The 60948-nt window shown below is 40.6% G+C and overlaps 1 protein-coding gene, 1 long non-coding RNA gene and 4 gene segments (V, D, J or C); all 6 read left to right on the top strand.

Moving 5' to 3' along the window:
* Positions 1-755: 755 nt before the first annotated feature.
* On the top strand, positions 756-1328 carry LOC134482211 (T cell receptor alpha variable 23/delta variable 6-like). The segment is given in 2 exon segments: positions 756-807; positions 943-1328. Coding segments are annotated over 2 exon segments (438 nt in total).
* Positions 1329-8114: 6786 nt separating this feature from the next.
* On the top strand, positions 8115-8800 carry LOC103693830 (T cell receptor delta variable 1-like). The segment is given in 2 exon segments: positions 8115-8163; positions 8391-8800. Coding segments are annotated over 2 exon segments (459 nt in total).
* Positions 8801-25863: 17063 nt separating this feature from the next.
* On the top strand, positions 25864-28444 carry LOC134482028 (T cell receptor alpha variable 5-like). The segment is given in 2 exon segments: positions 25864-25891; positions 28029-28444. Coding segments are annotated over 2 exon segments (444 nt in total).
* Positions 28445-28449: 5 nt separating this feature from the next.
* Positions 28450-36546, top strand: LOC134481965 (uncharacterized). Its single transcript, XR_010057916.1, has 3 exons — positions 28450-29040; positions 32809-32997; positions 36079-36546. It is a non-coding gene; the product is annotated as an uncharacterized LOC134481965 (long non-coding RNA).
* Positions 36547-45518: 8972 nt separating this feature from the next.
* On the top strand, positions 45519-46040 carry LOC134482029 (T cell receptor alpha variable 22-like). The segment is given in 2 exon segments: positions 45519-45570; positions 45745-46040. Coding segments are annotated over 2 exon segments (348 nt in total).
* Positions 46041-49338: 3298 nt separating this feature from the next.
* On the top strand, positions 49339-60365 carry LOC134482030 (basement membrane-specific heparan sulfate proteoglycan core protein-like). Its single transcript, XM_063274827.1, has 3 exons — positions 49339-49387; positions 49936-50289; positions 60019-60365. Exons 1-3 carry the CDS (start codon positions 49339-49341, stop codon positions 60363-60365), a joined length of 750 nt encoding a protein of 249 aa, XP_063130897.1.
* The last annotated feature ends 583 nt before the right edge of the window (positions 60366-60948 follow it).

Genomic DNA, 60948 nt, shown 5'->3' on the forward strand with positions numbered 1-60948 from the left:
AAACAAAAACACAAATCAAAACAAAACCTCAATCATAGAGCCAATTTTGTAGGGCACTGGACCGACTATGGAACAAGGTTGATAGACCTGATAATACTCCACTGGGGCAAACTGAAATTAATTGAAAATACTGCATCTGTCTATCCCAGGATCATAGGACTGACAAATAAGACTTTAGAATTAAATGTTACCAGATTCAAGACCAGGGCCACATCAAGTCCTCTAATATACATTTGCAAAGCTGTCACCCAGACCTTGTCTGTTATTCTGCCACACTGATATGACCTGAGCCTAGAATTGTTATATCTCCTTCCCACTGGGAAATCTACTCATGATGTGAAGAGAGCTAAAGCATCTCCTCAGTCAGGATCTTCTCTGACTGAATTGGGAGCATTGTCCACACTCTCTCTCTCTTTCTTTTTTTTTTTCTTTCCTTCTTTCTTTTCTTTTCGTCTTCATTTCAGAAAATACACACTGCTATACTTGGTGGCTTTATCAACACAAAATTTTACCAACAACCTATGATAGCAGAATTACAGTGTCAGGGTTCCTGAGTCTCAGGACTCTGCTTACAGCAGTACTAAATTTGAGCAGAATGGGAAGTGCTTCGTAAGTCAGAAAGAGCTTTAGAAGAAAAAGTGATTGTGAAGGGTGGAGCCTGCTGAAAGAACTGAGGTGCCTGTGAAGTTGGAGACAGTGCTCTGTGGGGAGAAAAATGGCCACCTGAGTTCCCCACAACCTTCAGTCTAGGAGAAATGAACAAGATCCTGACAGCATCGTTTTTACTCCTAGGCCTTCACCTGGCTGGTGAGTCATGGAGGAGAAACCCGAGGATATGGGATTAATGTGGAGGCACAGGAGAATTGGGGCACCAGGAAGTCATGTTATCATAAGCAGGAAGTACATTCCTGGGAAGCTAACAACAGTTATTTCTCTACACAGGGGTGAGTGGCCAGCAGGAGAGACGTGACCAGCAGCAGGTGAAACAAAGTCCCCAATCTCTGACAGTCTGGGAAGGAGGAACCACAGTTCTGAACTGCAGTTATGAGGATAGCACTTTTAGCTACTTCCCATGGTATCAGCAGTTCCCTGGGGAAGGCCCTGTACTCCTGATAGCCATAAGTTCAGTGTCCTATAAAAAGGAAGACGGAAGATTCACAGTTTTCCTCAGGAAAAGTGAGAAACGGCTCTCCTTGCACATCGAAGACTCTCAGCCTGGAGACTCAGCCACCTACTTCTGTGCAGCAAGGGCACAGTGCTCTCCACACACCTGCAGCCCAGACCCAAACCTGCAGCTGAGGCTCCAGCAAAGCCCTGCTGCGGGCTGAGCCTGGCAGAGATGCACAGGAGTTGTCATGTGCAGGAGCAGGTGAAGAGATCACTCAGTGAGTGTGAGGATTAGACCATTGGTCCAGAGACAGACCAAGCTGGAGTCATGGCTTGCTTTCTCCCGTCTCCCTTAAGAGCAGCTGGCGTCTTCCATCTATTCCCTTAGCTAGTTTAGATGAACCACTTTGCTGCGTAGTTGTATAAATAGTTCTCTGTGTGATTGGTTTGTGGCAACTATAAATTACAGAGTCCCTGTCTCCCTGCACTCTTGTCAACAATGTTCTGAATGTGTGGTGTTACAGTGCAGTGTCAGGAGGCAATGACTTTGGCTCCTGGGATAGGAATCACATAGAGCTTTCTTTTACCTTAGTTTCCTCTGATGACCAGAGAAGTGGTGATTCACATGACCACTTCCTCTTGTTTTGCCTCTCATATCCTCATCTACCTCCAACAAATTCAAGTATGCAAAGCAGGAGGTTTTCACAAGGATGCAGTCATGTCTACAATAGACAGAAGACATCAGTGGGGAATGAAGAATTCAATTTCCTCATATAATGAAAATGCATAACCTTCACTAAAGAAATAATTTCACATGTATATTTCACAGATGAACAAAATATAAAGTGGATGTAAAACTCCTATCATATAAAATCAGCTCCCATCTGTACGGCCATCTGCAATGCACAGAATTGAAAAAGGACCTCTTATTGCATAACAGTTTGCAAGGTTTACTCATTTGGTGCTATAGAAATGCCAACCAGATTTCTAATGGAAAAACTTTCATTGTCTTATACATTTAAATATTTTCTTGTCACAGAGTTGATGTGACAAGATGGAAGCCAAGTGAGGAGGAATGTGAGCCTAGGATTGGGAATCTAGCCTTAGCAACACAGTGGACCTCTGTCTCAGGAGAACAACATGAACAAAAACACTGTGCAAGGTATTTAATTTAAGAATGTGAACGCTATAAATTCTCTTTCTCATCCACAGTGAATAGATTTTCAGTATCACAAAGGGAAAGTTACAAAGGAAAATAAAGCCAGTTGGCATTAAGCATAGGAGATATATCTCAAAATACCAGTAAGTGACCTTCCCATGTCCTTCAAAATCTTCTGTCCTTGTCACATTTTAAACTAGAGTCAGAAATTGGAAACAGTATTTGCATCTGATTGGGGTAGGATTCAGAATGCAGACACTGAGCTTGGATGTCAGCAGGAGAGGGAATGCATACTTAAGGATGTACCACAGAGAATTTGGAAACTCTGGGTACCTTGAGGCCAAACCCTGAGCTTCCTCTGGAATGAAAGGCTGGAAATTATTTAAAGAGAGCTGAGAGAGAGTTATGACAGATTGATGTAGTATAACATAACAATAACCACTTCGGTGTCTTCCTGTGGTGGGCAAGCAAATGTCTGCTTTTGGAGTTTGAGGTTTGACATAAATTCCTTTGCCAGATGCATTTTCAGCCTGCAGTCAATTGTGTGTGGGGGTCTCCATGCTTCAGTGTCTGAAGAAATAAATATTTGGGCCATTGCTGATGTAGTCATGGTTTTGTGAGAGAAAGATGATTTACAGAGGAGTTTTCTTTTTCTGAAAACTCTAACAATAACTGAAGAACAACACCAACTATAGGCTCCTGTGACAGTGAATGGCATCACCGAACATCTAGATACTGAAGCTCCTCACTCTCATGCTTCTCCTTCTCCAACTCCTGCCAAGATTCCCAGAGCTGTGTCATCGGATAAGCCTTTGTCGGGGCCATTGGCTCTTCAGGACCCAACGTGACAGTTCAGTCTCACAAATCTGTTTTGATTTTATTTTTCTGTGATGTTTTGCGGATGTGAATTCCCAGTGGTTTGGGGGTAAGGAGGAAGGAAGGGTAAGGATTTCTGGTTTGTCTCTGCAAAAAGCCAGGATTGGTGATCATGTTTCACCTTTAATCAGACTGGACTCAGAACAGTTGACAGTTGAGTGAGTCTAGGCAATAGAGTGGGGACTCATGCTTATCTTCCCAACTCCCTTTTCCAGTCTACCAACTTCATATTCTTTCTCCCTCTCTCAGTTTCAAAAATCAAAATAAAACAAAAATATCACCCACCCCAAACAACAAAATCAAAACCCACAAAATAATAATCAAAACAACAAACAGGCCAATAAATTTAAACATGCCAAAACAAAGCAAAACTGACAAGGCAGGAGTTATGGGAGGGGAAAACCTGATTAAACATCCAATAGGAACAAAAGTGTTGATTGCAAAAGGGAAGAAGCTATTGCAATTGGTTCCTGGTGCTAAAGAAAACCACTTTTCTTCCATGTCAACCACGACATCAGTGAGGCAGCTCTGTCTCCTTACTCAATTTTATGTCTGTTTTCACATTTCTCAGTTGCATCTGCCTTGACTACACATTGGGAATCTCTATAACCCTGACCTTGGTCCAGACATATTTACCAAAATATTATTTATAGTGACTAAATATGAATAAAATAATTGAAGACAGAGTCGAAATAAATGTTATGTTGTACCTGAAATACCTACTACGTTGTGTCAAAATAGAAGTTACAAAGTTACTAAGACACTAGCTGAACTTTGATATAACTTTGTCTTTCATGGTTTTTATAAAAATGCTGTATGCCTGACCTTTGACACCAAGAGACTCTAAGGCATTACCACTTTATTGGTCACTGGCCAAAAATTAAAGGGCTCTTATAATCTTGATTACCCTAATTAGCATGGTAGTCTGCGTTCCACCTACACTACAGGGCAGGACCCCTAACACATAATGGATTCCACATTCTCTCTGTGCTTTTGATTTGGTTTGGTTTTGTCTTTTCACTGTTTTTTTAATCTATTACATTTTTTAAAAAAAATAATGGTTTTGAGGCAGACAGACAGACAGAGAAGAGAGAGAGAGAGAGAGAGAGAGAGAGAGAGAGAGAGAGAGAGGGAGAGGGAGAGATCATGGAGTTGGGTTAGGTAGAAGGTAGGGGAAAGGATTTGGAAGGTGTTGGGGTAAGGGGAAAGAATATGAGTAAAAATATTGCATGAAAAATTTATTTTATGAGGCAATAAATAAAAATTAAAAAATTTTGTTCTGAGATGTCCCCTCAGGCCTTATCACAGATCACAGATTGATTTATTAACTTTGATATTTTAAGTTATTATTTTTATTTTAATTAAAACATATTTACCTCATTTTCCCCTCCTCTTCCCTCCATGAAACACCTTCTGTGTCCTCCACCTCCAGCTTCACTTAAGCTCTCCAATAGTAATTTCAAATCCATGGCCACTGTTTCTATGGTTACCCTTTTACACATACACACACACACACACACACACACACACACACAAACACACACACCTCTAGTGTGTGTATATGACTATATAAATACAACCTGTTGTGTTGTGTATGGTGTTGCTTGTGTGATTTCTGTGCTGACCACTTGATGCTGTAGCATTCATCAAATGCTCCTCCCTGGGGATGTCCGTTTGTCCCTGGCAGCAGTACTCAGTTGTCTATAGTTCTTTGTCTAGGGATGGAGCCCCATGACATTTACTATGTCTATGGGCACCATCATTGTTCAGGACTAGTTATGCAGTCTGTTGTGGTATCAACCAAGAGCATCTCTTCCCTGTCATTTCTAACAGACAGTCTTCTTACAGCAGACTTCCTGTCCTTCTGACTTTTAGACTTTCTTGCTGCCTTCTTTTCTCCAGTGTTTTCTGAGTATTCAGCATAGATGTGGATGTAGAGAGAGATACAGCATCTTGCTGTAGATGTATTCAAGGGGCTGACTATCCCATGATCGATTGTTCGCTATATTTTGACCAGGAGTTTCCTATAACAGTCTCCATCTGCTGCAAAAGAAAACTTCCTTGAGAAACAGGAGAGCGACACTTACTCATGGGCATAAGGAGGAGTATTTAGACTACAGTTTATAAAGGTTTCTAGTTTATTAAGTGGTAATAGTAGATTCTCCTCTAAGACCCATAACTTCATGAGGTTTGAGTAGGTAGCTACCTTTTAATGCCAAGCCTGGTTTCCCTCTTGAGAGGCATTGTTTACAACCATTGCACCTGTGTAAGTACCTTGCAGGGTTGTTCACTAATGTGATTCATAAGAATCACGTCAAGGTAGAACTATTGGTGTCTTCCCTGCTTTGGCAACTTGAATGGCACCTTTTTATGTTATGAAAGTTAGCGGTCAGCAGCGAGGTTTTCAGGTCAGATCCAGTTCAAGTCTTTAAAGTCCTATGAACAACGTGCACTGTATCTTCAATAGGGACTTGACTTCAATCTCTGGTATCCAAGGACAACAGGAATAGCCAGCACTCTTCCTAGAGCCTCTTGGATTCCCATGATCCACATATGGAAAGAAGTTTCTCATGCCTGGCATTTGGTTTCTTATTAGATGATCTGTCTCTTGAGGGGGTATTGCCACCTTGAGTGGGATAACTTCCTTAAAAAATACAGAATGTAATTCAAGTAAACATGAAACAATAAGTATCTTTAAGGCTATTTCAAACATCCTCAGTGGCATTACTCTCTCTCTCTCTCTCTCTCTCTCTCTCTCTCTCTCTCTCTCTCCATCTGTATTAAACTTCCTTTCCCCTTCTGAACTAAGCACACTATTATCCCAATTTTCCTGAATTACTAACTTCTTTTTATGACTTTTGAATATTAAGCTTTATTCTTTTTACAAGGTTTGATTGATTGATTTTGTGTGTGTGTGTGTGTGTGTGTGTGTGTGTGTGTGTGTGTGTGTGTGCTGTCATCCACATCTGTGTGAGTATACAAAGCCTTGTGTATATACTTGGTTAGTCACTCCTGTGTGCATGTGAAGGACAAAAGATGGTGTCCAATCCCTCAAGGCTGGAGTTTGAGTTTTTGCAGGACACTTAGCCTGTCAAATGTCCTGGGAGCTGAGCTTCTACCTTTATTATTAGCAGCAAGTGCTGTTCACTGATGAGCTGTCTCTCTACCAATCTTAAACTTTGTCTTCACTAGGAAGTATTGTCTATCAATAAATCACAAGGAAAGACACAGGAGCATTTAGAATAAGACCAATTGTTCAGCCCAGGACTCAAACCCAGTGTACTCCAAAGCCACATCTCAGAGGCTGTGGCCATGCAGCAGAACATTCACCTGTTCTGTGGAGAACTAGAGCAGGGGCAGAGCCCTGCCATCTTGAGCTCCTCAGGCTGCTGTGGCTCCCATGGTCTCCTGCTAAGTACAGAGACTGCAGTCCAGGGCATGTGATCTCAGCTCTCAGTAGTGAAGTGAACAGAGGAGGATACCTCAGAGTCCTCAGTAGTCTCTGATGTACTTGCTTATTGGTCACTTGATCTCAGAAAGGCTGGAGCTGTTTCAGAGACCTTGTTTGCATTTTCTCTTTTGATTGCTTCTTGGATTAACGACTACACCTGGAAGATGAAGAGCTACATTCAAAATAGGATACAGCAGGACACAGAAATTCCACCACCAAGTCACCTGGAATTAGCATGTTTCTAAGTACAGACGGTTTATGTGTAGCGTGGACATGTAATAGGTTTGAGTCACAGAGAGACCTGGCAAGCTTATTATGAGACCGTTTTGTAAATTAAAAATACACAGAATTTAACAAGCAAGACTGAATCCTTCATGTCAGTGGGACAGAAATTTCAAGGACATATAATAAGTATAGTTCTCTGTTTGGAGAGAAATGAACATACCTTCTGAATAAAACTTGATGTTAGACTTTAAAAACCTAATCATTTTTTGTAACGGAGGGTTTTTTAATTGGTATAATGTCTGTCTGTCTATCTTCCCTGCCCCATCTCTGTATGTATGTTTCTCTTTCTCTGTGCATCTGTCTCTCTGTGTGCATATGTGTGTTTGTGTATGTTTGTGTGTGTATGTGTGTGTATCTTTGTCTCTCTGTTCATCTTTCTCCCTGTCTGTGTATATTTGTGTTTGTGTTTGTGTGTGAACCAGTGGTCAAATTAGGTATCCTCCTCTATTGCTTTCTACATTTATTGATTGAATAATTGTTTGTTTGTTTGATTGATTGGTGTCTTTGGTTGAGGTTTTCACTGAGACTGAAGCCCACTGACTGACTGACCAGTGAGATTCCAGGATTCTCCTGTCTCTGCTTCTTAGTGCTCAGACTTCAGGTGCACCCACAGCAACTGAATTCATGTGTGACTGCTGGAGATGACTCATGATTCATAACTGACCCCTGACACACTGAGCATCTACTTAGCCTCTAAAGATTATTATGTCATTCCTCTTACTATTTTACAGACTATAAACAAACAGGGATCTTTAATAATTCTGATCTACTATCCTTTACCATGTGATTAAAACTAACTTTGTTCATTGCAGAATTTAGATAGATCAACACACTCACTAAGAGAGAAAGATTATTTCAGATCCCAAAGGTTGATGGGGTAATTTATGAGATCCTTGAGAACTTATTATTTTTATTTAGCTTAATTTGACAACAGAATAGCACCCACGTGTATAAAGCAGCTACACCCTTAGCAGGCATGAGTTTTCTGAAGCTCCCTTTTCTAAGTGCTGCCTCTTTTGACTACTAAGAAAAACAAGGAAGCAAGTAAAGGTCTGTGGTGAGCTACACATTTGATCTCCATGTATGGAACTTGTGGCCTATGACCACACAAAACCCCATTTCCTGCTTGAGGTAATGAAAGACACACAGGCAGTTCATGTGCACACTGCCTGTTGCTCAGACTGAGAGCTGAGCTGAGGCGGAACAGACACACTCATGCAGAGGGACAAGTGCCACATGCCTCCTCAGAGCCTGCTCTGTGTGCTGGTGGCCTTGGCTTTATCTGGTATGATGCATCGTGTATAACTAAGAAAATCTAACAGGAAGCATTGTCCCAGGCATATGACAGTTCCTATAGACACGAGGGGCAAGAAGGATTGGAGGGAAGCCAAGCCAGCACAATGTGTATTCAGTCAGCTTTCTCTTTGGGTCCTAAGGTGCCCAATTCCAACAGTGTTTGGTTCACACTTCCACAGGATAAGCTTTTAATTCGTTCTTCTGGTTGTTTTGCAGGATGTAATATGGCCCAGAAAGTGACTCAGGTTCAGTCAACAGCAAGCAGGCAGGAGGGGGAAGAAGTCACCCTGGACTGTTCATATGAGACAAGTCAGAACTTTTATCATCTTTTTTGGTACAAGCAGCTTCTTAGTGGAGATATAATTTTCCTTATTCGCCAACCTTCTTTTGATTCTCAGAACCAGAGGAGCGGCTGCTATTCTGTAGTCTTCCAGAAATCACTCAAGTCCATCAGCCTTGTCATTTCAGCCTCTCGACCAGAGGATTCGGGGAAGTATTTCTGTGCTCTCTGGGAAAGTGACACACTGTTTGAAGTGATGGCACAAGCTGAACAAAAACTGGGGCTCCTTAAGCAGAGGCTCTGTGAGAGAGGGAGCCCAGCTGAGACGCACGCCTGCACATCCTGAACAAGAAGATCTCAACTGTGGATGCTCCGTCTGTGGTCTGCTTCAGAACTGTGTTTCTAAGTAAAACCTCAGGGCATGCAATTTAGAAATAATTATTGTGAGCGGCTTTGTATACTACACTGACTTAAAACAGAGTTAAAAATAGACTGCTGAGAATATGTGTAATATTTTCTGTACTTGGGAATCTTGCACCACAATAATTTGAAGTTTCTCTTTAATTTGTTAACAGAACATACCTCAGAGGACGCATCTGGAATAGCAAAGAGCATAATTTCCTGGAGAAAGTTACACTCAGAAGGAGATCCAGCATGAGTAAAGTAGTCAGAGACAGACTATAATGATTTCTCTCCATGAAATACTGGTGGTGACTGGGTTACTCCACCAATCTTTACCTTTGTATCTAGTACTGAGCCTGAGGTACTGAAGTTCAGCTTAACCAGCAGTTGGGGAGGACAGGTACATGAGCGTAGCACCTGGCAGTCCTGAGATTTGTGAAAATTCAGTAATACCCAGAAAGCCAATGGAATCTCATAGGATAAACCTCCCTCACCTCCTCAGTCCCTGTGGTTTGGGGGAGCATCAGAAGAAGTTGTGCCATTTGCCAACATGATACACACAGACTCGACCTGAATAAAGAAAAGCTGTAGAAGTAAGGAGAAGAGTGTTAATGGTAAAGTGAGCTGGAATCTAATGGACATCAAATATTTATGGGGACTGAATCTGCAGGGCTATATAAAAATAATTAAATATATCACACCTGATTCTTGAGTCTTCTACAGTTGGCTTTTCCATGTCCACCCCCAAAACACAGCAACATGGAGAATGAAATTCTGAGAAATGTGTTTCCAGATATGTTTTTAAAGATTATTTTTTATATCATGTGTGTAACCTTTTTGTCAGCATGTATAGACTGGGTGAAGTCTGGTGCTCATGGAGGCCAGAAGGGGATATTAGATTCTGGAAATTGGAGTTATCGAAGGAAAGGATTTATCACATGGATGTCAGGCACTGAATCTAAGTCCTCTGCTAAAGGAGTGACTGCTTTTAATTAGTGAGTGTATGTTCCAGGTCCTGTTTCTAGGTAATTTGCATAAACTGTACATGATAAAGGAGGTAAATAACTTCAATTCACCTATTAAAAACCATAGGCTAGGACACCGCTGGAACCTGAAGGAACCAACCAGATAAACAGTTCTCTGCACCCAAATCCCTTGGGAGGGAGAGCTAAACCTTCAGAGAGGCAGACACGCCTGGGAAACCAGAAGAGACTACACTCTGCCCACATCTCTGACGCCAGAGGAAAACACCAAACCCAATCTGGAACCCTGGTGCATGGAAGCTCCAGGAAAGGGTGGCGCAGATCTTCCTGGTTGCTGCCCCTGAGGAGAGCTCATAGGCAACACCCCACAAGCAAACTTGAGCCTCGGGAACACAGGTAAGATAAACGTTCCTGCTCCAAGCAACCTGCCTGGTGAACTCAAGACAAGGGCCCACAGGAACAGCTGAAGACCTGTAGATAGGAAAAACTACACGCCCGAAAGCAGAACACTCTGTCCCCATAACTGGCTGAAAAAAAAACAGGAAAACAGGTCTACAGCACTCCTGACACACAGGCTTATAGGACAGTCTAGCCACTGTCAGAAATAGCAGAACAAAGTAACACTAGAGATAATCTGATGGCGAGAGGCAAGCGCAGGAACCCAAGCAACAGAAACCAAGACTACATGGCATCATCGGAGCCCAATTCTCCCAGGAAAGCAAACACGGAATATCCAAACACACCAGAAAAGCAAGATCTAGTTTCAAAATCATATTTGATCATGATGCTGGAGGACGTCAAGAAAGACATGAAGAACTCCCTTAGAGAAACACAGGAAAACAGAAATAAACAAGTAGAAGCCTACAGAGAGGAATCACAAAAATCCCTGAAAGAATTCCAGGAAAACATAAATAAACAAGTAGAAGCCTATAGAGAAGAATCACAAAAATCCCTGAAAGAATTCCAGGAAAACACAGTCAAACAATTGAAGGAATTAAAAATGGAAATAGAAGCAATCAAGAAAGAACACATGGAAACAACCCTGGATATAGAAAACCAAAGGAAGAGACAAGGAGCCATAGATAAAAGCATCACCAACAGAATACAAGAGATAGAAGAGAGAATCTCAGGAGCAGAAAATTCCATAGAAATCATTGACTCAACAGTCAAAGATAATGTAAAGTGGAAAAAGCTACTGGTCCAAAACATACAGGAAATCCAGGACTCAATGAGAAGATCAAACCTAAGGATAATAGGTATAGAAGAGAGTGAAGACTCCCAGCTCAAAGGACCAGTAAATATCTTCAACAAAATCATAGAAGAAAACTTCCCTAACCCAAAAAAGAGATACCCATAGGCATACAAGAAGCCTACCTAACTCCAATTAGATTGGACCAGAAAAGAAACACCTACCGACACATAATAGTCAAAACACCAAATGCACAAAATAAAGAAAGAATATTAAAAGCAGTAAGGGAAAAAGGTCAAGTAACATATAAAGGCCGACCTATCAGAATCACACCAGACTTTTCGCCAGAGACTATGAAAGCTAGAAGATCCTGAACAGATGTCATACAGCCCCTAAGAGAACACAAATGCCAGCCCAGGTTACTGTATCCTGCAAAACTCTCAATTAACATAGATGGAGAAACCAAGATATTCCATGACAAAACCAAATTTACACAATATCTTTCTACAAATCCAGCACTACAAACGATAATAAACGGTAAAGGCCAACATAAGGAGGCAAACTACACCCTAGAAAAAGCAAGAAACTAATCGTCTTGTCAACAAAACAAAGAGAAGAAAAGTACACAAACATAACCTCACATCCAAATATGAATATAACAGGAAGCAATAATCACTATTCCTTAATAACTCTCAACATCAATGGTCTCAACTCCCCAATAAAAAGACATAGATTAACAAACTGGATACGCAATGAGGACCCTGAATTCTGCTGCCTACAGGAAACACACCTCAGAGACAAAGACAGACACTACCTCAGAGTGAAAGGCTGGAAATCAACTTTCCAAGCAAATGGTCGGAAGAAGCAAGCTGGAGTAGCCATTCTAATATCAAATAAAATCAATTTTCAACTAAAAGTCATCAAAAAAGATAAGGAAGGCCACTTCATATTCATCAAAGGAAAAATCCACCAAGATGAACTCTCAATCCTAAATATCTATGCCCCATATACAAGGGCACCTACATACATAAAAGAAACCTTACTAAAGCTCCAAACACACATTGCACCTCACACAATAATAGTAGGAGATTTCAACACCCCATTCTCATCAATGTACAGATCATGGAAAGTGAAATTAAACAGAGACGTAGACAGACTAAGAGAAGTCATGAACCAAATGGACTTAACATATTTATAGAACATTCTACCCTAAAGCAAAAGGATACACATTCTTCTCAGCTCCTCATGGGACTTTCTCCAAAACTGACCATATAATTGGTCAAAAAACGGGCCTCAACAGGTACAGGAAGATAGAAATAATCCCATGCGTGCTATCAGACCACCACGGCCTAAAGTTGGTCTTCAATCACAATAAGGGAAGAACGCCCACATATACATGGAAGTTGAACAATGCTCTACTCAATGATAACCTGGTCAAGGAAGAAATAAAGAAAGAAATTAAAGACTTTTTAGAATTTAATGAAAATGAAGGTACAACATACCCAAACTTATGGGACACAATGAAAGCTGTGCTAAGAGGAAAACTCATAGCTCTGAGTGCCTGCAGAAAGGAACAGGAGAGAGCATATGTCAGCAGCTTGACAGCACACCTAAAAGCTCTAGAACAAAATGAAGCAAATATACCCAGGAGGCATAGAAGACAGGAAATAATCAAACTCAGAGCTGAAATCAGCCAAGTAGAAACAAAAAGGACCATAGAAAGAATCAACAGAACCAAAAGTTGGTTCTTTGAGAAAATCAACAAGATAGATAAACCCTTAGCCAGGCTAACGAGAGAACACAGAGAGTGTCTCCAAATTAACAAAATCAGAAATGAAAAGGGAGACATAACTACAGATTCAGAGGAAATTCAAAAAATCATCAGATCTTACTATAAAAGCCTTTTTTCAACAAAACTTGAAAATCTGCAGGAAATGGACAATTTCCTAGACAGATACCAGGTACCGAAGTTAAATCAGGAACAGATAAACCAGTTAAACAACCCCATAACTCCTAAGGAAATAGAAGCAGTCATTAAAGGTCTCCCAACCAAAAAGAGCCCAGGTCCAGACAGGTTTAGTGCAGAATTCTATCAGACCTTCATAGAAGACCTCATACCAATACTATCCAAAGTATTCCACAAAATTGAAACAGATGGAGCACTACCGAATTCCTTCTATGAAGCCACAATTACTCTTATACCTAAACCACACAAAGACCCAACAAAGAAAGAGAACATCAGACCAATTTCCCTTATGAATATCGACGCAAAAATGCTCAATAAAATTCTGGCAAACCGAATCTAAGAGCACATCAAAACAATCATCCACCATGATCAAGTAGGCTTCATCCCAGGCATGCAGGGATTGTTTAATATACGGAAAACCATCAACGTGATTCATTATATAAACAAACTGAAAGAACAAAACCACATGATCATTTCATTAGATGCTGAGAAAGCATTTGACAAAATTCAACACCCCTTCATGATAAAAGTCCTGGAAAGAATAGGAATTCAAGGCCCATACCTAAACATAGTAAAAGCAATATACAGCAAACCAGTTGCTAACATTAAACTAAACGGAGAGAAACTTGAAGCAATCCCACTAAAATCAGGGACTAAACAAAGCTGCCCACTCTCTCCCTACTTATTCAATATAGTTCTTGAAGTTCTAGCCAGAGCAATCAGACAACAAAAGGAAATCAAGGGGATAGAGATTGGTCAAAATATCACTATTTGCAGATGAATATGATAGTATATTTAAGTGATCCCAAAAGTTCCACCAGAGAACTACTAAAGCTGATAAACAACTTCAGCAAAGTGGCTGGGTATAAAATTAACTCAAATAAATTAGTAGCTTTCCTCTACACAAAAGAGAAACAAGGCGAGAAAGAAATTGGGGAAACGACACCCTTCATAATAGACCCGAACAATATAAAGTACCTCGGTGTGAATTTAACCAAGCAAGTAAAAGATCTGTACAATAAGAACTTCAAGACTCTGAAGAAAGAAATTGAAGAAGATTTCAGAAGATGGAAAGATCTCCCATGCTCATGGATTGGCAGGATTAATATAGTAAAAATGGCCATTTTACCAAGAGCGATCTACAGATTCAATGCAATCCCCATCAAAATACCAATCCAATTCTTCAAAGAGTTAGACAGAACAATTTGCAAATTCATCTGGAATAACAAAAAACCCAGGATAGCTAAAACTATCCTCAACAATAAAAGGACTTCAGGGGGAATCACTATCCCTGAATTCAAGCAATATTACAGAGCAATAGTGATAAAAACTGCATGGTATTGGTACAGAGACAGACAGATAGACCAATGGAACAGAATTGAAGACCCAGAAATGAACCCACACACCTATGGTCACTTGATTTTTGACAAAGGAGCCAAAACCATTCAATGGAAGAAAGATAGCATATTCAGCAAAAGGTGCTGGTTCAACTGGAGGTCAACATGTATAAGAATGCAAATCGATCCATGCTTATCACCCTGTACAAAGCTTAAGTCCAAGTGGATCAAGGACCTCCACATCAAACCAGACACACTCAAACTAATAGAAGAAAAACTAGGGCAGCATCTGGAACACATGGGCACTGGAAAAAATTTCCTGGACAAAACACCAATGGCTTATGCTCTAAGATCAAGAATAGACAAATGGGATCTCATAAAACTGCAAACATTCTGAAAGGCAAAGTACACTGTGGTTAGGATAAAACGGCAACCAATAGATTGGGAAAAGATCTTTACCAATCCTACAACAGATAGAGGCCTTATATCCAAAATATACAAAGAACTCTAGAAGTTAGACCGCAGGGAAACAAATAACCCTATTAAAAAATGGGGTTCAGAACTAAACGAAGAACTCACAGCTCAGGAATGATGAATGGCTGAGAAACTCCTAGAGAAATGTTCAACATCTTTAGTCATAAGGGAAATGCAAATCAAAACAACCCTGAGATTTCAGCTCACACCAGTGAGAATGGCTAAGATCAAAAACTCAGGTGACAACAAATGCTGGCGAGGATGTGGAGAAAGAGGAACACTCCTCCATTGTTGGTGGGATTGCAGACTGGTATAACCGTTCTGGAAATCAGTCTGGAGGTTCCTCAGAAAATTGGACATTGAACTACCTGAGGATCCAGCTATACCTCTCTTGGGCATATACCCACAAGATGCCCCAACATATAAAAAAGACACGTGCTCCACTATGTTCATAGCAGGCTTATTTATAATCCAGAAGCTGGAAAGAACCCAGATGCCCTTCAACAGAGGAATGGATACAGAAAATGTGGTACATCTACACAAAGGAATATTACTCAGCTATCAAAAACAATACCTTTATTAAATTCATAGACAAATGGTTGGAACTGGAAAATATCATTCTGAGTCAGGTAACCCAATCACAGAAAGACATACATGGTATGCACTCATTGATAAGTGCCTATTAGCCCAAATGCTTGAATTACCCTAGATGCCTAGAACACATGAAACTCAAGACGGATGATCAAAATGTGAATGCTTCACTCCTTCTTTAAAAGGGGAACAAGAATACCCCTGGCAGGGAATAGAGAGGCAAAGATTAAAACAGAGACAGAAGGAACACCCTTTCAGAGCCTGCCCCACATGTAGCCCATACATATACAGCCACCCAATTAGACAAGATGGATGAAGCAAAGAAGTGCAGGCAGACAGGAGCCGGATGTAGATCTCTCCTGAGAGACACAGCCAGAATACAGCAAATACAGAGGCGAATGCCAGCAGCAAACCACTGAACTAAGAACAGGACCCCCGTTGAAGGAATCAGAGAAAGAACTGGAAGAGCTTGAAGGGGCTTGAGACCCTTTATGAACAACAATGCCAAGCAACCAGAGCTTCCAGGGACTAAGCCACTACCTAAAGACTATACATGGACTGACCCTGGACTCTGACCTCATAGGTAGCAATGAATATCCTAGAAGATCACCAGTGGAAGGGGAAGCCCTTGGTCCTGCTAAGACTGAACCCCCAGTGAACGTGATTGGTTGGGGGGGGCTTCAATGGTGGGAGGCTGGGGAGGGGAACACCCATAAAGAAGTGGAGGGGGAGGGATTACGGGGATGTTGGCCAGGAAACCGGGAAAGGGAATAACATTCGAAATGTAAATAAGAAATACTCAAGTTAATTAAAAAATTTAATTAAATTAAAAAATAAAAATAAAAAAAACATAGGCTACCTGGGGGCATTAAGGAAGAATACTATCTGTGTCTCCAGGAAACACTTCCCATACCTAAGAACATCAAACACTGAAAGTCAAACCATAGAGATCAGCATCGGAAGTAATTGAGAGCTGTAAACATGGCACTGCACGTCTCATATTTGACAAAGGAGACTTCAGGCCACAGCTGGTCAGAGAGCTGAGGAGAGCCACTGCACAGCCACAGAGGGCAAGTCTTGTGCATGTGAGTACACGGAGCATGGCTCTCGGTTCAACAAAATAAACTCTAATTGACAGGAAATGTCACATGGGTCCCTAATCAGTAATGATCTTAGACTTCAATGTTTCACTGTGACTTTAGCAAGTCTTCCTAAATTAAAAACCAACAAGGAAACTTCACAGCAAAAGATTCTGCAAGTCCACCTCTCTGAATTTGGCAGGAGAATCCCAGGCAGAGAAGGGAAGCCAATGTGCACTCAGAGGACTCACTGAATGCAAGCAACAGAATCTTAGCAGATGTAAAATTTATATTCTTTACTGTAAGAAGCAAAAGCCTGATAAGTCAACAAGGGAAACAAATGTTAAAGAACGTTTTAATGAATAAATAACTGTAATATCCTATGAATTTGTTTGTAGTTGTCCATTTTAAAGATTCCTCGGGAGTGGTACAGCTGGGTCCTCAGATAGCACTGTTTACAATTTTCTAAGGAACCTCTAGATTGATTTCCAGAGTGGTTGTACCACCTTGAAATCCCACCAACAATGGAAGAGTGTTCCTCTTTCCCCACATCCTTGCCAGCATCTGTTGTCACCTGAGTTCTTTATCTTAGCCATTCTGACTGGTGTAAGGTGAAATCTCAGGGTTGTTTTGATTTGCATTTCCCTGACAACTAAGGATGTTGAACATTTCTTTAGGTACTTCTCAGTGATTTGATATCCCAGAAAATTGAACATAGCTTTACCTGAGAACACAGCTACACCACTCCTGGGCATATTCCCAAAAGATCCTCCAACATAAAACAAGCACACAGGCTCCACTTTGTTCATAGCAGCCTTATTTATAATAGCCAGAAGCTGGAAACAACCCAGATGTCCCTCAACAGAGGAATGGATACAGGAAGTGTGGTACATTTATACACCGGAGTACTACTCACCTATTAAAAACAATGACTTCATGAAATTCATTGGCAAATGGATGGAACTAGAAAATACACTGAGTGAGGAAACCCAATCACAAAAAAAAGAAACACACACACACACACACACACACACACACACACACACACACACACGGTATATGCTCACTGGTAAGTGGATATAAGCCCAAAAGCTTGGATTGCCCAAGATACAATCCACAGAACACATGAAGTTCAATAAGAAGGATAACCAAAGTGCTTATACTTCAGTTCTTCTTAGAAGGGGGAACAAACGTATTCACAGGGAGAGATATGGAGACAATGTTTGGAGCAGAGACTGAAGGAAAGGCCATTCAGAGACTGCCCCACCTGGGGATCCAGCCCATGTACATATAGCCACCAAACCCAGACAAAATTGCTGATGCCAAGAAGTGATGCTGACAGGAGCCTGATTTAGCTGTCTCCTGAGAGTCTTTGCCAGAGCATGACAAGTCGAGTGGCGAATGCTCGCAGCTGACCATTGAACTGAGAATGGGGTCCCCATTGGAGGAGTTAGAATAAGGATTGAAGGAGCTGAAGGGGCCTGTCACCCCTGAACAACAATACCAACCAACCAGAGCCCTCAGGGACTAAATCACCATCCAAAGAGTACACATGGACAGACCCATGGCTCCTCTGCATATGGAGACGATGGCTTTGTTGGACACCAAAGGAAGGAGAAGCCCTTGGTCCTCCCAAGACTGAATCTCCCTGTGTAGGGGAATGTCAGGGTGGGGAGGTGGGGAGTGTTGGGTGGTTGGGTGGAGGAAAGGGGATAACATTTGAAATGTAAATAAGAAATATCCATTAAAAAATTCACACAGTGTTTGTTCTGACAAAGAAAAAATGTTTTTGACCAAATCTACCACCAGACATCTAACTGAAGTAGTTGATATTTGAGCTGAGCTCCTGGCTGCCCTCTAGTGCTCATAAGTTACACTGGAAGAACACCTAGTGGTAGCAGTAGCTATCATTGCTGATTTGAAATTAGAATTTTGTGACAATCATGGAGTGTCAAGTATGACTCATCTATGTTCTGCACTGGCTGCTTAGCAGAAGACTACTTAAGATATAGGGCTTGCCTTGTTGTCCAAGGTGGGGCATTTTTCTTTGCTAAATGAAATTTATGCCTATATTTTGACCTTCTTCATACTACAGAAATATCCTGAGATCTAGGAACAATGCACTGATAGAGAAGAAGCTGCTGTAGGTAGTGTGAGCTCTTGTTGCCTTCTATCGTGCATCTACCCTTCCAACTTAATGGACAGTTTCCCCCTTGGCAGTAGGACAGGAGACTGATCACAGATATCTATGAGAAGCCAGGAAAGCTGTCATTAGGATGCACTGTCAAACAGATGTCAGAAGACTCTATGAGTTTGTCTTATGAGAGACACTGTAACTTCAGAGCATGCCTGTTAGTCTATATGGAGTACATGGGAAGCAAATCCAGTTAAGCTTTTGAAGTAGGGGTGCTTCTGTGCTGTGTGCTGTGCTTAGTAGACATGCCAAAGTTGTTGAATCTTCCCTCCTGGGACATCATAGCAATATTCAGGAGAATAGGGCTTGGGTTCAAGTTATGAACCATCCACTTAGTAGCTGAGGGGACTTGAGCAGACTGCTTCATGAATTTTGTGCTTGATTTCCTCATTCCTGCATATAATTATTGGTAATATCTACTGCAAAGTTCACTATGATGGCTGCCAATTCATAGTAACCCATGTCATAAAGAGTAAAAAGTCAATTACAGAAACTGAAATTGTGTGTATGAGGAAATGAATACTTGTCAAGTTCCACAAAATGCCCATCACAGTTTGGCTTTCCTGTGCTCTTGTATAAGTATGCTGTCTCAATGAATGACACATATGGGCTTAGCTGCATTCCTTTGTAATGAAATGCTAGTTAGAGTTCTCACAGGGGAAGAAATTACAGTCACTAAGAGAATCTTAATTATTTTAGTCAATGTGCCCAATAATGTGTTTTTATGACATTTTCATCCAAATATATCATCGTTTTGCTCATATTTACCTCAACACCATCCCTTGTACCATTTCTACTCCTGCTAGTGTTTCCTTCCTCCAAATGGTTCCAGTCTGCATCTGCCTCTCCCTTTTTCTCCATATATATATATATATATATATATATATATATATATATATATATATATAGAGAGAGAGAGAGAGAGAGAGAGAGGGATATCTCTCTATATATATGTGTGTGTATATATATTATATATATTCATTCACGACACATACATATATATCATATACATATGCATCATATATTCACATCATAGAAAAAAATTTGCTTTCTGGCCAACTCAGCTTTCTTAGAGAAGCCAGGACCATCTGTCCAAGGGAGGACTACCTATAGTCGACTGGGCCTGCTCACAGACATTATTAATCAGGAAAACACTACACAGATATGGTTACACACCATTCTGAGTGAAGAGATTGCTCAGTTAAAGTTTCTTTCTTCCCAAATGACTGTAGATTGTGTCAAGTTGCCAAATATAAATGCCACAGTTGAACATTTGTCAATTTGACATAAACATATCAGTACAAAATCATAACCTTTCCTTTCTTGGCAATTCCTAGGACTTCATGTTAATATCACAATAGAAAACAGAGTATGACTTTAAAATGCTCATTAAACAATTCATACTTTACATTTTCAGAGACCCTTTAAATGCTCTTAAGAATCCATCTTAATATGTTAAGGGTGGATTCTTGGAACAATAAGAACAAATTAAAACCAGGGAACACCTACAATCAGATTAAAGATAAGCCCACCAGCATGAATGTTCATTGTTTGGTGTCGGGAACTCACTCATGATTTTCTGAGCTCCAAGGGGCTTGGCTATCTCTATTTCAACAGGTTTGCCATGCACAGCACGTGTGGCTTCTTTCATAGGCTTAAGGTGGGCCTACCCTACAGCTGCCACTGTACCTGATGACTGACTGTCCCACAGTCCCAAGTCCTAATGTCTTCAACATGTCGGAGTCTCTACTTCTGCTGAGGCTGCACCCTCATTAAAGGCCTCACCATGATGTTCACCATTGACTCCTTTCATCTTGGATCCCCAGTGAAATTAGGTCTATACGTCTTCATCCTGCCATTTTAATTGTTTGGTTCTGTAGTACATTTGAAATCTGTAACTCCCTCACCATCTTTGTTGTTTGTGATCGCTTTAGCTCTCTTTGGTCTTTTGTACCTCCATACAAATTTTGTAGAACGTTTTACTGTCTTTGTCTATGAAAAATGGCTTTGAAATTTTGTTTAAGGTTTATATGAATTAATCTTGTAAAACTTGCTATTCTACCAAAAACCAGAATGTACATATGATACAACCATAGTAAAAATCCCTGGTTATGCTTAATGTGATTTCCCTTGCTTTACCTTTTCAGTAATTAGTGTTTGAAGATCTTGACTTAAATTTGGTTAATGTTTACTTAATTTTGCACAGGGTGACAGTCATCATTTCATTCTTCTACATAATCTGTTTTTCACCAGCACCATTTACTGAAGAAAGTGTCTTTTCACCATTGCATGTGCTAGAGTTGTGCTGTTTTACTTCTAAGTCCTCAAGTCCAATTCCACATTGTGTGTGTGTGTGTGTGTGTGTGTGTGTGTGTGTGTGTGTGTGTGTGTATTACCTGTGTTTTGTAGCAGGTAAAGCAGACTTCATAGGATATTTTCATAGAGTTCCTTCAGTTTCTACACGTGGAGCACTTTGAAAAGCATGGCTGCAGGGGTTGGGGATTTGGCTCAGTGGTAGAGCACTTGCCTAGCAACCGCAAGGCCCTGGGTTCAGTTCCCAGCTCCGAAAAAAAAAAAAAAGAAAAAAAAAAAGAAAAGCATGGCTGCAGTCCATTAAAGGTCTGGGAGAATCTGGCATTCAGTGCCCTGTCCTGACCATATCTCTGTGTGGAGGCTCTGGTTGCTTCACTCTCACTGCCTGCTATGGATCTATTTATGTGCTTTACGTCTTCCTGAAGTAAATTTGGCAATTCATATATATCCAGGAATTTATCTACCTTTATATTTTCATCTAATTTTATATTTTAAGCTTCTTAAAATATATTTTAAAAATAAACAGCCTTAACAGCCCAAGAGATTAATTTATAACTCTTCTAACATTTTTACCTATAGCTTTATGAATTTGTGTTAGTGCATTTCTTGGGTAATTGGGGTAGGACTTTCAATCTTTTCCTTTAACAAACTATCTTTGGTTTATTTTTAAATTTTTTGTCCTATACCTTCCATTTCATGTTCTGCTCTATATACTTCACTTTTATTACTTCTTCTGTTTTGATGTTTTGCTTTGTTCTTTTTCTAGAACATTGAGGTGCACCATTAACATTATTTATTTGATGATTCTGTTTTATTTTTATCTTATGTATCTTTAAGTTATTTCAGAATTTCATAATATATATGATACGTTTAGCCAAATTCAATCCTCATTCCCTATTTTCTAAATCCTTTCCTATTCAACTCATAACACCCTCCCCATAAATCTCTATTCCTATTTTTGTTTAGAGCGACTGAGTCTACTTAGAATTTTCAGTATGTAGATGAATGTGGAACCATATACTATATGTAGATGTCCATGGCAACATGACTGAAGAACACTGACTCTCCTTCTCAAGCAGCTCTTGGTTGTCAGTAGTTTGTCAATTGGGGTAGAACTACATGTGCATTTTTCCCATCTATGTGGTAATTTTGGATGGCTTGATTGCATAGATCCTGTGCATGTGTCACAGTCAATTATCCATTCAATCACTAATCACTAACAGATGTTTAATCTGTTTCCACATCCTAGCTATTGTGACCAGTGTAGCAATGAATATGGATGAACAAGTCTCTTTGAAGTACGATATAGTGTCCTTTGAGACTCTGCCCTGAAGTGGTATAGCTGGATCATATGATTGGTCTATTTTTACTTTTCTGAGTAATATCCATATTAGTTTCCATAGTGGTGACATTAGTTTACACTACCAACAGTGATTAAGAATCCCCCTGTCTCCACATCATCATCTGTCATTTTTATCTTTGCCATCCGGAATGGAATAAGACTAAACCGTGAGATAGTTTTAATTTAAATATCACCCTGAGTGAGATAACCCAGTAGAAAAGAGCATACATGGTATGTACTCACTGAAAAGTTAATATTAGCCAAGAAGCTAGGAAACCTGAGAAAAAATTAACAGATCATATGAAGCTCAAGAAGAAGGAAGGCCAAAATGTGGATGCTTTAGTCCTCTTTAGAAGGGAGAGCAATACTCACAGGAGGAAATACAGGGAAAAGACTGGAGCAGGTACTGAAGAAAAAGTCACCCAGAGACTGCCCCACCTGGGGATCCATCCCATATGCAGCCACCAAACCCAATCACTATTGCTGATGCCAAGAAGTGCTTGATGACAGAAGCCTGATATGGATGTATCCTGGGAGGTTCTCCCAGAGCCCTACTGATGATACAGATAAGGATGCTTGCAGTTACTGGACAGAGAATGGGGACCCCAATGGAGGAGTTAGAGAAAAGATTGAAGGAGCTGAAGGGGTTTGCAACCCCACAGGAAGAACCACAATATCAACCAACCAGACCCCACCAGAGCTCCCAGGGAACAAACCACCAACCAATGAATACACATGGAGGGACCCATAGTTCCAGCCACATGTGTAACAGAGGACGCCATTGTCCAGCATCAATAGGAGGAATAGCCCTTTGTCCTATGAAGTCTTGTTTCCCGAATGTAGAAGCATACCAGGGTGTTGCGGTTGGAGTGGGTGGGTGGGAGTGGGAACATCCTCATAGAAGCAGGGGGAGGGGGAGGAGTTAGGGAGATGGGGGAAAGGGGATAACATTTGAAATGTAAATACATAAAATATCCAAGAAAAAAAACAAAAAATAGTTTAATTTTCATTTCCCTGATGGGTAATGATTTTGATATATAAAAATTTTATATTTGTATTTCTTCCTTTAAAAACTATCTTTATTTCAAATCCCATTTTTATTAGGTTGTTTCTGTCTTGCTATTTCGTACTTATCATCAGCAGTGTACATCTGAGAAAGGTGTTTCCATTCCCTAGACTGCCTCTTCGTTCACATGATGGTCTTCTGTGTGGTATAGAAGGTTTCAGTGTCACAGAGTCCTGATCACTGATTGACAGTCTTGGTGCCTGTGCTACTGGAGCCCTGTTCAGCAAGTGCCTTTAAGTTGAAGCAATTCCCCTACTTTCCCTTCCAACAGTTCAGGACATCAGGTCTTATGCTGAGGCTCCTGGTACACTTGGAATTGAGCTTTGTTGAGAGTGACATATAAGGATCTAATTATAGTTCTTAGAATAAAGCCTATCTATCATGGTTGATGTGTTCTTTTTGAAGAGTTCTTTTTTTTTTCTTTTTTTTTTTTTTTCGGAGTTGGGGACCGAACCTAGGGCCTTGTGCTTCCTAGGCAAGCGCTCTACCACCGAGCTAAATCCCCAACCCCGTTTTTTTTTTTTTTTTTTTGTTTTGTTTTTTTGTTTTTTTTTTTGAAGAGTTCTTAAGTTTGATTTGAAAGTCCTTTATTGAGAGTTTTTGCTTGTATGTACATTATGGAAATTTGTCAAAATTTTTTCTTTTTATTGATTGTTTTTACTAGATTTGACATTAGGGTAATACTGCATTCATTAAAAGAATTTGGAAATATCCCTTCCTTGTGGATTTATGGAATAATTTGAGGAACACCAGTGTCAGTTCTCTGAAGGTCTGGTAGAACTCTGTGCTGAATTCACCTGGCCTTTGTCTTTTTCTAGATGGAGAAAGGATTTTGTTTGGTTGGTTTTGGTTTTGTTGTGTTTTGTTTTGACAAAGTCTTTCTGTGTTGTAGCACTCACTGTCCTGGAGCATGCTATGTAGACAAGGCTGGCTTGGAACTCAGAGTTATTCTCCTGTGTCTGTCTTCCTACTGCTAGGACTAACACCATGTGTCTTTTCCCTTCCTGGATAGGGGATTTTAATTACAGCTTTCATCTTGTCAGTTGTAACATGTCTGGTTCAATGTTTTTACTTCATCTTGATTTAATTTTGGTAAGTCTTAGGAAATTGATCTGGTCTCTTTAGATTTTCTAAAGAGACTTAAACATAAATGTTTGTAGTACATTCTTCTGATTTTATGAATTTCTTTTGTGTCTGTTATAATATCTCCTTTTCATCTATAACTTTATTAATTTTGACTTTATCACTTTCTTTTGATTAATTGTGAGCTTATCACTTTCTTTTGGTTAATCTGGGTAAAAGCATAATAGTCTTTTTAAAGACCAAGCCTGGGTTTAATAAATAAATTGCATTTCTTGCTTTTAATTAAATTCATCCCTGATTTGATTGTTTCTTTCTATTTATTATTTTAGGAGTGTCATTTCTAAGAACTTTCTAAGGCTTTTCAGTATATATTTAGCTACAAACTGGATATTTCTCAATTTGTTTGATGTAGGTCCATCTCCTTTGCTGGGTATGGTAAACATGCCTTCAACTCCAGCACCCAGGAGGTAGTGGCAGGTGGATGTTTGTGATTTTGAGGCCAACCTGGTGAGAACTCACAACTACATAGTCAATTCCAGGACAACCAGGATTAGAAATATAGACATTGTCTCAAAAAAAGAACAAATAAATAAACTTCCTTCATATAAATGCCTCCAGTGTGCCTCATAAATATTGTTGTGTTTTCATTTTCTTTGAATTCTAGGGATTTAATATTTTCCATATTGGCTCCATTGCCAGTCACTAGTGTGGTACTTAGTTTCCATGGCTTGTGCTCTTGCTGCAGTTTCCACTGCTTTTATCAGCCATCTTTATTGCATTGCTATGAGATATAATACAAGATTTTATTACAATGTTCTCCATTTGTTGAGACTTGCTTTCTGTCCTAACACACTGTCAATCTGTAAACATTTTCTTGGGGCATTGAGAAGTATGTGTATTCTTCAGTGCTTGGGTTCAATATTCTATGTGATCTATTCTATTGGTAAGACTTTTCTCCGAAGTCTCAGTTCATTGATGGTTTAACACTCTGCAATGTTTCAGTTTGGGTTTTCTTCAGCAATTTTATCTTGTTCAACTGTATTTTCCGGACTTGGATATACTTCCTTATTTCATTCATTTCTTTCATTTGTTTGCTTTGTTTTGGATTTCTTTTGTTTTGTTTTTTACTGTGTTTGTGTCGGTGTTCAGTTGTTTAAGCACACTTACAATCACTCTTTTGAATTCTTTATCTGGAATTTTTTCCAGGCAATGTGTATGGGATTAGTGATATGTGGAGTAGACCTATATCTTGGTTTTACACTTGTTTCTGTGTTGGAATTTCACATCTAGAGTACATCATTGCTTGTGGTTTTTCCTTCTTCTTTTTCTTCCTTTACTACTCCCCCATCCCATGATCCTTGTTCAATCTGCCTTTCTTCTTAGTAGAGGCATGTATAATGTACAGGAAAACATTAAGGGTGAGTAATTTTCCCACATGGGTCTGGTACAGAATGTTCCAGAATGGCATGTGCTATCCTAAGCTGGAGCAGTCAGGTAGCCTGTTTGTTACAAAAGCCTGTGGCCTGGGCTGCTGGAACGAAGTTCCTAGAGGTTTTAGATGGATCTAGTGCAGCAGGCTGGCCAGGGACTGGAGGATAATTTCTACAATGTGTACACCTAAGCAGGGGAAACAAATCCTTTTCTGAGGGAAGCCCATGGATTACGTTTCTTGTTTACTAAGTTTCTGGGTGAGGTAGGCACCTAAGCATAGGAATCCATGTTTCTTTCTTGTTGTAGGAAGCTGAGTATGATAGATTTCTGGAGCAAAATTCAAGGGATTCCTGGAAGCTGTTGGTGGGTCTGATTCATGTGCCCATGGACAATCATGAAGCTTAGTTCCCAGGTGGTATAAGTGGGTCTCACCAGAAGAGGTTTTCTCTACTATTCTAATGAAAGGTTATAATTATAAACCTTTCTTTTAAAACTTAAGTCTTCTGTAAACTTTTTAACCTAAAAGTTATATTGAGAGAGAGAGAGAGAGAGAGAGAGAGAGAGAGAGAGAGAGAGAGAGAGAGCCTGGTGGTTAACATTTGATGGATAAAATATGCACACGTCTTTGGAAGGTAACTATGCTCACCATCATACCATCAAAGCCCCATTCATCTTTACACAGAACATGCTAACTAATAATGAGGAAAGAAATATCAGAATTAAAAGACACCATGGATCTAACAGACATTCACAGAACACTTCACCTAAAGCTGCAGAGTACACGTTCCTCCCAATAGCACATGGAACATTTTCTAAAACAGATCACACTACTGGTAATAATTTAATCCTTAACAAATACAAAAGAATTAAAACGAATGCTTGTTTCTCATAAGATTGTTGTGTAATAGTATCAAAAGTCAATAGCAAGAAAAACTGAACAATTACATGGAGATGGGAAAAGAGTCAATGATTCATTGAAAACAAACAGGGAAAAACTTCAAAATTCTTAGAGTAAAATGAAAAATAAATCACAAATTATAAAAACATTTTAGGTACATTAAAAGCAGTTATATAGACAGGAATATGGTTTACTGTGTAAACTGTCTGCCTTTCTCTTCCCTCCTCCTCCTCCTCCTCCTCCTCCTCCTCCTCCTCCTCCTCCTCCTCCTCCTCCTTCTCTCTCTCTCTCTCTCTCTCTCTCTCTCTCTCTCTCTCTCTCTCTCTCTCTCTCTCTTTCTCTGTGTTTTCCAGGGTCAGTTGCTCAAAAGCATTGCTTTCACTTCATGTGTGTCCATTTTCTGTGTACTTGTCTTGTTTGATTGCTATCAGTGTTAAAATCTTTTCACTGTGTAGGTTCTCACTGGTTCCAGAAATTCCATATTTGTACATCTTGGGGTGGCTAGTGTCTGAACAGGCATTGTATCCTGGTTGGGCTGGCAGGAGAGCAGTGAGATCCATTAATGGAGTATCTGTCTTAATGTCTTCTAATTCTACTTAGCATTAACTATTCTGTATGATCATGAAGCTGTCAGGAATGTCTCAGAAATATTTATTCTAAGATCATAGAAATATGTTAAACTGTGTGCTATAGGTAGATAACATTCAATCAGTTCTCAGCTCTGCATTCTATAACTATAAGACAAATTTTGAATAAAATCAAAAATTAAATGAAGAAAAGTAATATCATAAAGGGGACTGGAGCAGCTGGTGCAGCAGAAAGGAGCTATCCACAAGGTGGCAGAGCATCTCCGTGGCTGCAAACTCACAAAGAGATTCTCTGCTTGCCTGTCGTAAGAGCAGCCTGCAATCAGCAGTCCTCTGTACAGACAGATGAAGAAGACTCAATGCTTTGACCCAGAGCTGATCACAGAAGCATCCTGTCTGACTGAAGGCCACAGTCCAGAGGGAGAGCAATGAAGACACTGACTGGATCTTTGTTCCTGTGCTTCTGGCTGCAGCTGAATTGTGAGTGAGAGCTTTGGGGGGAAAAGGTGTTTGTCAGTGTTCGTTATCAGTCTGTGGAGCAGACTGGCCTTTTCCAGATTTTCTGAAATCAGTGTAGGAAGGAAAGCAATGTCTGGAGAATGGCAGCCTCATGGTCTTCTGCTCTTTCCTTTTGCACAGGTGTGAGCAGAGGAGAGCAGGTGGAGCAGCGCCCGTCTCACCTGAGTGTCCGGGAGGGAGACAGTGCCGCTATCGTCTGCACCTACACAGACAGCTTTTCCTCTTATTTCTGCTGGTACAAGCACGAGCCCGGAGCAGGTCTCCAGTTGCTTATGGAGATTTTCTCAAGTACAGAAGTAAAAGAAGGACAAGGATTCATTGTCCTACTGAACAAGAAAGACAAACAGCTCTCGCTGAACATCACAGCTGCACATCTTGGGGACTCTGCCACATACTTCTGTGCAGTCAGTGCACAGTGCTCCTCAGGCACGTCCTGTCTGTACATAAACCTGGGATCAGGGCCAGAGACAGATGCATTTTCCTCTGCTGAGACCAGGAGCTTCCTGTATTTTATGCTTAGGAAACAGATGTTCTAAAACACCTTAAAATCCTGTTTCTAAAACATACAATGAGTGCTAGAGCATTGAATGATGTCTTAGTGAGAATAACTAATTAGATGTCAAGACTCTAGAGTTGATTGACAGGTGTCATTTAGATTGCCCCCACTCTAAAGACATCTCAGTGCAACTGGTGGAGAATACTCATTATACAAAGGTTCTTATCTTTTAATAATGGTACTTAGTATGTTCACTAGGATATTAATGGACACTATAGAAAATCATTAAAATAGAAAGCAATTTTTTCAAGTATCAGAACTTGATATGTGTGTGTGATATGTATTTCATTTACATATAGCATATATTATTTTAGACAAACATTACATATGATGCCCTATGTTGGCTCCTTCTCCTCCTCCTCCTAGGTGCATCCTCTCCTAATGGGGCCAGACAAGACAGACAAGTTTTGGGAACAGGATCCACAGTAGGCATGAGATTCAGGGAGAGCTGCCACTCCAGTTGTTGACAGACCTGCATGATGATGCACTTCTGCTACCTATGTGCAGGGGGCCTAGGGCCAACCATGTGTGCCCTTTGATTGGTGCCTCAGTCTCTGAGAGCCCGCAAGGGTTCAGGTTAGTTGACTCTGTTTTTCTGTTGTTGTTTTGTTTTGTTTTGTATTGTATTTTTTTTGGAGAGACCTTGTGTTTTCTGGGTCTACCAGTCTGTCCCCTAACTTTTCCACATGACTCCATGAGCTCCATCTGATGTTTGGCTGTGGGTCTCTGTATTTGTTTGTGATAGGTGGAGCCTCTCAGAGGACAGTATACTAGGATCCTGTCAGCAGGCATAACAGAGCATCATTAGTAGTGTCAGAGATTGGTTCTTATCCATGGGATGGGTCTCAATTTGGGGGCAAGTCACTGTTTGGTCCCTCCCTTTGTCTCTATTCTATCTTTGTCCCTGAACATCTTGTAGGCAGGACAATTTTGGGTCAAAGTTTTTGTGGGTGGGTTACTGTCTTTATCCCCCATTAGTAGTCCTGCCTGGGCACAAGAAGTGGCCATTTTAGGATCCATACGCCCACTACTAGGAGTCTCAACTAGAGGTGCACATACAGACCCCTGCTCCCCTCCCCCGTGCAGGTCTCTGGCACATCCTAGAAAAACCCCCTGACCACTCTCCACTCACCACCTCTGCCCAACACTGATTTCCGTTCTCTTTTTCCACACATGATTTCCCATTTCCTGCTCTTTTCCCTCCATTCCTTCTTTTCATTCGCCTTCAATATATATTTTATTTCCTCTTCTGAGAAAGACTCAATCAGCCTCCCTTGTTATTTGGACTCCTTGGGTCTGTGGATTATGATATGGTTTCCCTGAAATTTATGGCTACTCTCCATGTAAAATGAGTACATACTATGCATTTCCTTTTTGGTCTGCGTAACCTCACACAGCAAGATATTTTTTAGTTCCATCCATTTGCCTCCAAATTTTTTGATGTCCTTGGTTTTAATAGCTGAGTAGTATTCCATTGTTTAAACGAACCACATTTTCTTTATGTATTCCTCAGTTGAGGGACATCTAGGTCGTTTCCAGCTTCTGGATATTACAAATAAATCTGCTTGAACATAGTTGAGCAAGTGTCCTTGTAGGATGGTAAAGAATCTTTTGGGTTTATGCCCAGGAGTTGTACAGCTGGATCTTGAGATAGAACTATTTCCAGTTTTCTGAGAAACTGCTAAATTGATTTACAGAGTGGTGTGACAAGTTTCCACTCCCAGCAGCACTGGAGGAGTGTTCCCCTTGTTCCACATCCTACATGATCTTAGCCATTCTGATGGGTGAAGGTGGGATGTCAAGGTTGCTCTGATTTGTAGGAGATTTCTCTGTTCTGTTTAGCTCTGTGCCTTATTTTTAAATTGGGTCATTTGTGTTGGTGTCTACCTTCTTGAGTTCCTTATATACTTTAGATATTAATCCTTTGTCAGATGCTGGGGAGGTGAAGATATTTTCCCAATGTGTAGAGTGTCATTTTGTTCTATTTAAGGAGTCCTTTGACCTACTGAAGATTTTCAGATTCATGAGGTCCCAGTTTTTAGTTGTTGATCTTAGTGCCTGAGTTATTGGTGATGTGTTCAGGAAGTTGTCTCTTTACCAAAAAGTTTAAGGCTACTCTCTACTTTCTGTTCTATTAGATTTAGTTTATCTGGTTTTATGTTGTGGTCTTTGATCAACTGGGATTTGAGATTTGTGCAGGGTGATAAATAGGAATTATTTGCACTCTTCTACATGAGGACATCCAGTTAGATCAGCACTATTTGTTGAAGATGCTCTAGCTTTCCACTGCATGAATCTGGCTTCTTTTTCAAAAAATCAAGTGTTCATATGTGTGTGGGTATGTTTTTGCGTGTTCTATTTGACTCCATTGATCAGCCTGTCTGTTTACAAACCCAAACCAAGCAGTTTGTATTACTATTGCTGTGCAGTAGAGCTGGAAGCCAGGGATAGTGATATCTCCAGAAGTTTGTGCTTTATTCATTTTGCAGGTAAGTTTAAGCTATCCTGTTTCTTTTTTCTACATGAGGTTGAGAATTGGGGAACAAATTTCGATGTTCCTGTGTGAAAAAGTATGATGACACCTCTATTTAAGTATGATGACACCTCTATTTTATTCAATACATAAAATCTAAGTTTGAATGGATCCTAGATTAAAAATAAAATAGCAAAGCTATAAACCATATGTAAACAAAAATGGTGTAGATTCTTGTGAATGGTCTAGGCAAGTCTTAAGTATTTTACTGGAATGGGAAGGAAAAATGAAAACAGATAAAATGATCTTTATGGTTCAAAGTACATTAATGATAACATGAAAATGGCCCCACAATGGGAACAAAGTACTGACAATTCCTTTGTCCGATAGCACACTTCAAACCACAATTCATAAGCCTCTCCTTACCTTAGTAATACACAGAGAAGTAACTTAGTTTTTAAAATGAGCAAAAAGATAAATAGATGGTCTACTAATTATTTTATGGAAATGCTTGATAAACACACGGAAGAACGTTGAACACTGCATTTTTAGAGAAGGACAAAATTACAAAGTATACTGTACAGGTGGTGGTTTGAATAGGTACACCCATCCACATAGATTCCTGTGTTTGAATATGGAGTGGCACTATTAGTATGTATAGCTTTATATGAGGAAGTGTTGTCTTGTTAGTGGTAGTATGGCACTGTGGAGATAGGGCTCTGAGGTCCTAAGTGCATCCAGCCTGTTTTCGTTCCCTGAGGATCAAGAGGCAGAACTTTCAGCTCCTTCACCACCATGACTGAGCATTACCAGGCTTCCCACCATGATGATAATGGGCTCTACCTGTCTATTATCTGTAATGTCCATTAACTGTAAGCTAGCCCCAATTAAATGTTTTTATTGAAACAGTTGTCTTGTTCATACTGCCTTTTCACAGCAATAAAACCATAAGACAATACCACTCCCAGTAAAACTGAAAATATAAAATAGAGACAATATAACAAGTTTTGTCTAAAGTCTGGAGAATTTAAATAAGCATGCATTGTTCATGGGAAGGAAAAATATTGAAGCTGCTTTGGAAAATAGTAATTTCCTAGTAATGTACTAAAGAGAAGTGAGAGTGTGTATTACCTAAGAAGTAGTATACAAGTGCTCATATCTGTGTACCCATAACTTCACAAAGTCGGAATAATCCAGTGGCTGCCAGTAGATGACTGGAAAATATGTAGCCAACCCATGGAAAGCAATGTCACACCGATGGGAAAAAATGACATATTGACCTCTGCTAAGAAATGAAGTGTGAAATACAAAAAAGCACATGATAGTAACCAACTGCAACAGACCACATATGTAATAGCTATTAACCTATTAATAAGATTTTATCAGTGGCAGAATTAGAGGGAAAAAGACAGGCATAACTATTCCTAGGTCTGAAGTTGATTTTTGTGGTGAGGAACTTTGTTAAAATTTATTTGATGGTGTTGAGATAGTTCTGTGTGTAAAACAATAATCATAGACTACACTTGAATGGCTGAATAATACAGTGTATGAATGCTCATTCAATAGAATATTCACAATACAAAGCTATAACAAACCGAAAAACATTAAGAGTAGACAGCTTGAAAGTGAAATCAAAGCTCTCCCCTCCAAGCCTCTTAAGACCCTGTTCATTTTGATCCTGTCATCTGGACTGGGACACTCACCACCTCCTGGGGCTCTCACAGCCTGCTCACTACACCAAAGCTTCTGTCCTTCCTGGAAGTCTGTCTTTAAACAGTGAGGTTTACATACTGTCCTAGTTTTCTTTCTATTGCTGAAATAAAATCCGACCAAAACCATATTGGAGAGTGAAGTGTTAATTTGGCTCACAGGTTACAGGCCATCATCATCGGAAGCCAAGGCAGGAAGTCAAGGAAGAACCCACAGTCAGGAACTGAAATAGAACCATGGAGGGAAGCTGCTAACTGAGTTGATCCTCGTTGGTCCTCATGTTTCAGGAGAATTCTTATTTTGAAACAACACAGAACTACAAGAATGGGAGTCCCATTACCCACAGTGAGGTTGGTACTTTCACTTTGATCATTAACCAAGAAAATGCTCCATAGATTTGCTTACATGCCAGTGGAAATGCATTTTTCCAGTATCGGTTCCTTCTTTCTAGATGACTATCGCTTGTGTCAAGTTGACAAAAACTAGTACAAGTTGATCCCTTTACTTCTCACCACATAAACACCAGTAGTAAATCCATAACCTTCCATTTCTTGTTTGTTCCCAAAGATGTAATGCTAATACTGCAATTAAAATATAGTATAACTTTAAAAGTTCAACCTTATTTAAAATGTCTCTTTCAATATCCAATTTTCAATTGTGTGCTCCTATAAAAATTATATGTGGGTGTTTATATATATATGTATACATTACATATTATAATTTAAACACATTATATTATATATAACAATGTAGTAATATTATATAATGTTATTTTATATCATATATTATATTATAAGTAATGACATTATAATGTAAATATATCACATTATATAATAACATTATATGTAATAAATGATAAAATTTTTATACAAGACAACAATTAAAAACTGTACTTTTGAATCAATCAACCAATCAGACACCGCAGAGTTCACAGGGAATAAACCACCAACAAAAGTGTACGCATGGAGGTACCCATGGCTCCAGCTGCATATGTGTAGAGGATGGCCTTGTTGGGTATCAATGAGAGGAGAGGACCTTGTTCCTGTGACTACTGGATGCCCCAGTGTAGGGGAATACCAGGGCGGGGAGAAAGGAGAGAGTAGATAGAGAACACTGTCAAAGAAGCAGGGGGAGGGTGGATGGGGTAGGTGGTTGCCAGAGGGTAACCTGGGAAAGGGAATAACATTTGATATGGAAATAAGGAGAATAATGAATAAAATAAATTAAATAACATAATATTAAAATACAAAAAAACTGTACTTTTAAAGAGACACTGGATATTATAAATAGGCATGAAACTTTTAAAGTTAAAATGATATATAATGGGCTGGAGAGATGGCTCAGAGGTTAAGAGCACTGTCTGCTCATCCAGAGGTCCTGAGTTCAATTCCCAGCAACCACATAGTGGCTCACAACCATCTATAATGAGATCTGGTGCCCTCTTCTGGCCTGAACGTGTACATGCAGGTGCAATGCTGTATACATAATAAATAAATCTTTAAAAAAATGATATATAACATATATTTATCACATAGATTGTTTCTGTGTGCTTGTGGCACTGTGTGTGTGGGTGTCTATGTTGTGTGTGATATGTATGTTAATATTTGTGTGTGCATGTGATGTGTTTCTGTCTATGTGATGTTTGTGATGAGTATGTATGTGTATGGCATATATTCAATAAGTGTCAGTACTGTGTATGGTGTGTGTGTAGTTGTGTGTGTGAGATGTTTGAGTGTAGTGTTTATGTATGCTCATCTCTGTAACTGAGGCATTCATGTGCCTTGGTGCATGTATGTTGGTCAGAGGACAACCCGAGGATATCATATATTACAATATTATAAATTTTAAAAAATGTAATATATTTACATATTTTCACATTCTACCTTATTTGAGACAGGGTCTCGTCGTCAGCACTCTAGGTTACCTGCTCCCAAGTGCTTCCTGGGAGTATATTCTGTCTTTACCTCCCATCTTGCTTTGGATCAGTGGTTCTCAATTTTCCCAATGTTACCACACTTTAATACAGTTCCTATGTGTGATGACCCTCAACCATAAAATCATTTTCATTGTTACTGTATAACTGCAGTTTTGCTGCTGTTCTTAATTGTGACGTAAATATCTGAAACTTCTGATAATCTTAGGGGACTCCTGTGAAAGAGCCCTTTGATCCATCCACCTAATGGTCTTGACCCACAGATTTAGAAGTGCTGCTCTAGAAGAAACGGGTTTGTGGACATATGCTGCCATGCCCAGTCATACACGAGCTCTGGAAATCTGACCTCAGGGCTTCCTATTTGTGTGCTTTTAAGCACTGAGACATCTCCTAGCTGACGTATTAACATTCTTAAACAAGAATATGAGGTTAGTAATTCAAGTGATTTTTCTGATGTTCTTCAACTATGGGAGTTGAATTCTGTCAATGTAGACAAGTAAAGAATCCTGCTGTATTATATCACTGACAAGGAAGCCGGGTTGCTCTAGGCAATATGGCGTCCTTGGATTTTACACATGCTGGGCTCTGTAAATTGCCACAGTAAACTGAAAACCAGCATGAGTTGCTGGTCTCTTTGTGTTGTGTCTCTTTCTTTCTGACCAGACTTCTGGAAGTATTTGTCTATCTGACTTCCTAGATGATTGTCTTTGTTGTAACACTTGTGGATTTGAGTTTATTCTTTTTTCTACTGTTGCTCTTAAAGTTATGGGGAAATTTGAAAGAAACACACACACACACACACACACACACACACACACACACACACACACACACACAGAGCTTCCACAGCCTCATTCATAGGCTAAACATTCACACATTGCTGGCATGTTGCTGGCATAGGTAACTCTTCCCTGGGAGACAATCCCCACAGGGAGGAACAGATGAGAGCGGACCCTCTTCCTTCTTGTTCCTGGAAGGAAAGAGGCTGCTGTGACTCAGTCAATGTGCTCCACTGGCCCAGAAAGAGCTCAGGTTTTAATCACAAGTTTCTTTCCTGGGGACAGTCTTTCAACAGCCATGGAGGTCTCTAGGTTGTAGTTCCGCTAACTCTAGCAAGAAAACCTTCTCATCTGGAGTCCCAGCTTGTCATAGAAAGCAGAGGCAATCTAACTTCGTAAAATACCTGTGCCATAATGCATTGTCACCATGGCTGTGGTCGTCATTCACACTCAGCCTGAAAAAACTGCACACAAAATCTGAGGTACACTTCATAATCTGGTTTCATAGGGAATATTAACAACCCATTCATTTTCACCAAATACTAGAACTAATATCTTAAATTAGAAAAGACACAATGTACTTTGTGAGAGTTTTGCTTTGTCTATGAAATAGGAACATAGCAGGAGGCAGCAGGCTGTGGACTCTCAAGACACTTGGTTCCTCATGTGGCCGCCAGAGAGCGCTGCTGCACTCACTACTGTTCCTTCTTCCTTTGTAGATCTCCACCTGCTCACCTCATCCTTCTTGCAGCTGGCTGAGAATTTAGCAAAGGAAAGTGACAAGAATCGGGTATTCGAAACTTGTTTCAGGTTCCTGTTTGCAGCATCGGTTTTTATCTGTGTGGGAGACTTCTCCAGCAGACTCTTCCTGCTTTCAAGCTCTTGTTTCCTCTGGTACTTTCCAGTTGGTCTGTTTCAGAGTTCCTCCACAACAGAGCCGCAGCCTTCCCAAGGCTCAGCCATGCTCGTGGCGCTCCTCCCAGTGCTGGGGATAAACTTTCTCCTGAGTGAGTACAGCATCCTTGTGGTCTCTGTATCCCTGCATTCTGACTGTCCTCAATAAAGTCTGCACTGCACTTACTGACCTAATATTCCCTTCCAGGAGTTGCCCAAGCTCAGTCAGTGACTCAACCTGACGCTCATGTCACTGTCTCTGAAGAAGCCTCTCTGCAGCTGAGATGCAAGTATTCCACACCTGGGGCACCTTCCCTGTTCTGGTATGTCCAGTACCCACAGCAGGGGCTGCTGCTGCTCCTCAAGTACTATTCAGGAAACCCCGTGGTTCAAGGATTGAATGACTTTAAGGCTGAATTCAACAAGAGTGACTCTTCCTTCCACCTGCGGAAAGCCTCTGTGCACTGGAGCGACTCGGCTGTGTACTTCTGTGCTCTGAGCACACAGTGTCTGAGTCTGTAGGGGGAGCTGAACACAAACACCCATGGCTGTGGGTGCTCAGACACAAGGTCTCTCCTTGTGCTCTCTGAAGCATCTTTTTGGACTTGGAGAGGAGAATAGGGGTGTCGCGCAGTCCCAGCTGCCTTTGCACGGCTCATTTCCAGTTAAAATATCCACTGTCTGACTTCGTCTAAGAAGCTCTTTGCATATTTTCAAAATTATATAATGCTCAATCATAATTCTTTAGAATGGAGGCTACTGTCATTTTTCCATGAGAACCATTTCCTGAGTGGCCATTGCTTGGACAATGACTGCGCTAAGCATCTGGTTGTGCTCGTGAGGAAAGACCGACGCTTTCATTTGTCATTTTGTGTTTGTCTACACAGGAAGTGGAAGGTGTGGTCTTCAGCTTCTGTCCTGAAGGCTACCTTCACTCCTACCTTTTATGTCAATTTTCCTATAAATTCTTCTTTTGGTGCTATATACACCGATCAGAATTTGTCACGATATTTAAGTACTCCCATTTAGGAAAGAATTTGATGCATTTTAGTTGATATAGAAATTTATCAAAAACAGAAAGGCTTAGAGATCTGTCATTATTTTGTCAGTTCTAGCAACCATTAAAAATAAAACAGGAGAATAAGGAATTGGAGCTCATTGGTATTTTTTCAAAGAATTCTTCGCAGTTATAAATGTACTATTATAATGTACTATTCTATTTTTGTTGCCATCTTAAATTCTTCAAATCTAGTTTGAGAATTTGTAGTATGAGTCCTTCTGTATCTTTTGTTAGTATGCATTGTTTCCTCCCTACCTTCCATGATTTTACTACAGCAATACTAAACATAGATTATCTTATCCTAATATCGCCATGTCCTGCAAGACAACAGAGGCAAGAGTCATAGTGGACATTAGTGCTCACTGGCTCCAATATGAAATTTTAATTTCTTCTTCCTCTATTTGAAACAATGGTAGAAGATGACATTTTATTGCTGTGCATACAGGAGAGGAGGATGAACACTCAGGATAAAAGGAAAAGGAAGGGAGAATTTTCTAGCTGCTGCTGGCTCTGAAAAGGAAGTAGGTAGGCACCATGGAGTCATGAGCACTTGAGCATGATTTCTAGCATGCTCAAAAACGCAGGGTATGGTGGCTGTGCAGGGAGGTGAGGACAGACAGATAGATCTCTATAGCCTGCTATCCAGCCAGCCTAAGCTAACCATGAGCTCCAGGTATCAGTGAGAGAGCCTGTCTCCAATAAACAAGGCAGATAGCTTCATACTAAGGACATCAAAGATTGACTTCTGGCATCCACATATGTGCACATAAACACTCACACACACAGAGAGGGGGGAGGGAGAGAGAGAAAGAGAGAGAGAGAATCTCTTCAGAACATGAGGAAGAACATCCAAGGGTTTTCTCTAGTTCCTATGTATACCCATAGGCATGCACATGCATATACATGGGCTAGTACATGTCACCACGCACTTGTACCCACACACCATGAGCACATTCACATACACATGCACACATATATAATTTAGCATTGAACAGAAACATGCTCTCAGCTACATCTCCCAGGATTTCTCTACACCTGATCCCCTCACCCCCAGAAATCAGTGTGGGGGCATCTCTAGTAGGTGCCAGAGACATGATTTAAAGAAGGGTGCAGGGAGGCTATGAGATGACTCAAGCTGAGACTCCTAGTAGTGGGGAATATGGATCCTGAAGTGGCCACCTCCTGTAGCCATGCCATGTATCCCAGTGGAGAGATAAGGACACCAACACACTCACAAATCTTTCAACCCCAAATTTGTCCTGCCTACAAGAAGTGCAGGGACAAAGATGGAGCAGAGACTGAGAGAGTGACCAACAAGTGGCCCAACTTGAGACCCATCCCATGGGCAGGAGCCAATCCCTGACACTGTGAATGACTCTGCTATGCTTGCAGGCATGACACCAGCATAACTGTCTTCTGAAAGGTTTTATACTGCAGCTGACCAAAACATGTGCAGAAACCCACAGCTAAATATTAGATAGAGCTCTGTAAATCTTGTATAAGAGTTGGGGGAAGGATTGAGGAACCTAGAGGGATAGATACTCCACAAGAAGACGAACAGAATCAATTAACCTGGACCTCAGAGACTGAACCACCAACCAGAGAGGATAAATGGGCTGGGCTGGACCTAGGTCCCCTGCATGTACATAGCAGATACATAGCTTGGTCTTCGTGCAACTCCTCCAAGAACTGGAGCTTGGGCTTACCCTGACTCTTGCCTGTCTGTGGATCCTGTTTTCTTAGCTGGGCTGCCATGTCTGTCCTCAATGGGAGAAAATATACCTAGTCCTACAGTGACTTGAGGTGCCAGGGTAGGTTGGTACCCAGGGAGGGGATCTCCCCCCTTCTCAGAGAAGGGTTGGGGAGTGGGGGGCGCTGTGTGAGGAAAGGAATGGAAGGCAGGCTGCGATTGGAATGTAAAGTGAATAAATAATGAACAAAAAGCAAACAGAAGCACAATTTATCTGAAGATCTTATACCAAGTGACCTTATGTATTACTCTGGGAATCTCTTAGGTTTTTGGGTTGTTTTTTTTTTTTTGTTTTGTTTTTTGTTTTTTTTAATGAAATGAGAAGATCATGGTATTTGTCCTATCTCTGATAATCTCTTAGTTTTGACTTTATAATGAATGAGAAGGCAGGGACAGTGTAAGCAATCATAAGACACAGAACCTACACTAGGAATGCTCATGTCTGCCTTTCCAGTCCACTCACCTGCTGCAGGCCATAGGTTTCCCCATTCTTGCCACTGTGCAGTGGCTGAGAACTTCAGGTCTGGGGAGTTACATGACAGGGCTTTCTCTGTTTCTCATTCTGCTCACCCACATAGATAGATCCACATGTTCTTCTGTGCACTGGTGGCGGCAGCCGCCACCACCACCACCACCACCACCACCACCACCACCACCACCACCATCACCATCATCACCATCATCCATCACTGTCATTGCAGTACAGTACCTCATAGCCAAATGTACTGCACTCTGTTCCACTGTGTCTCACACTGGCTAGACAAGGAATTGTTAGGGATTAAATATTTGGTTGTTAGTGGGTCGAGGTACAGGAGATGAGATCAGGACCCGCTTTTTCAGAGATTTCTTTCTGTGGCCACAGATGGGTGCTGCCTTCCTTAAATCCTCACAGGGTCCTTCTCAGAGAATGTGCGGGTCCGTGGTCATCACCCACGAGGTATGCCATGTTTATTTGGAAAATTTATGTCTCTAATGTACTTTAGTCAAATCACAAAGAAGGGGATAGGGAGGCAAAGTTTAGAGCAGAGACTGAAGGAACAGCCATTCAGAGCCTGCCCCACACTTAGCCCATGTGTATATACAGCCACCAAAACTAAATAAGATGGATGAAGCTAAGAAGTGCATGCTGACAGGAACCGGATATAGATCTCTCCTGAGAGACACAGCCAGAACATGTCAAATACAGAGGTGAATGCTAGCAGCAAACCACTGAACTGAGGATGGGACCCCCGTTGGAGGAATTACAAGAAGGACTGAAAGAGCTGAAAGGACTTGCAACCCCATAAGTACAACAATACCAACCAACCAGAGCTTCCAGGGACTAAACCACTACCCAAAGACTATACATGGACTGACCCTGGGCTCCAACTCCATATGTAACAAAGGATGGCCTTGTTGGAGCACCAATGGAAGGAGAAGCCCTTGGTCCTGCCAAGGTTGGACCCTCAGTGTAGGAGAGTTTTGGGGGGCCATTATAGGGGATGAATGGAAAGGGAAAACCCTTATAGAAGGGGAGTAGGAAGGGTTAGGGGGCTGATGGACAGGAAACTGGGAACGGGAATAGCATTTGAAATGTAAATAAGAAATGCTCAATTTTTAAAAAATGGAAAAAATAAATAAATTAAAACAACAACAAATAACCAAAACTGTCTTTCCATGTGGGGCAGTGGACCTTGACGGAAATCCCGGTAAAGGTTGAAATGGATTGGAAGCCCTGGAACCCAAAGGGACAGTAGGAGCTTCACCTGCCACATAGCCACAGTCCCCCATAGAGAGGACTGTGACCATCAGAGCTCCTAATTGTCTCGACATGCTTATGAGGCATCCCTAACATCTCAAACCAAGTCAATAGGAAACATATGCTGTCAGACCCCACCTACCTCAAAACTGTATATAATATCCAATCCAGACAGAATAAAGGTCTGTGAGAATAATAATAATAATAAAAGAACCTTCATTAATAAAGGTATTTAAAATCATCTTTTTCTGTTTGGTCATACTATGTAATAAGCCAATGCTCTGCTAATGAAAACTGCTGTATGCCCTTCCCCTGTGAGATGAGATGAGACTTTTGTATAAGTCACATTGTTGCAGTAGGATTTCAGTTTCCTCCGCTATGGTCTTCATGTAATATGGTAGCTGGCAACCCCTGGAGGGTACACTCTTACACATACATAGTTATACATGTACACCATTTCTTTTGGTAGTTGACATGGGCACATGCTACAAAACAATTTTAGAAATGGTCCCTGCAAACTATCAAGGTTCATGCCATGGTACTCTGCCCTTTTCTATAGTTATTCTAAGCAAACTTAAGATGTAGGGATGGATGCTTGCTTCAAGTGCTGAACCCAAAAACACTTAAAACCTGCTAGGAAACTACAGTAGGATTTCACTCCTTTGTCACCAGCATTGGGTGCACTGTACAGAAGAGGCAGACTCCACTCTTCCCAGCACCTTGACAAAATTAAGATCATCAGACCTTTAGGTTTGATTCTCAAGAATGTTCTGGCAAGAATGGGTTACTTTATTACAGGAGACAGCTGCTCTAAAAGAAAGGTAGAACGATTAAAGGTTGGGTATTTTCATCTCTACAGTTATGCCTTCTAATGGACTCATTTTCTCATTTCACAACACAGCACAAGGTGTGGCTGAGACAACAGGAAGTTCTTTTCTGGAAGCCTTAGAGGTGGAAGTCTTATATGGAGGTGTGATCAGGACCTGCTTTTCCAGAGATCTCTTTCTGTGGCCACAGATGGTTTCTGCCTTCTGTGAGTGCTCACATGGTCCTTCTCAGAGGACATGCAGGTCCATGGTCATCATTAATCTGATGGTCCAGACCCCTGTGCTATTTTATTTACTTTACTTTGGTTACCATTTAATGTCCTATCTTCAAGTGTCACTGAAATTCTTAGTGTGAGGGCTCCACCATAATTATTTTGGGAGAGACACAGTTCAGTCCTTATTAGCCTTATAAGTTTATTCTTCACATATAAAGATTGTTGAGTCCTCCTTATTCTAATATTTATGAGTTTCTGCAGTGAATATGAAGATGTGCATGTGCACACATGCACATACATACACACACACACACACACACACACACACAAGAAAGAATCTTACTGTATGTTGAAATTTCATTGTAGATTTTTCTAGAGTGGGTAGCAAGATTTAAGATGTTTCAGCAAAAATGTTGCTTTTTATGTGATTTTATTGCATGTGAGTGTATAAATGTAGGTATGTGTTTAGTGTGTGTATGTGTGTAGGTGTGTATGTGTATATGAGTGTGTATGCATATATGTATGCGTGCATGTGTGTGTGCATGTACAAAACTGAGTCCACTGGGAATCACGTGTAAGTTTGATGACTGCCTTTTCTTACCATTGTCTGCATGTTTCCAGAAAGACTAGATACAAAATTATAATTCAAGAAGAAGCTAATTATGAAAGACTGTAAGGACAAGGACCTGTGGTAATAGCTGAATCTGAAGGAATATTATCCAGATTGGCTGAGTAGCAATCCAACCACCATTTCAGTGTATGAAAACTTTAGATTTAGCTTCATTCTTTTCTGCTTCATTTATTCTCAGGGTTTCCCTCAGCCTAATTCCCATCCCCCATTCTGTCTAAATATTAATTCAACCTTTACTTGTACCTCCTCCTGTTGTCTGAGCTGATTCACATGACAGGCTGGCCACTCTCCTCACACACTCCTCCCTCTCTGGCTGCTGGCACAATGGGCATGCTTTAGGGAAGGCTGTGTTGCTTGCAATGGGTTAGTGGTTTAGACAGCAGATTTCAATCTGTTCAGCACTGTCAAGAGGACACAGCTGCCCTACAGTTTCTCCTCAGCATTCTTGGTTTGGGTACATTTTTCCAAAGAAGTATGTGCCAAGATTTAAAGTTCTGACTCACCCAGAAGATTGCCTTTTATATATAATTTGCTAACTTTTATATCTGGGTAGATTTAATATTTTCGTGTTTTTGGAAATCTTGATTTTTTCCTCCTTCTGTTGTTTTGATAAAGCTTTCATTGTTCTCGATAACAACATGAACTGGAACATCAGCCTACGGAACTGTGTTTCAGTTCTCATGGTGAGTTCCACGATGCCTCGATGACATGGCTGCCTAGAGAAGACCTAAACAAGATGGCACTAACTGACAGCCACTACACATGTGAATGTTGAAGGGGAAAATCCCGCAGAGCCCCAACTGTACACAAAACACTGTGGTCAGCTAAGAAATGCTGAGAACAGTCTTATCCAAGGAAGAACCTCCCAATTTATTATTGAATACCATGTGGTCTACCCTGAAATCATATACATACAAGTTACATTCTATACTCTGAGCAGGTGTTATCTATATATTCCCAGACTCTAATGTAACAACAATTAAAGAAAAAGCTGCAAGACAACATGAATTGGGGGAGGGGCTATGTAGAAGAAGTTGAAGAGAGAAAGGGATATGTTTTTGTTCTTTGTTAGTTTTTTTGTTATTTTTCGTTCATTGTTTCATTTTGTTTATAGAGATCTATGGATTTTGGGAGCAGGATGTTCAGCGCAGACAAACACTTAATTTAAGCTGATATATATATATATATATATATATATATATATATATATATATATCAGCTTCCTTACTGCATTTTCAGACAGAGTCACTCAATCCCACATTCCTCCATCTCTCTCCTTCTATGGTGACCTCCCCTCCCTTCCCCTCCCCTCCCTTCACCTTCCCTGTGTCTCCCATTACATTTTGCTTGCCTTGCTCTTCCCATCTCGAGTGGCTCTCCCCAGCCACATGTCCCTTGTACCTTTCTGGCCTCTGTGGTGACTCCAGGTCACACATTTCCGTCTGAAGGTGTGGAGTTAGGAGCGTCTGCAGTTTCTACTGAGGTTAGGGCTTCAGGACTTCGGGGGCAGAACATGTGGTCTTTGCTTTTCTGGGTCTCAGTCAGCTCATTTACAAGAATCTTTTCTGGTTCCATCATCTAACTGCAACGTTTATGATGCCGTTTTCCTCTACACTGAAGAATATTCCATACTATGTAGGCACCACAGTTCCATTGTCCATTCATCAGATGAAGGACATTTATGTTGTCTCCGTTTCCTAGTTACCATGAGGGGAGCAGCAGTGGACACACGTAAGCATCTGTGGAGAGGGACAGAGACCAAGAAGTGGCATAGCTGGGTCCTGTGGTAGACTGAGTGTTCGTGTTTTAAAGATTCTCCACACTGGTTTTCAGAAGAGCTGCACCAATCGTTATTCCCCTGAGAATTAGTGCAGATTCCTTTACCCTCTATGCAACCTCCCCAACATTTGTTGTGAGGTGTTTTATAGATTTTACATATTCTGATTGGTGTCAGATGAGATCTCAAAGTTGTTTTAAGTTGTATTTTCCTAATTGCTATGGCTGATGAACAGTTTTGAGGTTCTTTTTTTTTTTTCTTTTTCTTTTTTTCGGAGCTGGGGACCAAACCCAGGGTCTTGCGCTTGCTAGGCAAGCGCTGTACCACTGAGTTAAATCCCCAACCCCCAATTTTGAGATTTTTAAATCCATTTTTGTTTCTTCTATTGAGAGCTCTGTCTAGACACTCTTCTCTTCTGACCATTGGCATTTCCTTCAACAGGAAGTGATGGGCTGGTTTAATGAGACTTGTGAGAATGGCCTGAAATCACATTTGTTGTTGGTGTCAATCTACTAGGGGGCACTGCAGGGTTCCTAAAATTATTTTGTCTTAAGTCACCCTGAGGTTTGAAGCACTGAGAAGAGACATAAGGACATAAGGCAATCCATTCCCAAAGCAAGTGGTACAAGTGATGAGGTGTAGTTTACCTGGGTCTTTAGCTCTCAATGGTTCTGTAGAAAGCCACAGATATCTAGAGTCTGTTTACTGGGTCCGTGTGTCTATAATTCTACTTTAAGAATAATTCTCCAAACATATATAAGCAAAATATAATTACTAAGCATTATGACAATGGACAGTCAAGAGAAAACTCTAATTTTTTTTTAAATTTCTTTTAGGTTTATCTCTAAAATTCGCCAAACTCAAAAAATTGGAATTATTCCAATACAATTCATATCACAAACATGTGAATGAACACACACACACACACACACACACACACACACACGCACACGTGATTATTTTTTCCACCAGCATTCTGTATTCATGCATTCTCCTTCCTCAAACATCCTCAGCCCCTCAAACTCCTTATATTACATGTTACATTAGAAACACAGTGTCCTGGGCTCTACATCAATGTCCTCCACAGCCCTGGAGCAATGACAGTGCAGAGTCATGAGGTGGAGGTGGGTGGAGTTTCTTGTTCAGATGAATTAGGGAGCTCAGTGACTCAGAGAGAACCTGTAGTCTGTGAGCACAAGTTGTCTGGGCACAAGACTGACGCCCTTCAGAGCTGGAGAGAAGACATCCCAGCAAGTGGACAGGGGCCATGGAGAGGAACCTGGGAGCTGTGCTGGGGATCCTGTGGGTGCAGATTTGCTGTGAGTTGTGCTAAGCTAAGTTTCTATTAGGGATTCTCCAGAAATGTCGGTGGTGGAGGGGGAGAAAGTAGATGAAAATCTCCTGTGCGTTCTTCCTCATGGCGTCTCCTGGGTATTTGACTGGTGGGGTGGATACCTCTCTTTGATTCTGTTTTGCTTTTCTGTTTCCAACAGGGGTGAGAGGAGATAATGTGGAGCAGAGTCCTTCAGCCCTGAGTCTCCAAGAAGGAACCAATCCTGCTCTGAGATGTAATTTTTCTACCACCATGAAGAGTGTGCAGTGGTTCCGACAGGATCCCAGGGGCGGCCTCATCAGTCTGTTCTACCTGGCTCCGGGAACAAAGGAGAACGGGAGGTTAAAGTCAACATTCGATTCTAAGGAGCGCTACAGCACCCTGCACATCAGTGGTGCCCAGCTGGAGGACTCAGGCACCTACTTCTGTGCTGCTGAGGCACAGTGCTCCCAGTGAGCCTGCAGCCTGGCCCCAAACTGCAGCTGGCTGTGCAGCTACAACCCCTGCCACAGGTAGACTCTGCAGGAGGCTTTGCACAGCTGTGGCTTCATCAGATCTCCACCAATTACAGAGATGTGAGGAAACATAAAAATACCAGTGCAGTTCCCACTTACATTCTGACTGACCTGACACTGACTTTTAGTATGCTAAATGCTCAGAAATATCAGCAAGCATAACTAAAATATGCCCTTTATTTTTCCATGTTTGTGCTAATGTCATAGAATATAAACCTCTCTTACATATTGGAGAATCATTTGGATCATTTGTTAAAATTCAAAACTGAAAGCAACTGTTTTCATCCTTTGTTTAAAGAGCACAAGACAACACTGACCTAATCTGCTCAATGTGACGTTGATAAATTTATTAATTCATCTAATAAATTACGTGGTAGAAAGGCAAGAGAAATCTTATTATTAGATCAAGACATTATAGAAATGTCTTGATATTTTAAATATATAACACATTTAATTCTGCAGTGTAAAACAAATATTTTATGTCATAATTAGGATCCAAAAGATAAAATAAAACTCGGAAGATGTATTTGCAATTCATGTCACAATAACACTTGTACCCATTGATTCTTAGTGCAAAACTTTTCATTAAAACACTGCTTTCAAAAGAAAAGAGTGTGGAAACATTCTAAATATCATACAGTAGGGGAATGATTTATTATACAATAATTAAATGTGAACCAAATAACTGGTTTATTTTCTGAGGGTTGACTGATTATATACCATAGTTGAAAACTCTGGCCTGTCCTTGTCTCTGTAGGAACTGGAAGTCAGTCATGCCATTCATCCACGCATCATCCTCCATTGTTGTTTTCACTCAGGAACAGCGGCTGTGTGACTACAACAGCAACTGGATGGCCTTTCATTTTCTCTCTAGAGCTTCACAGATTATTGAAACCTTGTGATTCATTAGGCTTCATCCCCATTGTAACTCCACTTCCTTAAAATATATATTATCTGGGCTTCCCAGACAATAAATAATCCCTCAGGGTCAATAAGACTTTTGTGGGACTGGTTAGAAGTTATGTCAACATTCACGTAAGGATCCAGTCACCTCAGAGAGGTCACAGATAGCAGCCATCCTAACCCTTGTTCCTTGGTAGGCTACAGCCATGGAATCAGGTGAGGTTGGAAGGTGGCAGTTAGCACAGGCAGGGGGTACTTGAAAAACACATTCTAACTGATCTTGATAGATCTTTTTCCTAATCCCATTCTGGCTTAATCTTGACTTGAAAGTGTTTTTTTAATAAACATATGAGCTTGAGGACTACACATAGCAGTAATAGAAATTTTTTTTTTTGCTTCTTTTTTTCGGAGCTGGGGACCGAACCCAGGGCCTTGCGCTTCCTAGGCAAGCGCTCTACCACTGAGCTAAATCCCCAACCCTCAATAGAAATTTGTTTTAGGCAAGACCTACAATATAGGTTTATTTAAAAAAAACAAAATATAAATTATTGTCTGCTGCAAAGTCTTAAAATCAAAATTGAAATTAAATAAAAAACAAAATGAGAAAACGTTGTATCACTTGAGAAAGGCACCCTTCCATTGTGCTAGGTTCGCATTGACAGCCATCAAGCCTGAATACCATGTGGTCCACCCAGAAATCATATACATATGAATTGCATTATATACTCAGAGCTGGTGTTATCTATATATTGCAGACTCTATATGTAACAACAATCAAAGAAAAAACAGCAAGACAACATGAAATGGGGGAGGAGCTATGTAGAAGAGGTTGAACAGAGAAAGGGATATGTTTGGTTCTTAGGTTTTTTTTGTTGTTACTTTTTGTTTGTTACTTTGTTTTGATTTTAGAGATCTATAGATCTTGGGAGCAGGATGGTCAGCCCAGACAAACATTTAATTTAAGCTGTTTCTCGGTAGGTACTGATATGCTTCCTTATGACATTTTCAGACAGAGTCACTTAGTCCCACATTCCTCCATCTCTCTCCTTTTATGGTGACCTCCCCTCCCCTCCCCCCACCTCCCTTCATCTTCCCTGTGTCTCCATTACAATATCAAATTACCAAAGTCTGAACCAACACTGCTGCTCTGTTGATTGATCCAAACTGATATTTACTTTCCTGGACGTGGAGCCTCAGAGTCCTGCAGGACAGTTGTTTCCTGACTGGTTTCTATGTGGTCCTAGTTCAGCCCTGGCAGAGATGTTCCCCTAGTACATATGGTTTGATGATGTGTTAGAAATGGAGAGTGAGATAAAGTGAAAGGGTTGGGGAAGAAGAGAGAGAAGAAAGAAAAGGGAGAGATAGAGAAGGCTAAGTGTCAGAAAGTGGGAGGGTGAGAGAAACCTCATCAAGAACTTTCACAGATCAATTTCTCTCAACAGGACTTAATCAGGAAAAGAGAATAATTAGAGAAATGAACAAGTTCTCTAGTTTTTATTTACAGTTTAGGTGTTGCATTCACCCCCGTCTCCTGTACCAACTCAAGTAAAATCCTGTTCACACACAAACTTGGTCCTGGCTCCAAACAGAATGAAGAATTCCAGGACTTTCTAGATTCCACTGAAATATATCCTAGTGTGTTCCACAGTATATACACAATGAGAATTTTTTTCATTTTGTTTATTTTTGTTTGTTTTTATTTTGCTTTTGGCCGGGGGAGTGGGGAGGCTACAAGGGAGGAAGATGGATACGAAGTGCCCTGGATATGAATGGAATTGGTTTACATGATGTGAAATGTACAGAATGAATAATAATGAAAAACTCAGAAACAAAAACTAAACTTAAAAATGGATTTAATGAAGATGCCCGAGGTGATAAGAGTTAGAGTTATGCTGTCCAAATAACAACAACAACAACAAAAACAAAAACAACAAAAACAAAAACCAAACTCATTCAGCTTTCCATTGCAGACTTTTCACTTTTTAGTGCAGGTGACTACTTATGAGTGAAACCTGCTATTACAGAGAAAGAGGACAACATCTGCTAAGTGTAAACACACAAGCTCACCTATCCCCGTCCCCCCTCCCCCAGTCCTAACTTTCATGAGTCCACAAGATGGCAGTGTTTTCTTTGGGATCTTGAGCAAAGATCTCAAGAGGGAGAGAAGTGGGGGATGGGGTGGAGTGGGGAGAAGAAGAGTACAGGAAGAGGAGGAGGGAGCAAAGAAAGGGCTGGCAGAAAGGCTTGGTGCTTCTGAGGTCACGAAAAGATCCCTTTTCTAGTTGCCAACTTAGAGTTGAGTATTTCAGTCCCCAGTGAAGAGGGAGGAGGCAAGAATGAAATCCTTGAGTGTTTCACTGGTGGTCCTGTGGCTCCAGCTAAATGGTAAGTTTGGAAATTCCTTTGGGAGCCAGGTGTGAGATGTAAAGTTCTTTCCTGCTCCAGGCAAATGGTAGAAATTCATGTCTGGGACCGGACTTCTGAACTAAGCAAAGCTAGAGCCCTGCCCTGAGCAGATTCCTGAGAAGGGCTTGACCTTTTCAAAGAACTTGTCCCCAGAAGACTGTTGCCTCCTTGATTAAGGAGAATATCTTGCAGTTTAGAGATTCACTTTATGTCCTTGGGCACTTCCCAGTACTCCCCCGCCCTAAGCTTCAGTTCCTGCTTCAATTCCTGCTTCAGAGCTTTAAATGCTGTACATTCCTCTCAATAAACAGACCTTAACAAAGACACTGCTTGGTCTCGCTCCTCTTTCTCACCCTTTCTCCCTCAGGTATGGGTCCCTCTCAACCCCCACAAATAACTGGGTCCCCGCTGGCGGGGGCAAACTCAGGTATTTTAAATCTCCAATTAGGAAGTGAGAAGCCCATGGAAAAGTGTTAGAATCCATATGCATCTAGTCTTGATTGTGTGACCTTTGTCTTTCTGCACAGGGGTGAGCAGCCAGCAGAAGGTGCAGCAGAGCCCAGAATCTCTCACTGTTCCAGAGGGAGCCAGGACCTCTCTCAACTGCACTTTCAGTGATAGTACTTCTCGGTATTTCGCATGGTACAGACAAGATCCTGGGAAAGAACCCAAGGAGCTAAGGTCCATCATCTCCACTGGTGAAAAGGAAGAAGGCAGATTCACAATTCAGCTCAATAAAGCCAGCCTACATGTTTTCCTGCACATCAGAGACTCCCAGCCTGGTGACTCTGCTCTCTACTTGTGTGCAGTGAGCACACAGTGCTCCCCAGGCACCTGCAGCCTGCATACAAACCTACTGTGCAGTACAAGCCCTGACATAGGTCACAGACCACACAGCAGAGACGTCCTGTTTCCATTCTATTCTATATGCTGTGGGACTTATAAGCAGGAATAGAGAGACCTTGATTGTCCTGGAACATATTTTAACATTAAGAAAAAAAGTAATCCTGATAGAAAAGGCACATTACTAGTTTGGGTAAATATTTTCCACTTTTTTCTTCTTACATGTGGATGGTTATAAAATAATGCACACACTACTAATGAGCATATGTTGTTGAGCTGGAAGACAAAACACATGGCCATAAGGCTGACCACATACCATGCCATAAATACAACCATAAACTCCACAGCCCTGTGCTTTTAAAAATCTTTCAATAAAAATAATTGTTTTCTAATTTTTGAAAGCTAGCTTTCGGGTTGGGGATTTAGCTCAGTGGTAGAGTGCTTGCCTAGCAAGCGCAAGGCCCGGGGTTCAGTCCCCAGCTCCGAAAAAAAGAAAAAAAGAAAAAAAAGAAAGCTAGCTTACAATGTAGCAGGTTTCTCTATGGCGGTTTCATACACATTTACTTTTGGTTGACCCATTCCCAAGCTTATCCCTTCTACCATTTCCTCGTTCCCCATTCTACCTTGTGCTCCATTACCTCCCTAGTCGTCTCCCTGAGTGCCCCTTTCACTTTATGTGCAGCTTTCTACACACAGTCATAGTCACATGAGTACATAGAGATAAAAATTAGAAACTAAGATTCATATACACTTTTCTATATGAGGACAGAATAATTCATTACAGTATTTTCATAGGAATTCTATAATTTTATTTTTCTCCATTGCTTACTTACACACACATACACATACAACATAAACACACACACACACATACACACACATACACACACACACACACACACACACACACATATATATATATACATATCCACCAAATTTTCACTATTCATTCTTTTATTGATAAATATCTAAGAAGCCTTCATTCCATAGCAATTTTGAACAGAGTGGAAATAAGCAGAGTTGAGCATGTATCTCTTTAGTGAGGTGCAACAATGTCCTTCAGATATATTTATCCAGAAATTACATAGATGGAACCTGTAAGTCTTCCTCTTTTAGCTTCATGAGAATACTTCCCACTGATTTCCAAAGTTGTTACATCAGTTTAATGTTTCCATCAATTTCTCCAGACTCTAGTTTTCCCTCTCTATATTCCTCCTAGTTGACCCACCCTCTCCTCCTCCTCAGACACACTTGTCCATTTCCCTTGAGAAAAGAGTTGGCCTTCCAGGGACAGCAACCAAACACAGAATGGTAAGTTACAAAAGAACCAGGCAGAAACCTCCATATCAGATCTCGAAAAGACAACCCAATAGGAGGCAAAGAATCTAATGGGCAGTCAAAAGGGACAGTGACACCCACACTTCCACTGTTAGGTATCCCACAAAAACACCAAGCTAAGAATCCTAATATATTTGTGGAAGACCAAGAACAGACACATGCAAGCTCCATGATTATTGCTTCAGTCCCTGTGAGCCCCTCAGAGCCCTGGTTAGTTGGTTCTGTGAGCCATTTTTTCCTGGTGCCTTCAATTACTTTGGCTCTACCACTCTTCCTCCCCTACTGGGCTCAGACATTGGCTCCAATGTGAGGAACCCAGTGGAGAGCTCCAGTGTGAGTCATCCCTCAGACTAATGTTTGCCTGTGAATCTCTGCATCTCCTCACATCAATTACTGAAGAACTCCTCTCTCATGATGACTGGGCTTCTTGGTTTCAGAAGATGTCTGGTTTAAGGTTTGTATCTTTCTTTACTAGAAATCCTCACAAGGGTCACCTTAGTAGAATCTGGGATTTTCTACTACACTAGATTTTTACATTGTCCCTGAAATGCACTCCAGTTCCAGTTATCTCCTACCATACTCTCTCCTTCCCCCCCAACACATGATGGCTCCTGTTCTCATCCTACCTCACCCTCAGTATAACCACTAGATATGTTCTATTTCCTCCTCCCAGGAAGACACATGAATCCATCTTAGTGCCCTCCTTTTTCCTTATCTTTTCTGGGTCTGTGACTTGTCTCATGATTATCCTTTTTAGCTAATCTATTTTTATACATGAGTACATACCGTGTTTGTCTTTCTGGATCTTGGTTACCTCATTTAAGATGATTTTTGCTTCTGGTTCAATTCCTTTGCCTGAAATTTTTATGTTTTCATTTTCTTTTACAGAGGAGTAGTAACCCACTGTGTAAATGAACCACATTTTCTTGATCAAATCTTTGATTGAGGGACAACTAATTTGTTTCCAGTTTCTGGCCATTGTGAATAAAGCTTCTAAGAACATAGTGGAACAAGTGCCCTTGTGGCAGGATAGAACATCCTTTGGATATTCCGGTGGTATAGTTGTGTCTTAAGGCAGATGGATTTCCAATTTCCTGAGAAACAATCATATTGATTTCCATAGTGGTTGTGTAAGTTTGCACTCCCGCCAGCCATGGAGGAGTGTTCCCCTTGCTCCATGTCCTTGGCAGCATGAGGTGACATGTTTTTGAGTCATTCTGATAGGTTTAAGATAGAATCTCAGAGTCTTTTTCATTTGTATCTCCCTTATAGCTAAGGATGTTGAATATTTAAGTGTTTCTTGACCGTTTAAGATTCCACTATAGAGAATTCTCTGTTTCTATCTGAATCTCATTTTTAAATTGTATTATTTTGTTTGTTGATGCCTACTTTGAGTTCTCTATGCATTTTAGATATTAGCCCTCTGTAAGATGTAAAGTGTGTAAGAATCTTTTCTCATTCTTCAGGCTCCACTTCTGTCCTTCTTAAGGTTTCCTTTGATTTACACCAAGTCCCATTTAATAATTGTTGATCTTAGTGTCTGCACTATTGGGGGGTCTGTTCAGAAGTTATCTCCTAGGCTAACGAACTCACACGTATTCCCCCTATCTCTTCTATGAGAGGGTGTATCTGGTTTTATGTTTATATCTTTGATGCACTTGAAATTGACTTTTGTATAGGGTGATAAGTCTAGAACTACTTGGATTCTTCCACAGACCAACATCCAGTTAGACAGCACCGTTTGTTGAAAATTCTTTCTTTTTTTTAAATTGTATATTTCTGGCTTCTTTGTACAAAACAAGGAGTCCATATGTGTGTAGATTTATTTCTGTGTCTATGATTCCATTGCACTGATCAATGTATCTGTTTTTATATCAAAACCATGTGAGTTTTATTACTATAGATTTGTAGTTCACTTGAACCAGGAATTGTGATACATCTGGAAGCTCTTTTATTGTATAGGATTGTTTTGACTGTCCTGTGTATTTTCTTTTTCAATTTTGAACCTTATATGATTTTTTTCAAGGTCAGTAAAGAATTGTATGGAAATTTGATGGGTATTGCCTTAAATCTGTTAGATTGGATGCATCTTTTGGTAAGATGGATATTTTTATTATGTTTTTCCTATTGGTCCATGAACAGTGGAGATCTTTCTATCTCCTGATATCCTCTTAATTTCTTTCTTCAATAACTTGAAGCTTTTATCATACAGGTCTTCACCTGATTCTGAGAGTGAAGGGGAAGAATCTTTCATTATTATATCTGTCCTAGTTTGATTTCTGTTCTGCTATGATAAATGATAAGGACAAAAATCAAACTAGAGGAGTATGCCCCCACTCAGAACATATACTGCCATGTAATTTCTCATACATGGATCCTAGGTTCTATCTTTAGATTTTTCTGTTTAAAGTGACGTTGCTGCATAGGAGTGTATAATGGGCCACTGGAAGAAAAAAACATCTTAATGGAAGGTGAACAGTATTGCATGTACACAAGGCAATAGATATCAATTCATGAAACCTTAGGATTGTAAATGATATTTACAAAGCTAGGTGTGTAATTCCTTCATGTGAGTTGTTGCTCAGGGAGGTCCCACAGGTCTCCACAGCAACAGACAGTATTGTCATTCCTCTTTGCTATGTAACATAATTGATGGGATCCTACTGCTGAAGAGATCACATATTTCATATATAATGTAAGATATTTCCTTCTAGGTAGAAGGCTGCTAGGGGAGATATATCATCATTGGAACTCTGGCTGTGTATCCTTCTATGTGTTAAATGATCAACCTGCCAACAAGATGTGCCCACTAATTTAGTAGTGACATGGCTGTTTTAAGGAGCAACCAACTATTTCTCATTAGATTTGAGACCTGTTCTTTGGGGAAAGGCATGCACATGGCATGTAAGTCTGTACTAAAGTATATGTCTATGAAATAAAAAGGAAAGAAAATGTTATTTTAATAGGTAGGGTGTAATATGGGAACCCAGTGTTAATCTCATGTTATGAAAGAATTATCAAACTTGTGCATTGGGAAAGTTCAGATGGATTCACCATTTATTACTTGAATGTTAGGAAACAAAGGTTTTGTTCAAAGGCTGGCATTTATAGATTACATTCATAACTAAAAAAAGAACGAAAAATAGGAAACAGCTGTGACAAAAGTGAGAAAGAACAGCTTTGTGAGAAGACAAATTCTGATAAGGAGAAAAAACCTACTAAGACCAAAGGAAGGCTAGAAGGAGCTTCCATAGAAATATATTAGACCTGAAAGCCAGACTCATGAATGGAAGCATTGACACTTGAAAAACAGAGACTTTTTTTTAATCTTTATTAACTTGACTATTTCTTATTTACATTTCGATTTTTATTCCCCTTCCAGGTTTCCAGGCCAACATCCCTTAACCCCTCCTCCTCCTCTTCTATATGGGCTTCCCCTCCCCATCCTCCCCCCATTACCACCCTCCCTCCAACAATCACGTTCACTGTGGGTTCAGTCTTAGCAGGACCCAGGACTTCCCCTTCCACTGGTGCTCTTACTAGGCTATTCATTGCTACCTATGAGGTTAGAGTCCAGGGTCAGTCTATGAATAGTCTTTGGGTAGTGGCTTAGTCCCTGGAAGCTCTGGTTGGTTGGCATTGTTGTTCATATGGGGTCTTGAGCCCCTTCAAGTTCTTCCAGTCCTTTTTCTGATTCCTTCAACGAGGGTCCCGTTCTCAGTTCAGTGGTTTGCTGCTGGCATTCACCTATGAATTTGCTGTATTCTGGGTGTGTCTCTCAGGAGAGATCTACATCCGGTTCCTGTCGGCCTGCACTTCTTTGTTTCATCCATCTTCTCTAGTTTGGTGGCTGTATATGTATGGGCCACATGTGGGGCAGGCTCTGAATGGGTGTTCCTTCTGCCTCTATTCTAAAATTTGCCTCCCTATTCCCTGCCAAGGGTATTCTTGTTCCCCTTTTAAACAAGGAGCATTCACATTTTGGTCAGCCTTCTTGAGTTTCATGTGTTCTGTGCTTCTAAGGCAATTCAAGCATTTGGACTAATAGCCACTTATCAAAGAGTGCATACCATGTGTGGTTTTCTGTGATTGGGATACCATCACTCAGGATGATATTTTCCAGTTTCATCCATTTGCCTATGAATTTCATAAGGTCATTGTTTTTGATAGCTGAGTAATATTCCATTGTGTAGATGTACCACATTTTCTGTATCCATTCCTCTGTTGAAGGGCATCTGGGTTCTTTCCAGCTTCTGGCTATTATAAATAAGGCTGCTATGAACATAGTGGAGCACGTGTCTTTGTTATATGTTGGGGCATCTTTTGGGTATATGCCCAAGAGAGGTATAGCTGGGTCCTCAGGTAGTTCAATGTCCAATTTTCTGAGGAACCTCCATACTGATTTCCAGAATGGTTGTACCAGTCTGCAATCCCACCAACAATGGAGGAGTGTTCCTCTTTCTCCACATCCTCGCCAGCATTTGCTGTCACCTGGGTTGTTTATACCTTTTGTTTGTAAACCTTGAGTTCTGTGGATTGTATCCTAGGTATTCTGTGTTTTTTTCTTGTTGCTGTTGTTCTTGTTTTGTTTCTTTTTTTGTTTTTTTTTTTTTTGGCTAATATCTACTTATTACTGAGTACGTTTCATGCATATCATTTTGGGTCTGAGTTACCTCACTCAGGATGGCATTTTCTAGTTCCGTACATTTGCCTGCAAAACGCATGATGTCCTCATTCTTAATAGCTAAATAGTGTTCTTTTGTATAAATGAACCACATTTTCTGTATCTGTTCTTCTGTTGTGTGACATCTGGGTTGTTTCCAGCTTCTGGCTGTCACAGATAATGCCCTATGAGCATAGTGGAACATGTACCCCTGTGGTGCGGTATCTTTTAGGTACATGCACAAGAATGGTATAGCTAGGTCTTCAGGTAGATATATTTGCAGTTTTCTGAGGAACCTCCAGATTGATTTCCAGAGTGGTTGTAACAGTTTGCCATCCCACCAGCAATGGAGGAGTGTTCCTCTTTCTCCACATCTTTGCCAACATGTGTTGTCACCTGAGTTTTTATAACTTAGCCATTCTGATTGGTGTAAGGTGGAATCTGAGGGTTGTTTGGATTTGCATTTTTTTGATGACTAAGACATTGAGCATTTCTTCATGGAGTTGTGACCTTGTATCATCTTTAAACTCTTTGGTTTATTTAGTGAATTTTGTGATGGTTCTTTTAAGTTCTATGGTATGAGGTTCATAGAGGTAGTTCTGGTTTTGGTGGATGTGGAACATACTGTCTTGATCTTTAATATTTTTATGGGCTTTTTTGTCATTAAAGCTGGGCATATAGACTTCTTTAATTGGCTGTTTATATTGTGATGATAGACTAGGCTGAGCTGGTACGCAGGATCTACCACTTTGACGAAACCGAGAGGTTGGCCAATACACAAGTAGGACTCAGTAGTCTAAGGTTGGTCCCTGGTAGTGGGTATGGGTAAGTTTCTAGGTGCATGCAAGAAATGTTAGGCATATTTGGCAGGCTGTATAAAGATTGGATTGACTCTTGAGCTTAGATATTAAGAATAAGAATTTTCTAAAGACGTTTCCCCTCCATGGCCCCAATGAACAAGCTCATAAGTTCTCCAGTTTCTGCTTGCGGTGAGGATCAAAGATTTCTTATCTTCAATTGTCTTTGCAGAGTGTCAGATTGTACATCTCTGAATCTTATCCAGACTTTTATTTCTCTTTGCTGAAAGCCCAACCTAGGGAAGTCTCCTCTCCTCTCTCACATTTTCAACACCACTGTTAGGATCCTTACTTTCTTTTTTTTTTTTTTTTCTTTCCTTTTTTTTCGGAGCTGGGGACCGAACCCAGGGCCTTGTGCTTGCTAGGCAAGCGCTCTACCACTGAGCCAAATCCCCAACCCCTGGATCCTTACTTTCTTTCAGAAGTTTAAACTTTTGAGGTTTCATCTGGCTCTGTTGTTTACTTTACAACTCCCATTCTTTTGCATATCCCTCCTCTCACCTGGCAGCCACACCCTTGGTGCTTTGTTTCAGGTTCTCTGTGGTGCAGGAAGTGCTGTGTGTGCTGGGCATTCTCCAGCTCTTCAGGGGAAACTGTTTATCTAATTACATACATTTTATTACAAGTCTCTCACAGGGAGGTGTGTATTTTACAAAGACTGTTCTTCAAGTGTAGTTCCATGCTTCTTTTAGCCACTTCCTAAGCCCATGCCTTGTTGTTTTTATTCTTCTCATTATTACAGAGATTTTGAGACATGTCTCCCCTTATGTCACAGGCAGGACTTAAACTCACACCCTCTTGAGCCTGAATCCCCTCTGGAATGTTAAGCATGTGCCATTCTGATTATCCCAGCCTCAGGGTTGATGTTTAGTGAGAAATGAACACTGTTATTATTGTCATGGATAATGTACTCTTGAAGAAAACTGTTTCAGTATGAACATCTTTCCCTCATCTGTTCCCTTTGTACTTGTAGATATTGAACGTCTGGTCAAACTGTATTTTGTGGATGCTTAGCTTTTCATGCACCAGCTTCGGCAAGATCTCAAAGCCAAACATAGGACAGCTTAGGAGGCATAGAAGTCCTAGTGCTCACTGATATCTCCTGGGAATCCTGGAATGTGAAATACACATGGTTGTTCCTACAAAGGAATGAATGTAAAATCTGTTATTTGTCTGGAAGTCTGGGAGGAGAAGTGGTTAATAGCCTGGTGATCTTTACACTATCTGTGTAGCCAGAGACCACAGCAATCCGCTCCCCAAGTCCGTACTTTATTATAAGCTGGTTTTCTCAGTCATTCACTGAATGCATCATTATAGAAGGTGTACCAGGTACTTTACCAAAAGTTTCAATGTTGTCATATCTGATCTTTATTTAGCTTACTTTGTGCCTCAGTGAGAGTTATATATGTCTTATTGTGTATGCAGGATTGAGTTTATTACCACCAGTAAATCTTTAATCAAATTGTCCTGCGGTTAAATATGCCTAAGAAAAAAATCAACTCAATGGCATCTTACCAAAGTGAGGAACCAACACCTGCTACTAGTTGTTTTGATATAAACTGCCTGCTTGCATCTACAATCTTTACTCTCCTGGATGTGGAGGCCTCAGAGTCCTGCAGGTCAGTTGTTTGTTGACTTGTTTCTATGTGGACCCAGTTCAGCTCTGGCACAGATATTCCCCTGGTATGTATTGGTTTGATGACTATGTTAGATATGGAGATTGAGATAAAGTGAAAGGGTTAGGGCAAAAGAGAAAAGGAAGAAAGGGGAGAGGCGGAGAGGGGCGGGGGTCAGAAAGGAGAGTGAGAGAAACCAGATCTAGGACATTCAAAGATCAACTTTACTCAACAAGACTTTATTCAAGAAAAGATAATAAAAAATTACACAAATGAACAAATTGCCTAGGTTTTATTTAGAGTTCAGGTACTCAACATCTATCCTGCTCCAACCCAAGTAAAATTGTTTACACACAAGTGTGCTCTTGGCTCCAAATGGAATGAAGAATTCCAGGTCTTTCTAGGCTCTGGTCTAGAAAAAACAGTCTGTCCAGCCATTTGTAAGCGTTGAAGGTGTATTTGAATGGGAGTGACAAGAGTTAGAATTGTGCTGTAGATAAGGCCCTCCCTTAGGTTTCTATGGCTGACATTTCGTAGTGATTTTTTCAGAGCAGTTGGCTGACTGCCTGTGTGCTATACTTATTATTACAGAGAAAGGAGACATCTGCTAAGTGTGTACACACAAGCTCACCTCACTCCCAATCCTGATCTGGGCAAATGTCTCTTCAATACTCCAGCTGAACTATCAAGGAATTTTACTTGTTAGTAGTTACATTAGAAGAATTTACAGTTTGACTCTTTCTTTGGTAACTATCATGAGCCCACAAGGTGGCAGTGTTTTATAGGGATCCTGAGTAAATTCTCAAGTGGGAGAGAAGGGTGAAAGGGTTGGGCAGGAAGAGGAGGGAGGGGTAGAGAGGGCTGGAGGAAAGGCTTGGTGCTGTTTAGGTGGTGAAGACTCAATTTTCTGATTGCTAGCAAAGCTGCTTTTCATGGTTCCTAAAGTAGGAGGTGTGGAAACTTGTATGTGATTATATGAATTCAGGGTTGAGAATCTAAAATCCTCAGTGAAGAGAGAAGAGGAGAGAATGAAATCCTTGAGTGTTTCACTAGTGGTCCTGTGGCTCCAATTAAACTGTGAGTTTGGGAATTTCTTTGGGATACAGGTGTGATATGTAAAGTTGTTGCTTATTTCAGGCTAATGGTAGAAACACAGATGCTCTTAATCTCTAGTTAGATGGCAGAAACACAGATGTTCTTAATCTCTAGTTAGGAGTCAGAGACCCATGGAAATGGAATGTTAGCATCAATATGTATCTAGTCTGAATGTGTGACCTTTGTCTTTCTTCACAGGGGTGAGCAGCCAGGAGAAGGTGCAGCAGAGCCCAGAATCCCTCATTGTCCCAGAGGGATCCATAGCTTCTCTCAACTGCACTTATAGTGATCCTAATTTTCTGTACTTCTGGTGGTACAGACAGCATTCTGGGGAAGGCCCCAAAGCTCTGATGTCCATCTTCTCTAATGGTGAAAAGAAAGAAGGCAGATTCACAGCTCAGTTCAGCAAAGCCAGCCTGCATGTTTCCCTGCACATTAGAGACTCCAAACCCAGTGACTCTGCTCTCTACTTCTGTGCAGCGAGTGAGCGCACAGTGTTCTCCAGGCACCTGCAGCCCGCACCCAAACCTACCTTGCCTTGCTAAGATCTAACAGAGAGCACAGACCACACAGAGAAGAAACTCTATTTCTATTCTGCATATGTGCAAGTGTTATAAAGAGGAGTTGATTGGTAAAATAGTTGAACAACTTAAAAATAAGTGATCATTAAGGGAAAGGCAAATTACTGGTTTTGTTGAATATTTTCCACTTTTCTCTTCTCACATGCTGATGGTTATGGAACAATTATACCCTCTTAATGTGTATGTCTTGTTGAGGTGCAAGACGAGCACATGGCCACAAGACTCACCCCATATCATTCCATAAGGACAACTGTCAACTCTACAGCAGTCAGCCTTCATTGACTTTTAAAATATTTTAATAATAATTGTTTACTAATTTGTAAAAAGCAGCTTACAAAGTAGCAGTTTTCCCTATGGCAGCTCCAGACATATTTACTTTCGGTCAACCTGTCCTGAAGCTTTTCTCTCCCATTACCTCCCTCTTTCTTCATCCCCACCTACGCCTCCTTGTGTCTGGTGTCTCCTCTTCCACTTCTGTATCTCGTGTTCTATTCCCTTCCCATTCTTCTTCCTATGCTTCCCTTTCCCTCTCATTGGGACTTTTCTA

This window comes from Rattus norvegicus, chromosome 15 (assembly GCF_036323735.1).
Source record: "Rattus norvegicus strain BN/NHsdMcwi chromosome 15, GRCr8, whole genome shotgun sequence".
Classification (NCBI taxonomy): domain Eukaryota; kingdom Metazoa; phylum Chordata; class Mammalia; order Rodentia; family Muridae; genus Rattus; species Rattus norvegicus.

Bases quoted from the DNA above. Each gene is read 5' to 3' on its own strand.
- LOC134482030 (XM_063274827.1), top strand. From the start codon at position 49,339: ATGAAATCCTTGAGTGTTTCACTGGTGGTCCTGTGGCTCCAGCTAAAT. The intron at 49,388-49,935 runs GTAAGTTTGGAA...CTTTCTGCACAG, and splicing joins CCTGTGGCTCCAGCTAAATG to GGGTGAGCAGCCAGCAGAAG. The intron at 50,290-60,018 runs GTCACAGACCAC...CTTTCTTCACAG, and splicing joins CAGTACAAGCCCTGACATAG to GGGTGAGCAGCCAGGAGAAG.